Source organism: Myxocyprinus asiaticus, chromosome 18 (assembly GCF_019703515.2).
Source record: "Myxocyprinus asiaticus isolate MX2 ecotype Aquarium Trade chromosome 18, UBuf_Myxa_2, whole genome shotgun sequence".
Lineage (NCBI taxonomy): Eukaryota > Metazoa > Chordata > Actinopteri > Cypriniformes > Catostomidae > Myxocyprinus > Myxocyprinus asiaticus.
This window is the reverse complement of record NC_059361.1, coordinates 21,285,685-21,357,773: the sequence shown is the minus strand read 5'-3', so window position 1 is coordinate 21,357,773 and position 72,089 is coordinate 21,285,685. Positions and strand designations below refer to the sequence as shown.

Below are 72,089 nucleotides of genomic sequence, written 5' to 3'. Positions count from 1 at the left end.
GATGTTCGTGCGGCACTTAATGTGCGGACCTCCGCTTTTAATTCCGGGAACGCGGAGGAGCATAAACAAGCCAGTTATGCCCTCCGAAAAACTATCAAAACAGAAAAATGCCAGTACAGGAGCAAGATTGAAGGACAGTTTAACACCACCAACTCTAAAAGCATGTGGCAGGGAATTAACATCATCACGGACTTTAAAGGGAATAAAAACTCCGCCATGAACACCGCTGCCTCTATACCGGATGAGCTAAATACTTTTTATGCTCGTTTCGAGGGAAATAACACTGCCCTCGCGGAGAGCGCTCTCACGGCCGAAGCCGCAGAGGTTAGTTCACTCTCCGTCTCTGTAGCGGATGTAACCCGATCCTTCCGACGGGTGAATATCCGCAAAGCCGTGGGCCCAGACGGCATTCCGGGCCGCGTCATCAGAGCGTGCGCGAACCAGCTGGCTGGTGTTTTTATGGACATTTTCAACCTTTCCCTCTCTTTGTCTGTAGTCCCCATATGCTTTAAAACATCCACCATTGTGCCTGTACCAAAACAATCAAAAATAACTTGTTTAAATGACTGGCGTCCTGTTGCTCTGACCCCCATCATCAGCAAATGTTTTGAGAGACTAATCAGAGATTACATCTGCTCTGTATTGCCACTCAATCTTGACCCGCTGCAGTTTGCTTACCGCAACAACCGCTCCACTGATGATGCCATTGCATCTACAATACACACTGCTCTCTCCCACCTGGAAAAAAAGAACACTTATGTGAGAATGCTGTTTGTAGACTACAGCTCAGCATTCAACACCATAGTGCCCTCCAAGCTTGATGAGAAACTCCGGGCTCTGGGCTTAAACAGCTCGCTGTGCAGCTGGATCCTGGACTTCCTGTCAAGCAGAAGCCAGGTGGTTAGAATAGGCAGCAACATCTCCTCATCACTAACCCTCAACACTGGAGCCCCGCAGGGCTGTGTTCTCAGCCCACTACTGTATTCCTTGTACACACATGACTGTGTGGCAACACATAGCTCCAATGCCATCATTAAGTTTGCTGATGACACGACGGTGGTAGGTCTGATCACTGACAATGATGAAACAGCCTACAGAGAGGAGGTGCACACTCTGACACACTGGTGTCAGGAGCACAACCTCTCCCTCAACGTCAGTAAGACAAAGGAGCTTGTGGTGGACTTCAGAAGAAAAGACAGAGAACACAGTCCCATCACCATCAATGGAGCACCAGTGGAGAGAGTCAGCAGCTTCAAGTTCCTGGGTGTCCACATCACTGAGGAACTCACGTGGTCCGTCCACACTGAAGTCGTTGTGAAGAAGGCTCATCAGCGCCTCTTCTTCCTGAGACGGCTGAGGAAGTTTGGAATGAACCGCCACATCCTCACACGGTTCTACACCTGCACTGTGGAGAGCATCCTGACTGGCTGTATCTCCGCCTGGTACGGCAATAGCACTGCCCACAACCGCAAAGCACTGCAAAGGGTGGTGCGAACTGCCAGACACATCATCAAGGCGGTGTGTGAAAAAAGCTCGGAGGATCATCAGAGACTCCAGCCACCCGAGCCATGGGCTGTTCTCACTGCTACCATCAGGTAGGCGGTATCGCAGCATCAGGACCCGCACCAGCCGACTCCATGATAGCTTCTTCCCCCAAGCAATCAGACTTCTGAACTCTTGATCTCCCACGATCAAAAAACATCAACACTACACTTTATTACCCTTACTCTTCTATCTCACACCGGACTATTATAAATTATATTATTATTATTATATTATGTTCTCTCTTAACAACTGACTATCAACCGACAGCCTGAATGTCAATACAGTACAATACTGTACATTCTATATATATATATATATATATATATATATATATATATATATATATACACAATTGTATATATATATATATATATATATATATATATATATATATATATATATATATATATATATATTTATTTTTTTATTTTTATTGAATAATGTGTATCTATATAGTAAAAAAAAAAAAAAAAAAAACAGCGTATTGTATACTGTACAGTGTATGTTATTATTTGTATATTGTTGAGTGTAATTATGTGTATAACAGATGTTTAAATTGTGTTGTGTTAATTTGATGTTATTGTAAATTGGTATATGTCTCATCACAGTCACGACTGCTATGTTGATCGGAACTGCACCCAAGAATTTCACACACCATTGCACTTGTGTATATGGCTGTGTGACAATAAAGTGATTTGATTTGATTTGATTTGACATTTAATTGGCCAAAAGTGTATGATTATGTGTAGGGTGTATGTGTGTGCGTAGGTGTGGGTACATGGGTGAGAATTCAGGCAATCTGAGAAATAGTGTATTCTGGTCAGGAATCCATTTGCATGCGCCTTGATGTGTGCGAGGCAGTACTGTAGGAGCGCAGAGGGAGAGTAAATCAAGAAGGGACCCGGGCTGCTCAGAATATCTCCGTAGCTTCTGAAATGGCTCCATATCAACTCAGCCGTAGAGTACTTAAGCAGGTCGGCAGGCTCCGTATGCTCGCCACTCTACACAAACGAGTTATCTACATTGCAGCTTGTCCCGCCTTTACATACAGGCTACACTTTTTAGTGCAAAGCACTGATTATCTGTCCTTTCTATGTTTTGTCCTCACTCCGTTGGTGTTCCAACTTCTCACAATACACATACACTAATGGCAAACTTTCTACTCACAACCTTCCTTCAATCACACCTCTCACTCCCTAACGAGTTGCCATTTAAAACTTACTCCTCTCCTGCTCCTTACTGTTGGGGGCGGATCCTTAAAGTGGCAGGACACATTTGGACTCTGCCGCAGTATATTTAAAACAAAGGGAATAGCTCCTAAAAGTATAGTTTACCCAAAAAATTAACTCACCTTCATGTCGTTCCAAACCTGTACAACTTTCTTTCTTATGTGGAACATAAAAGGAAAAAAGATTGAATATCTTAGTCTTTCTTCTCAACATGATGGTAGTTGATAGGGACTTACTTTTTAGTTTAAAAAAAGCACTCAAGATTATCATAAAAGCAGTCCATGCAGCTCATGCATCAAAACCAATAAAAAAAAAAAACTTGCATGAAGGTATATCATATGTTTTCATGAGAAACAACCTGAAACTTGTCATTTTTTAGAAAACCTTAACCCTTTAATCTCGGATAGGCCCGCCAAGAAAAAAAATAATTATCAAAATATTAATAACTACAGTCTTAACCAACACAAATCGGGTATCATTTTATAGTTTAGAAGCTGTACTTTTCAATGCATGTAGGCATTATTACCAAAATGGAACAAGTGCAGACAAATCAGAAGTGTTCCGTTTTTATATATATATATTTTTTTTATAATTTTGCACTGTACATTTTATTGTAATCGGTAAAAACTTCAAACTGATCAAATAGCCATGTGTCATATGTCATTGGAAAGCTCTCAAAGACTAGAATACAACCAGCTTTTTTTTGTTCTCAGAGACAAAAATATAGCAAGTAATGGCAAAGTATGTCCTTTGATATACATGTAAACAGATGTTCCTTATAAGCCACATTTTTGCTTATAACTTAATAAAAAATAAACAGAACATAAAATATCACATACCATTACTTAAAGACGGGATTGCTGTTAAAACGAGCTCACACATAATGTAATTGGATGCATAAATCATTAGATAATTCACATGAAGCACAATGTGCACGCAGCACACAATGTACTATCTGGCAAAAAAACAAACATTCCTGGATCAGATGACTTAATCGGAAATAATGTAGTACATTGTCCAACGTCATGGAACGCTAAACCAATCGTATTATGATTCAGAGTGCTGCAACCAGAGGTGGAAGTCATCCCAATATGGGTAGAGAGGATCGTTCACTATAATTGCATATGGCAACCAGGAGATGGCCCCAAGTACGTGACACAGACTCAATGATGGCCCAGATAACACACAATGGAACTGAATGAGAACTCGTTACTCATGCCTGAATGCTTTTGAGAGAGAGAATAACTTTAGTCATTGTTGTATTTGCATGTGTATTTAGATCTTATGTAAAATTATTATGTTTTATTTGTTTGGAGAGGCTTTTGGACACTTGGAGACATTTTTGGTTACTAAGATAAATGATTTTTGTAATGCTATAAAAATGTTTTCCCCTTTTTCTCCCCAATTTGGAATGCCCAATTCCCAATGCACTCTAAGTCCTCGTGGTGGTGTAGTGACTCACCTCAATCAAGGAATCTCAGTTGCCTCCGCATCTGAGACCGTCAATCCATGCATCTTATCATGTGGCTTGAGCGTGTTACCTCAGAGACATATCTAGATATTTCTGCTGTATCTAGTAGATTATAGCATCAAAGAGTCCAGACAGCCACTGATACTTAACCCATGAATTAAGGTGTTTGCTAAGACAATCAATATAGCAGATCCAACAATACATTTTCCTTTAGTGATGGAAACAATTTAATCATTTGTTTCCCTCTGTGAAATCAATGTTACAATGCCGCTAATTTAATTTATGAAAATAAGTTCTAATGGATTTGTTTTCCAGTCCACTTGGCTTCTCATTTATTTACACAGGATTCCTTCTAAGTGCCTACATTTTTATCACTTACCAGCACCGTTACATTGTTATAATGCCTAATATACTCTGAACATAGTTTTTTTTTGCAGAAAGAGAGGGGTTGGGGGGTGTTGTTCCTTTAATGGGGTTTGTATCCTTTTTAAGCAGGAGGTCTGGCAAGGACTGTCCACTGAAATCAGTTTCAGCATTTGGGACGTTTAGTGGTCTGGTATCACAGTTTGAAATGCACAAATATTTTTTATTTATTTATTTATTTATTTATTTATTTATTTTTTTTAAGTAATTGGAAATATTGCAAACATTTCTACAGAATAAAAGGCTTACAATAATGATGGAGTGAGGAAAAGTGCAGCTTTCAAATCCACAAGCAGAAATTGTTTTTGAAAACTGTACCACTACTGCAGTAATGACTATTCAATTTTATTCATAAATGGATTCACGGGTGCTTAAAATGGGAGGAGGGCTTTTATAACAAAGCGGCAAATTTGCCACTTGCAAATTAACCACCACGAGCCTTGAATGGCAGCTGTCAGGTAATAATTATCCTTTGAACTGACCAAAAATGCAGAACCATTAAAAAATCCACCACAGAATACCTCTCAGTCTATTCTGAGAGACAAAGTGAGTCACCTAGTTAGGTTTGAACAGATGCTGCAAGACAAATTGTTGAATACTGCAGGAACAATAAAGCTTTAATGCAAATTAAAATGCTCTTAACACTGTACATGGAACTAATCGAATGCCACAAAGACTAAATTCATTGATTAATTGGTTGCATTAATAATGCATTGTTACATTGCTATATTACAAATGTTTAATGCTATCATTCCTATTTGCAACATCCTATTTGCTTAAATGTCCCAACTGATATTCCCCACAGGTTATGTCCTACTCCTTGGTGATAATGACAAAGAATGTTTGGTCATCTGATATTTCACCTCAGTTGAGGGACAGTATGGCGAGTGGAGCCAATTAGAAACACTGGGCATTTTACATCATTTTACAAAAGCTATTTCTGCATAAAACACAATGATAGAATGTGTCACGACTAAATGCAGTTAAACCTACACTGTAAAAAATTTCAGTAATTTTAATGGTAAAAGACTGCAAAAAATGCAACAGTAAAAAAAACATAAATTGTTTAACAAGTATTTACCGTAAAATATACATTACATTTTTTTTTAATATACTTAAAAAGACAATACATGCAGTTTTATGGTAAAATATTGTCAAATTAATTTTTTTTTAGATGTAAAAAGTATATTTTCCCATATAATTAACAGTTAAAATTTATATTATGTTGAACAAAAGAGTACATGTACTCTATGGTAAATTATTGTTAAAATTACGGTAAAAACAGAAATCTGCGTTTCCAGATTTCCCTGCGTGACCCAATACATTTAATTTTATTTTATGGGAATAGTTATGTTTCTTCTTATTTTGAATATCAGTTATGTACATTGGGGTGTTCTGTGTTATATTTGATGTAGTTTAATTAATGTTTATTGCATTATTTAAATTACACCATCAGGGTAACACATGTGAAAAGTGTTTGTGTGGGTGACACTGAGCACTGTTTCTACATGTTTATTGATCATTGCTCCTGGAAGGGCCACTATTGATGAACTTCATGCCATCATATGCCCATCTGTAATTACCATGGTGATTAACAATACATTATAAAGTGAAAAGCAGATTTTTACAATTTCAGAAGGTTAATATATTAAGTTTATCAAGTAATAATAAAAACAACGGTACTGCACCATAAAATATACCATAAAAGCAACAGTTTTAAACTGTAAAATTTACAGGTTGTTCTGTAAAGTTGTTTAAATTTTTACTGTATTTTTTACATAATTATTTTGGCAACCACAGCTGGCAGTTTTTTTTGTTTGTTTTTTGGTAAAAACAATGGATTTTATTTTATTTTTTTACAGTGTCGGCAAATATGTCACCTTAATGAATAATACATCTCCCATCTCCACACAAGCCAAGCTAATAAACACTTATGTGTCTTTCTTCTTGTTTCCTAGCAATAGAGTCACAGAGAATACTAAACACATTCTTAGAGAGGGTATAACGAAGTCCGGGTGGCGGAGGATGCATCCCAGTTGCCTCCGCGTCTGAGACCGTCAAATAAAGAAATATATATATATATATATATATATATTGCCAGACAGAGCGAGAGAGATCTGATGACAGAAATTATAGATGAAGGTAAAGGGGGCAATCCTACTCCCTGGTAATATCTTCTATTTTATCTATCTATTTTCTCAAAGATTACAACCCCCTGATAAGAGGTCCTAGAGTCAGTCTCCAAACATCTCCTTTTCATTACATTTTTTCTCCATTTCTGTTTTGTACAAATTGCCATCAAAGGTTTGTTTTTAAAGGAATTGTGGTCCCACTTTATATAATGTGTCTTTAACTACTATGTATTAACATTAAAATACACACAATATAATGTACTTATTGTGTACATGTTGTTCTGCAGAATTCTCACAAGATTCACATTAGCTGCTACTGAGGTTGAGGTATGGGTAGGTTTAGGGTTAGGGTTTAGAGTAGAGTTAGGGTTTAGGGTAAGGACGGGGGAGAAATTAGGTTTAGGATTAGGGTTAAGTAAACAGTGTAACTACAAATGTAATTACTTTAAATGTAAGTACAATGCAACAACACGTATGTACATAACAAGTACATTGAATCAAATGCATAGTACATAGTAGTTAAAGACACCTAATATAAAGTGGGTCCAGAATTGCACACAGCAACATACGGTGGGTAGGGTTGGGCGAAACCACTTATTTTCTTTAAGTCCAATATTGTCGATACTGATACCAATACCGATACTTCAATTAAATTTATTGTATTGTATTTTATTTATTTTTGTGCAATTTCTTGGGATAATTTTTTTTTTTTTTTTTGTGAGACTAAAAAATCCACTTTTGTGGATTTGGGTAGGAGAAATTAACCAGCAGTTACAGAAAAACTTCAACTTTATCACGGAGTGGAAATTTTATAATTCCGTAGATTTTCCGCTCATGCCTGACAAGCAATTTGTTGGGGGGGTTGTTGAAAATATGTCACTTGGGAAGGCACTGCCCACTAATGGCCATACCTGGTGACAGCCCTGAATTTTGAAACTATCCTGATTGAAAAAAAAAAAAAAAAGTTTACTCCAATAGCTGGAGTCGGGAATCGGAATCAACTCGAAATCGAACACCCCTAAATAAAGCCTAATCTTTTTTATTTCACTTTAAAGCTTATGATTATTGTTCATGTTTGTGGTAACCAAATAATAATATCCTTAGTTAAAAAAATATTATTTTTTAGAATCGATACTTCTGTGTGAGGATCAATATTTTTAATACAGCATCAGTATTGAAAGTATCAATACCAGTGGCGGCCCGTGCATTTTAAGTCTTGACCTTCAGTGCGATTCATGCCATTAAGAAAACATTGTTTCACAATTAAAAAAACACCCTATGCCTATGGACATCATACATTACATTGCAGTCAAATAATAATACCAACTGACATTTTTAAAACACGTCCACGCATGAAAGCCAAAAAACAAGAAGGTCTAATACCAGGAAAAAGCTATCTAAATGTTGCTTGCAATAAGTTTTGTTTTTCATAAAATCACACAGTTACTTTTCAAAACTTAAACTGACACTGAATGCTCCTGCCAGCCTAATTTACACTTAGAAAACTCCTGATGTTGCTATAACAATGCAAAAAGCACTTACCTATTTACTTGAAGTGAAAATCAGCCCTCCTTTCCTGTTTACATCTCAGGTTTTTAAATCCATAAGAATCTCTTTCTCAATGTTGATAGCAGCAGTGACAGTTGACTCGTCAGCAAGATCTCGCGCTCTTCGCTTTCAAATTACGTACATCATTTAAAGCGTGATTGCGTCACTCAAGGCCAGCTAGAAGGCCTCGACTGGGACATATCCTAAAGTCCACACCCACCAAGAACAAATAAATCAATCTGACTGTCTAATGAATCAGACAATCTGACTTTAGATGCCTATTTACTGCACTGTAGAGGGATTCTGTAGAAATCCTGAAGGCCTAACGATGTGGAGCTCAGACTCACGCGCTGCTTCGGCTAAGGAGCATGGCTTCAGGCATGCGATTTGTGAACCAGTCGTCATGCGTCGCTTGTAAGCATCAAGAAATAAATTCTGATTGGATAAACTATTCGTTGTTTGCTATTCGTTTTTAGATAAATTAGGAGTGGAAAACAATTGAAAATAAATAGGCAAAAAGGTGAATGAGATGAAAGGATGAAAATATATTTATTTATTAGACATGTTAGGCTAGCAGAAAAGGCTTTGCTGGCCCTGAGAATTCACCACTGATCGATACTTTAGGATCGATCCGCCAATCCCTAACAGTGCAAACTGCAAATTGTTGTCATATACTGCAACTCGCAGAGTGTTCCATCATAAATTTGGTTGCATACTTTTTTATTACTGATCATATATGCGCGCGCACACACACACACACACACACACACACACACACACACATTGGTGCGGCTATCCTTATGAGGACTCTCCATAGACATAATGATTTTTATACTGTACGAACTATAGATTCTGTCCCCTAACCCTAGACCCGTCACATGTTCTCAATAGGCAGCTTCATTGAACATTACACACAATAAACCCCTTTGGAAAAGCAATAATTAAAACTGGCAAATACGTTAAAAAGTTTAAAATGGGCAAATAAACACAAAGATTAAAAGAAATCAGAAAATAGTATTTTGGGAGGGATGAATCTAAGTTTGAGGTGTTTGAGCTGTCGTGGGAACAGATTTTATTCATTGTAAAGTCTGCAAGAAGTCATACCTGATATTCATACAAATGGGAAGTGGCAGAGTATACAATTTGAACAGTTATGTAACACTCTAAATTTTACATTGGGCACCCTTTAAGCACTATTGACAGAAAAACAGAAGAGACACAAATTCCCTTAAAACTGTTAAGTTGAAAATATATACACTTAGATCTCGATGATAAAACAATATAGACCTTAAATAATTGCAAACACCATAGCTGTTGGTGTGTGAAAACCTTAAAGCTGAAGTGTGTTATTTATGCACCACTAGCACTACCAAACGCTCAGACAAACAGCAATATTGTTATAGCTCCACAAAGGAAATCACCCCACAAATGGTTTACTTATAGTCGTCTCTGCATTCATTATTCTGTAAGGTCTATATCGTTATTTAAGTGCAGATGGCACTTGGTTTGGTATTTTGTTACTATGCAATTAAATTTGTATTTTTAAGTGTGGCTTAAGTTTCCAAATACTTTTTGGTGCCATTGTACAGTATATAACATTTACATTGCAATTAAGCTAAACACATAACTTTTATAATAAATCTGTTGACTTTGCAGTGGAGGTTTCGTATTGTAAGCACTAATCTTTTAATGCAAACCCCATAAGTAAACACACTGTTCCTCAACCCATACAAACTATCATTATTGAGAGAAATGCCTGCTCTTGAATTTGAATACCACTTGAATTGTACCCAACCTTTATTTTGCTTGACTTCCAAGCTGAATGTTGATGTTGCTACTAAACTTGTCACAGAGTCTGCACTTTTTTTGCCCTTTTGTCCTTAAACCAGCAACACCAGCAGTCCATGTCTGTTGCTGTCTGAATCTCTCACATTGAGTCTAAACAGTAATGCTGTGCCAGGAACAAACAAGTCTCCTGCCAATTGTTGTTATGCTACTTTCTGCTGGCAGACTTGTCATCCACGCTATTTACAGTAAATAGTATTTATTTTAGTCTTTTTTTTTAAATGCGATGTGTTTCTGATACAAACTGCTGAACATTCTCTTCCTAAGTTCCCTCTGCACTTCTCTATTCTCACTATTATTTATGACCTGGCACAGATCTACAGCTGCCTCAGTTTACAGTTGAAACCCCTTTTTTGGCCTTCCAGTATTTTACACTGTTAAACTTAAGACTCCATCTTGGGCTTACATTGAAATTAATGGAATAGTCTCTCCCTAAGCAATTTGCTGTATAAAGTTAGAACTTTCATGCTCCAAGGCAAGATGCTCACTCTTAACATTTTTTTGCTGTTTGAAAAGTCCTGTAACCCCCTGTATTATCCAGAAACACATTAAACTATTACAAAAGGAATGTTGTATGTCTGTGTTTTGTCATAACTGGTACTATATAAAGACAGTCAAGGTTAAGCGCACACTGGATTATAAATTTTTTGCAGCATTATTTTCTCAGCCTATACTGTAGTATAGCTTATTTCATATCCTTTCATTCAATCCTTGCAATTATTAATTACTTGTCAATACATAGGCGACAGATATAAACAAGCATATACTATACAAACCTGTGGCAAAGTTATATGACCGCAGAGTGAAGACTACCGATAACCGGTCAAGACATCCAGCTGACTGGAGGTCATTTATTATTTATTTTTTTTCAAATCGATTTGGAATGCCCAATTCCCAATGTGCTTTTAAGTCCTCGTGGTCGCATAGTGATTCGCCTCAGTCCGGGTGGTGGAGGATGCATCCCAGTTGCCTCCGTGTCTGAGACAGTCAACCCGCGCATCTTATCACGTGGCTTGTTGAGCACGTTGCCACGGAGACATAGCGCGTGTGGAGGCTTCACGCCATCCACCGCGGCAACCACGCTCAACTCGCCACGCACCCCACCGAGAACGTACCACATTATAGCGACCACGAGGAGTTTACCCCATGTGACTCTACTCTCCCTAGCAACCGGCCAATTTGGTTGCTTAGGAGACCTGGCTGGAGTCACTCAGCATGCTCTGGGATTCGAACTAGCGAACTCCAGGGGTGGTAGCTAGCGTAGACTGGAGGTCATTTCTAAACTTCTTTAGGCTGTAACACCATTAATATTCTTTAAAAGTAATTAATAAATGGTTTTTAACTGTCTCTTTTTTGTTCCTCCTTTTAGTTAAAGGAGCATGCCTATGATACCTTAAAATGCTGCCTCTGGCAGCTCAGAAGGTTTTGGAACAGAGCAAATATGTTAGAGCTTGTGTGCTATACACGCTAGACCATGTATCTGACTAACCCTCATTTTTACCAACAATGAATAACACAGTTACAGCATTTATCAATCTTGGTTCTGTAAATTTCTACATTCACTAAGATTATTTTCATATGTTTATTGAAAGTTGTGTACACTGATCAGCCACAACATTAAAACCACTGACAGGTGATGTGAATTACATTTATCATCTTGTTACAATGGCACCTGTCAAGGGGTGGGATATATTAGGTAGCAAGTGAACAGTCAGTTCTTGAATTTCATGTGTTGGAAGCAGGAAAAATGGGCAAGCGTAAGGATCTGAGTGACTTTGACAAGGGCCAAATTGTGATGGCTAGATGACTGGGTCAGAGCATCTCCAAAATGGCAGGTCTTGTAAGGTGTTTCTGGTAAGCAGTGGTTAATACCCACCAAAATTGGTCCAAGGAAGGACAACCGGTGAACCGGTGACAGGGTCATGCATGTGGGGAGCGAAGGTTAGCCCGTCTGGTCCGATCCCACAGAAGAGCTACAGTAGCACAAATTGCTGAAAACTTAATGCTGGCCATGATAGAAAGGTATCAGAACACACAGTGCATCGCAGCTTGCTGCGTATGGGGCTGCATAGCCACATACTGGTCAGAGTGCCCATGCTGACACCTGTCCACTGCCGAAAGGGCCTACAATGGACACGTGAGCGTCAGAACTGGAGCAATGGAAGGTGGTGGCCTGGTCTAATGAATCATGTTTTCTTTAAGATCATGTGGATGGCCGGGTGCGTGTGTGTTTTTTACCTGGGGAAGAGATGGTAGCAGGATGCACTATGGGAAGAAGGCAGGCTGGTGGAGGCAGTGTGATGCTCTGGGAAATGTTCTGTTGGGAAACTTTGGGTTTTGGCATTCATGTGGATGTTATTTTGACACGTACCACCTACCTAAAGATTGTTGCAGACCACGTACAACCCTTCATGGTACCGGTATTCCCTCTTTCAGCAGGATAATGCACCCTGCCACACTGCAAAAATTGTTCAGGAATGGTTTGAGGAACATGACAAAGAGTTTAAGGTGTTGACTTGGCCTCCAAATTCCCCAGATCTTAATCCGATTGAGCATCTATGGGATATGCTGGACCAACAAGTCCGATCCATGGAGGCCCCACCTCGCAACTTACAGAACTTAAAGGATCTGCTGCTAACGTCTTGGTGCCAGATACTTCAGAGGTCTTGTGGAGTCGACAGGTCAGAGCCGTTTTGGAGGCACAAGGGGGACCTACACAATATTAGGCAGGTGGTTTTAATGTTGTGGCTGATCGGTGCAAGTTATTATTATTTAATGCAATTTGGACTAACGTGGACTAATAAATGAACAATAATATATTTATACTGTGAAACATTATTGTTCATTGTTAGTTCATGATATCTAGTGCTCTTAACAAATAGAACCTTATTTTAAAGTGTTATTGAAAGTGTAAATGTACATAATATCAAAAGGTGCATCCCAAACCGCACAATTCTTCACCATTTTGTGCACTAAAAATGCAACAACAAAAAAGCGGGTACTGGAATGTTGAACACTTCATGCACTCAGCGCTCGTGGCTTGCCGTATGTAGTGGAAGGGGTGGAGTTATCTGGCTGCAGTGCTGGTCTGACAAAACAATTGTAAATGGAGAACTAGTTCACTAGTTCACTTCACTGAAAATTCAGTGAAGACAGCACCCTACAAATGTGAGTTGAATGCTTTACTATCACCCCACACTGTGTGAATATGTTCATTGAGATAAGGGTTTGGCTAAAGCTAGCAGCAACACACGACTTGAAACTGTCAAATGGCGAATGCTTCTGTGTAGTAAATAAAATGTTAAGTGTTCAATTTGAGAGGTTACTACACTTTGAAAATTCATACACTACATGGCTGAGTGCATAGTGTATTGAGTTAGTTTAGGACACGGCTAAGGTTTTATTTTAATTTATTTATTAAGATTCATCACATGCAGTAATTGTAAGAATATAATATATCAGTTCCCTCTATGAACTATGAGCACATTTTCATAGGGCATATCCTGCTTGACATAAGTCCAGCTTTTGAATTTGAAATAAAAAGACTCTATAGCACTGTCTGAATGGCAAAAAAATTATAATTAATAAATGAAAACGCACAAACATAAAAGAAACTCATATCCAGTCTTGATGAATGCATTTCTCACCTAGAGTAGGGGTATACATGCACGATCATCTAATTAAGCTTTTCAATAAAACCAACTTTGTTTTTCATCAGCATAATTTAAACTAAAGGAAAAATAACCCATGACTACTAGGCAATAATCTTAAAAATAAAAAAAATAAAAAAGGTTTGCATCGTATCACTGTTGGTGTATAAGGTTTGACATTACTGACCTTGGTAGACTTCCTTTGGGAGTGTAATCAGTCTAACTAAAACCAAGACAGCTTTGTGACAGCCTTGATATAGAATCACACAACTGTCTGAAGCATCGTGGCAGGAAACACAGAGCTCTTGTGTGATGAAGAGTCCCCGAATTTCGATACCCTTAATACACTCACTTTGATAATTTCTTTACAAACGAATTTACAACTAGATTAAAGACAAAATGACTAATTCTGCCTTTTCATTTTTTTGATTTTCATCTAATCCTCTCCAACTGTAAGTTTTCTTGATCCTAAAACAGTATCACTTGCTACTGTAATCACAATGATTACTGTACAAGCAAAGCTCCTGCACTTATTTTCTGATACCTTCCCAAAATAGGATACCACAACAGTCTTACAGTAAAGGGGAACAATATACCATAAACCAGTGGCAAATTCTCAGGGCCAGCAAAGCCTTCTCTACTGGCCTAACATGCTAAATAAATAAATATTTAACTAAATCACCTTTTTGCCTATGTATTTTTAATCACTTTCCACTCTTAATCTACAAACAAATAGAATAAAACAAAAAGTTTATCCAGTCAGAATTTATTCCTTATTTTGTTTGTAAGCATCGTGACAACTGTTTCACAAATCACATGCCCGAAGCAGCGTGTGAGTTTGAGCTCCACCCCATCAGGCATTCAAAATTTCTTCAGAATCCCTCAACAGTGCAACTGAATGGGCAACTTAAGTCAGATTGTCAGATTCGTCAGCCAATCAGATTGATTTATTTGTTCTTGGTGGGTATGATCTTTAGGATATGTCCCGGTCGAGGCCTTCTAGCTGGCCTTGAGTGATGCAATCACGCTTTAAGCGATGTACGTTATTCAAGAGCGAAGAGCGCAAGATCAAGCTGTCTGAAAAGTTGGCTGTCATCACTGCTGGTATTGCCGTTGAGAAAGAGATCCTTATGGATTTAAAAACACGAGATGTTCTGCATGTGATTGCTTAATTTATTAAACAGGAAAGGAGGACTGATTTTCACTTCAAGCAAATTGGTAAGTGCTTTTTGCATTGTTATAGCAACATCAGGAGTTTAAGTGTAAATTAGGCTGCTTGAGAATTCAGTGTCGGATCAAGTTTTAAAAAGTAGTGCTGCATTCCATTCAACTCGGATTTTACAACTTCCTACTAGGAAAAGTGTAATGGAATGCATCTTTAAGGCAGAATTACAACTTCTAGGCTCGTGCAGAAATTCTCAACTCTGATTTCGCCGAGATGCAGGTGCATGATGTCACACAAACATGTCGACACTCAGGGAGATATACAAATTGATAAACATTCACTTTAAGTAATATCGATAAATGAGTTCGTTTCCACATTACATGATATTAAAGCTTGTTTAACAAACGCCTGCAGAGACAGGTGTATAAAACATTATAATCTCATTTGATAATCATACACCTGAAGCACAAATGCTAGCGCTGCAGCATTGTTTATCAGTTGGGTTGCTATGAGACATCTCTAATGAGAGTCAAACCCCTGCTAAGCTAACGGGAGCATTGTAGTTTTGTTTTCTTAAACGTCATCTTCAGAATATCGGGGAATGGAATGCATTTATGGTCGGAGATATCAAGTAGGAATATCCCACATTCAACTTGAATGGAACGCAGCATAACCGTGTACCATTACGAAACAAAATTTATTGCAAGCAACATTTAAATCGCAAATATTATTAGATACATTTTTCCAGGAATTATAGACCTCCTTGGTAGATTCATATGATTTTTGAATGTCTGTTTGGGAGACGTTCATTTCACAAAACAGTCATGCTGCAGTTAAAATTAGGATTGCTTGAGCATTAAGTGTCATTTCAAGTTCTGGCTTTTGTGCGTGGGCATGTTTTTAAAATGTCAATTGGTATTACTAGTTAGCTGCGACATAATGTATGATTCCCAAAGGCATAGGGTGTCTTATTCATTTTGAAACTGTGTTTTCTTAATGACATGAATCACACTGAAGGCCTAGACTTTAAATGCATGGCCTGCCACTGCCATAAACCATATGCCATAGTCCACATGGGGTTGCACATCTACTGCTTTTTAATAGTCAACTAGTCGAGCCTATTAGTCGAGTCGAATTCGACTAGTCGTGACATCATCCCCTCAATATTTTCTGGAGTTTTTTTGTACACTAGAAATTTTTGGGAAAAATGTATTTTCACTGTTTCATCAGCTGAACAATCAACACCAATACAGCAGTCCAACCAATTAAACAGACTGTACATTGATCCCTCACAGCCTTGTTTTAATATTACATTAAATCAAATATAGCATACCCTGATTAAGGTCTATGGCTTCTTCAGTCTACAATTGGATAACTAACTATAGTTAGTTATAGTGTATATTAAGCTATAGTGAACTAATGTATATTTTAATTCTGTGAGAATGTTTCCTCTGTTTACATCAAGGCCAACATGATCACAGGAGAAGATGGCAGGTTTCTACCAAATGTTCCAGTACCCTGATATTGGCTCCATTCATTTGCATAATCAGTGACTGGCACAATTCGGAGGTTCCATTTTCCCTCTAACAATAGTTCCCTATCTGTCACTCACTCGATGTTGTGTCAATGTACTGACACTAGAGTGACCCCTAGTGTCACTCCATCGACACAACGTCTCGTTCCCTCCATCAGGGAACGGAGGTTACTAAAGTAACCATGACGATTTTTACTCCACTGACAGTTAGTTTTAGTGTTGGGGTTTGGGGGTAAAATTCATAAAATGTGCATTCCTCTCGACTGTAGTACATCATGTACAACAACAACAACAAAACAAAAAAAATACTTGCTGTACAACTCACTTTTGGTGCCCCTCTATGGATATTTCACCCAGAATATGGCTTACCAAGGACAAACTATGGCAGAAGACAAACACTGGAACTAGGAAATGCAAAAGAGCACAAAGATTTTCTATATGACACAATAATGGGATGACACTTTTCCAAAAAGCACACGTCAAATTTCAGACCAACTACAGCTGCTCAGGGGTGCGTTTCCCAAAAGCATCTTTAGCCAACTATGTAGGCTTGTCACAATAATTACGTTATCGACTTATCGTATGATATATGGACATGACCTCGATCATTTTTGCTGCCCTCGATATTGCCCATTGTGTTTACATGCATGTTTGTTTACATAAGAATGAGTGTCACCAACATTCGTGCTGCGTCTGTGCTCTCGTCCGCTCCGTGTCGGAGGCGGGGCTCAGGCAGCTCCACAAACACACACACACACAGCGGACAGCCACAGGTGAAGATTGTTACTCAAGGCTAATAGGTGTTTTAATAGGTGTTTTTCCCAATGACTGCATAATTACAGCCAGTAAGTTTGGAAGAATAAGTCCAAATGGACTTGGTTTCAAAGCCTCATTCCAGATTTCCGGTGTGGGAACACTTTGACTTTAAGCCGAATGAGAGAGAGGAGAGCCCATTAATGTGAACGAGCTGGTATGTCGACTTTGTTTAAAAACAGTGACAACGAAAAGTGGCAATACAACTCAGGGCTCGACATTAACGCTTGTTTGGGACATGTGGATTCTTGCAAGGGCAAGTCAAAGTGAATTTTACTTGCTCGACCGGACAATTTGCCTGATTGAAACCTTAATAATGATAAAAAATACTGGGTTTATTTTTGATTTAGCGTATGTCAGTATCACTTATTTAAAAAAAAAAGAACATATCCTGCTGTTGAAAATAATCTACAGTGTCTGAAGTTCTGCGTGGGATTCTGAGTATTGTCTTTGTATTAATTCCAGAATCTACGCGAAAACAGGAAATCTGCTTTTGCGCGTCCTTCTCCATCTCTCGTGCAGCAGCACTTGTTGAATTTGGTGTAAGTGCACAAAGTGGATGCATTTTTAGACATGTGAATGTCATTGTACTGCGCCTGTGTTAAGAGAGCGATGCGATAAAACTATCCCACCTATTTACAAACAACAAAGCTGTCAAAGTTGCCAGGGTGTAATGTAGGAGCGATCCAGATTTGCAGCCTCTGTCATAAGTCATAATACAACACCTTTGACAAGAACTGCAGAAATAGCAAAAATGCTTTGTGTAATGCTACCTGCTGCAGGATGAAGAGAAACGTTTAAACACCGGTTACATCTCATCTCTCTGGAGCTTTTTCTGACCTATACAGGTATTCTCTGCCATGTGAATCAATTTTAATAATATACAAACATGAAAATAAAATGGTAATATAAACACTAATATTAACAATATACATAAAATGAAAATATATGATCTGTCTTTAAAATACATGGGTCAGTCAAAATAAGGTTCTACGTATAATATATATATAAATTGTTGAGGTAAAAAGTAATTAACAAATACTATTCATTTATATGTCATGAATATTATGGTGGGTTGTTCCATCTGACATTTGATTTCCTGCTGGGACATGCCAAATGTTCTGAGATGTAAGAGATGTTTCTAGAGAGAACATGTTAAGTGTAAAGGTGTGTGGTTGTTGATTAATTTTCATATGTTGATAAATACATCACAATGCTTAAATGTCGAACCCTGTAATCTAAAAGCTCATCTAAAACATAACCATTCCATCCAGTTTTCTGAGCTGGGAACAAAAACCACAGTTGGAGATGAAGGGGGGCCTTCTTGACTTACATTTTTTTTTTTTTTTACATTCTGATTCCAATGTCTGAATATTCTGAAGAATTAAAAGTTCATTGCTCTTTGAAAGGGTGTACTTGCATTATTATGCTATTATATTATCATTATATCAGTGCCTTAAAATGACAATAATATTGTGACAGGCCTACTTTCCGGGTTTTGGCACCAATGTAACGGGTAAAGGATGGGCAAGGTGGAGGTGGGAACCGGCAGAACAGTCAACGTAACTTTAATGAAAAGAAATTCAACTTAAAACAATATAAAACCAAGACGCACACAGTCTCTCTCACTCTCGAACTGCTGTATCTGGCTCCTCTTTATCTCGCTCTCCCACTGATCAGCTCAGTCAGCGCTGGCCGTGTACCCTCATGGCCCAGCCATGCCCTCCTCCTCCTCACAACTACATTTTACATTTACGTTTATGTAGAAGGATGCTCACGACAGCCCTTGATGTGCCTACGTGCCACAGACTACAGTTGAAGTCAGAAGTTTACATACACCTTAGCCAAATACAATGAAACTCAGTTTTTCACAGTTCCTGATATTTAATCGTAGAAAACATTCCCTGTCTTAGGTCGGTCAGGATCACTACTTTATTTTAAGAATGTGAAATGTCAGAAAAGTAGAGAGAATTATTTATTTCAGCTTTTATTTCTTTCATCACATTCCCAGTGGATCAGAAGTTTACATACAGTATTTGGTATCATTGCCTTTAACTTGTTTAACTTGGGTCAAACTTTTCGGATAGCCTTCCACAAGCTTCTCACAATATGTTGCTGGAATTTTGGCCCATTCCTCCAGACAGAACTGGTGTAACTGAGCCAGGTTTGTAGGCCTCCTTACTCGCACAAGCTTTTTCAGTTCTGCCTACAAATTTTCTATCAGATTGAGGTCAGGGCTTTGTGATGGCCACTCCAATACCTTAAATTTGTTGTCCTTAAGCAATTTTGCCACAAGTTTGGAGGAATGCTTGGGGTCATTGTCCATTTGTGACCAAGCTTTAACTTCCTGGCTGATGTCTTGAGGTGTTGCTTCAATATATCCACATCATTTTCCTTCCTCGTGATGCCATCTATTTTGTGAAGTGCAACAGTCCCTCCTGCAGCAAAGCACCCCCACAACATGATGCTGCCACCCCCATGCTTCATGGTAGGGATGGTGTTCTTCGGCTTGCAAGCCTCACCCTTTTTCCTCCAAACATAACGATGGATATTATGGCCAAACAGTTTAATATTTGTTTCATCAGACCAGAGGACATTTCTCCAAAAAGTAAGATCTTTGTCCCCATGTGCACTTGCAAACTGTATTTGGAGCAGTGGATTTTTCCTTGCTGAGCAGCCTTTCAGGTTATGTAGATATAGGACTTGTTTTGCTGTGGATATAGATACTTGTCTACCTGTTTCCTCCAGTATCTTCACAAGGTCCTTTGCTCTTGGTTATGGATTGATTTGCACGTTTCGCACCAAATTATGTTCATCTCTAGGAGACAGAATGCATCTCCTTCCTGAGCAGTATGATGGCTGCGTGGTCCCATAATGCTTATACTTGTGTACTATTGTTTGTACAGATGAATGTGGTAAATTCAGGCATTTGGAAATTGCTCCCAAGGATGAACCAGACTTGTGGAGGTCCACAAATTTTTTTTTTTGAGGTCTTGGCTAATTTCTTTTTATTTTCCCATGATGTCAAGCAAAGAGGCACAGAGTTTGAAGGTAGGCCTTAAAATACATCCACAGGTACACCTCCAATTGCTAATTAGCATATCAGAAGCTAATTGGTTAATTGTCTAAAGGCTTGACATCATTTTCTGGAATTTTCCAAGCTGCTTAAAGGCACAGTTAACTTAGTGTATATAAACTTCTCACCCACTGGAATTGTGATAGTCAATTAAAAGTGAAACAATCTGTTGGAAAAATTACTTGTGTCATGTACAAAGTAGATGTCCTAAATTACTTGCCAAAACTAAAGTTTGCAAATATTAAATATGTTGAGTGGTTAAATTTGTTTTAATGACTTCAACCTAAGTGTATGTAAACTTCTGACTTCAACTGTATTTCCCAACAGTCCATGCGGCAAAGTGTAGACATGGAGGGCTGCTCCAGGAAGCAATGCTGGCCAAAGAACTGTCCATTAGGAGCGCAAGAAATAGGATTCCATCTGTGCGCAAGCCTAAACTCACAATTTTTTAATGCCAAGCGTAGGCTGGGGTGGAAAGCTAATTGCCATTGGACTCTGGATTAGTGGAAATGCATTTGTCAGATGAATTTGGGTCTGGTTGATGCCAGGAAGAGTAATAATGTTTTGGGGCTGATTTTTAATCTGGCTTTTATTTTTTCCTAGTTTGATTGAAACACTATCAACAACAGCTTACAGTGATATTCAACATGATTTTGTGGCAGCCCTTTGAGAGAAGCCTTTTCTTGTTGTAGCATGACAATGCCTTTTTGCACAAATTGCTTTTGAGATGGGTGTTGATCAATTTTTCAGGCCTGCACACAGCCCAATTAAAATGAATCTGAATACAGACAATGAGCTTATTGCAAAATGACCTAATATTGACCACAGTTTTAACATTATATGAAAGATGTCTCACAATGCTGTTTGATTATGTTTTAATGTTTCTTGTTGCTGCTTTCATAACAAGTTTTTTTTGTGCCTAAGCTGTTGATTAAAATTACACATTGTGCAATTACTAAGAATTTGTAATAATTCGCACGAGATGGCGAAATCATAAGATATTGTATGGCTTGGTTCATCTGACAAGGTATGATTTTTTCCCCCCATAGACACAAACCAGTCAACAACCACCATTTCAAATCAAAACAATACAGGCATCAAATGTTAGCTAGCCTCCTATCCAACAATTATTTTAAAGAATGGAAACATCAGTGAACAAATTTGGTTACTCATTCCATATTTACTTATGCAATACAAATGACTTGTCAATATCTTGTAATATGCTTCCCTCGTCTCATTCCAAACCCTCGTTTTCTTTCTTCCATAGTAGACAAGTTATTTTCTTATTAAAATTATGATTAGGTTTAGGTTAGGGGTTTTGGTTAGAGCTGCTAGCTGCAGTGTTCAAATTAAGGCAGGGCTCTTGGGGGGTCCCCTTACACTTATCTCTTCAAAATGTATTGCTATCATTTATCAGCTTGGCTTGCCATGGGAGGGCTGCTCAAGGGCACAGCATAATTAATGGACAAAGATATTTCTCCACATAGCATCCATGTAATAATTTTACAAACGTTTGATAATGAGCTAAAATGTAGTGTTAGAAAAATAACTGCAAAACTATGCGTATTAACTGCATGCATATTAATTAACCTCTAGTGAAGGTTCAGATCTAACATACATTTATTTAAAGTTAGTATTTTAGGTGTACAAGCAATCATAAATCAAAGAATTATATCTTACCATTATTGTGAGGTGAAAATGAGGATCCACACTGACAGTTGTAATGACACGGCAACACAGGAGCTTGTGATGAACCCAGGTGCAGGAGTTTATTATACTGGACACAACAAAAGCAGGTAAGCAAGCAAGGCAAGTATTCAGGTATGTTACACAGTCTTTGGAGACAGTCTTTGATCAAACAGAGAACCAAGGCAGAAGGCACAAATCCATATGTGGCAATTTCCTAATCAAAATTTGCCCAAACTGGTAACTTCAGCATCAAACAGGATCACAGGTGAGTCATGTACATAAACAGAGGAGCAGGTTAGTGTATCGAAACACAAAGTATTTTCTGAGTTCTCAAAGTCATGTTTCCTGAGCATTCAGAGAAGTTCGTGGTATAACAGGTTAGTTTCAAATAGGTAAGTGGATATGCCATAATCTCGGATTTAACAAAGTCACTTATCTTGCGTGTCTGGAGCAAATCATAGATAAACAGGTGAGATTAGCCCAGGTGAGTGGAAATGTCATATTCTCAGAGTCAATTGTTGTGTATATCCAGAACAGTTCACTGACAAACAGGTGAAGTTAAAAACAGGTGAGTAGATATGCAGTATTCACAGGATTCTCAGAGTAACTTATATTTCCAGAACAGGTCGCTGACAAAGTAATAAACGGAAAGCAGTTTTTCACTGCGGCAGAGCAAGAGGGAAGTCCAAGGTACCTTTCAACAAAGCCAGGCACTGACTGAGTGTGGGGTTTAAGTGCACATCCAAACGAGATGGTAATGAGCTGCAGGTGTGTGTGATTAACCCTCAGGCGAGTGAGAGCAGGTGACTGATGGTGAGGGAGAGCTCAGTGCACTCGTGACATCAGTGTCACTCATTCACCATCTGTAAGTTTCATCAGAAAACAGCACTTGGTGCACTGGGGCATGTTTAGAATTCTAATTTTGATTATTTTTGATAACTGGGACAGATAATAGACAATGTTGCATTGTGTCACTATAATCATTTGAAAAAATATAAAAATGGGCCATATAGGGGGGTCACTTAACTACCCCCCACCACACACACATGCCAACAATTGCCCAGAATAATTTTTTGAAAAATCTAAAATACAAAATACACCGATCAGCCACAACATTAAAACCACCTGCCTAATATTGTGTAGGTCCCCCTCGTGCTGCCAAAACAGTGCCAACCCACATTTCATAATAGCATTCTGAGATGCTATTCTTCTCACCACAATTGTACAGAGCAGTTATCTGTGTTACCGTAGACTTTGTCATTTCGAACCAGTCTGTTGTGTTGAGAAGTATACAGTACTTGATGTTCAATTCATAGTAATTGCTTACTATAATACATGTAATGTGGAATTGCACCACTAGGGGCTCCAGTGAGTAAAATTGTGTTGAGCAGTGCTGAGAAGAAGAATAAAGAATAGAGTTGAGCTGTACACCGCATGTAGAGTGTTCTGTAAAAGGGTGAAGATACCACAAATTGGCGACGAGGATGAACGCTTCAGTGCCAAGCCTGCCCCCGTTTCTTTCTGTTAGTGGGGAGCTGCCGATTCCATTTGAAACGTGGCAGAAAATCTTTCATAATTACATGATAGTCATCCAGGCAACCCGAAATGCATGGCCGGATGCAACCAGATGTGTGGTCTTGTTGGATTACTTGGGGACTGAAGGCCAGCACCTGTTTTATACTCTGCCAGACCAAGGTACTACTTTTGATGAAGCAATGGCTGCACTTCCAAAAACTCTTTGTGCCTAAAGTTAACGTAGTAACATGCTGACACACATTCAGACAACGTATGCAAAGAGCAGATGAGACTATTGTTGCTGCTTTAAGAGTGTTAGCAGCCCCATGTGCATTCGGGCAAATGGAGAATGAAATGCTCTGTGATCAGTTGATGTGTCGTTGACTGCAGTAAAGGACAAATTACTGTTGGAGGTTGACCTCACTCTAGATTACAATCGCATGTCAAGTGAAAGCTGCAGTTAAAAATGTGTCATTACTCTGTAATTCCACTGCTACTGCCATGAAGTGTGTACAAGCCATTAGTATGGATACTAAGTACGGCAGAGGTGGAAGGGCGCATGCTCAACTAAGCTGTCACAGGCTGCTCAGAGACAATCGGAGGATTGAAAACAAACAGCGACTGGTCAGCAACGTCGACAATGCTTCAGATGTGGATCGGACAATCATCTGGCAAATTTTAAAAACTGCCCTGCTGCTAAAGTAACATGCAGACACTGCGGGAAAAAGGGTCACTTTGCTAAAGTGTGTAAAGCAGCGGTGAGTAAAGTAAGAGAGGTGGTAGTTCCAGATGTGACTGTGCTCTGCGTGGATAACGTTAAACGATCTGCTACAGTTAATGATAAGATCACCTGTGAAGTGAATATTGAAGCACCAGGAGGTAATAAACATAAGTTACAACAGGTTGTAGATACGGGCGCAACAATTTCCATACTTCCAGAAGCTGTGTATAAGAAACACTTTTCACAGTGCACACTGAGTAAGCCCAAAATCAAACTTGTCACTTATGCAAAAGAGAACCTACCAGTTATTGGCTGCTTATCAGCATTAGCTGGTCTATCAGCGAATTACAACGTAGTCCCTGCTACTTTTTATATAGTGACTGCAGGATCTCCCTTGCTAGGGTTAGATTTAATTAGACTGCTGAACCTGGACAATGTAAACGGAAAAGTAAAACACATAGACAATGAATGTGAAATCTCACCTGCACCTCTTCATACGACTGAGCATTCCACAAGTCCTGTGTACATAGTGTCACCTGTATCTGCTACTCACCTTGGATGTGTGAAAGGATTCATCCACAAAATGCAAGATAATTCAACAGTGACGCCAGTACGTCAAAAATTGAGATGCTTACCTCTTAGCATCTGCAAGGAGGTGTCCACTGAGCTTAATCGTCTCCTTACAGCGGGCATACTCGAACAAGTTGATGCTTCAGAATGGGTTAGTCTGTTGGTGATGGTACATAAGCATGACTGACACATTAGACTTTGTGTAGACCTCTGTGAACACAATAAGAGTGTGATAATGGATTGCTGCCCATTACCTCACATGGAGGATTTGTTTACAGAACTTGCAGGTGCTACTCATTACAGTCAAATTGATCTGAGTTCTGCTTACCACCAGCTGCCTCTCCATCCTGACAGTCATAATTTGACTGCTTTCATAATGCACGACAGCCTTTTCCGTTTCACTCAAGTTCTGTTTGGACTGGCTTCAGCACCATCAGCCTTCCAAAAAATTATGCAAACGGTCCTAAGAGAGCTGAAAGGTGTAAAGAATTACTTGGACGACATTACAGTGTATGGTAATTCTCAGGAGGCCCATGATAAGCACCTCCAAGCTGTTCGTCAAAGGCTAGAGGAGGTTGGCTTGCAGATTAACTTCTACAAAAGCTCCTGGGCCATGTAATTTCTAAAGAAGGACTACGTCCCAGCCCAGATCATCTGACTGCCATTGTGGAAGCACCTCGACCTACAGACAAGGTAGCTTTACGTTCTTTCCTTGGACTTACTTCATGGTTCAACAAATTTCTTCCAAACTACACTGCTGTGGTTGAGCCGCTGAGGCAGATGCTCAGAGCTGATGCACAAACACCACTACAGTGGAGTAAAGAGACTGTTGATAGCTTTGATACACTTAAGAGAATGCTGCTGGAGAGCCCTGTTCTCGCTATTTATGATCCTTCCCTGCCCACATTCATTACTACAGATGCCTCGGATTACGGCCTTGGCGCTGTTCTGACACAGCTACATCCTGATGGCGTCGAACGTGTGATAACTTTTGCATCCAGGACGCTATCAACGTCTGAGAGGAAATACTCTACCGTGGAGGAGATGGCACTTGCGTGTGTTTGGGCGGTAGAAAGGTGGAGAACGTATGTGTGGGGACATCGTTTCACTTTAAGAACTGATCATCAGGCTCTTACCACTCTTCTCTCCACAAAGGGCATGAATAGAGCAGGCATGATGGTAGCTCATTAGTCTGCTAGGCTCCTGTACTTCCAGTATGATGTACAGTACCGTCCAAGTAGTAAAAACTGTGTGGCGGATTGTCTCTCACGTATGCCACTGTGCCACACAGACACCACTGAATCCATCGAACAGGATTTGATTTCTGAAATCGCAGAAATTCAGCCGTTTCTGACTGCATTGCCGCTAGTGGAATTTAAAGCTGAATGCGAGGACTGTCACAGTTATGCCAGACTATTCAGTCAGGCTGGCCTAAACTGCAAAAGTCTGTCTCCAGTGACTTACGTCCATACTTCCCTATTAGACATGAACTGGCTGTTGAATCTCCATTGATTTTCAGAGGGAATCATTTGATTGTTCCTACTGCACTTCGGGAGCGCCTCATTCACCAGGCACATGAGGGACATCAGGGGCTGGTGCACACCAAACAGCGTCTGAGAGAGTTGTATTGGAGGCTATGAATGGACGAGCTTGTTCATACAATCCTATCTGTGTGACCTGCCAGGCCAGTGATAAATTGGCCAAAACGTTCACAGCTCCAACGCAGCCGGTGGAGTTCCCGAAAGGCCCATTTCAACATGTTGCTATTGATATAGTAGGACCTTTCGAGAAGGGAGCTATTGGCTGTAAGTTCGCTATAACACTGATTGACTATTTCAGCAAATGGCCAGAAGTTGGTTTTGCTACATCAATAACAACAGAGACTGTTCTGAAATTTCTGACCACTGTCTTTGCTCGAGAAGGAAACCCCTGCACCATCACGACAGACAATGGACCACAGTTCACTTCATCTGAATTTGCTGATTTTGTGAAAACACAAGGAATAAAGCACATAAAGACAAGTGTTTATCACCCTCAGGCTAATGGGGACATTGAACGGTTTAACAAGTACGGTGCTTAAAGAATGTCTTCAGGCAGCTGAGATGGCTCGTAAGCCCTGGAAATCTGCAGTCCTGAACATGCTGAAGAGCTATCGAGCAACACACCATGCTACAACGGGTGAGACCCCTTTTCTGCTCTTGAGGGACCGACCAATGAGAACAAAGTTGAATGTTCTTCTGTCTGAGGATAACCCTGATCAATTCACTCAAGTCAGAGCTCGTGTGACACAAAGACAGGACAAAAGTAAACAATACACAGATCGTAAGAGAGGATCTAAATTTCTTAAACTTGCAGTTGGAGATAAAGTGAGAGTGAGGAAGCCTTTTCACATGAAAAAAGGAGAAGCCCGGTTCACTGAACCATTGTCAGTACAACAACAAACAGGATGGGAAAAGATGGAATTCAGCACGTCTTTCACTATGCCCAGAAAGAGAGAAAATTCTGCACAGGATGAAATACCTGAAAGAGGCTGTACAATGGAGAACATTGCTTTGAGTCTGAATAAGGGCTTAAGACAGAGACACCCACCTGTGTGGAATCAAAACTATGTGATGAAGTAATGTGTCTGAAGAGGAAGAAACAAATCAGACAATAAGATATGTAAAGGGTGTAGGCGGATCGCTGCCCTATCTTTAAAAAATCAAATGTACACTGAATGTACACTGGGCTGGTTTGAGTATTTCTGTAACTGCTGATCTCCTGGGATTTTCATGCACAACAGTCTCTAGAATTTACTCCGAATGGTGCCAAAAACAAACAACATCCAGTGAGCGGCAGTTCTGTGGATGGAAATGCCTTGTTGATGAGAGAGGTCAACAGAGAATGGCCAGACTGGTTCGAACTGACAAAGTCTATGGTAACTCAGATGACCACTCTGTACAATTGTGGTTTGGCGTTATTTTGGCGGCACAAGGGGGACCTACACAATATTAGGCTTTAATTTAATGTTGTGGCTGATCGGTGTATAAGTGACTATATAACTACTATTCTTCCATTTGTGTTTTTTCATAGTTTAGATTACTGTAATATTATTCTAAACTGGGGAAAACAGTAGTAATAAAGAATGAAAATGTGACTTTTTGACTGGTAATGTGTTAAAAAGAAAATCTGATAATGTCTTAACTGATAAGCGTTTACTCCATGTACCTGTACTAATAAGTGAAGAGTTTAGTGATCTACACAATGTTTCTGAAATTGCCTTCATACTTCTACCTTCAGCTAACTGTTTCTAGCAAACTGATATTTTCCACTGGTTGTGGTCTGTCCTCTGCTTCGATATGTTTGCTGGACTGAGATGCTTGTTTTAAGTCATGCTGTAGCTAGTTGTTTTAGAGATTACATTTAGCACCTTATCATGACGCCAAACCTCTTCCAGGGCTTTTGGGCAATAGCTAATGCTAAATTCAGCCTTGCCCCAACTGAAAAGGTGCATCATAGATGAACTAGATCAGCAACTTGATCAATGCAGGTTTGCATGCACCTGCATGGCTGCAGCACTAGTACTAAGGTGGACCTACTCCACCCTAGTCTCAGCCTCAGATGGCACACCCACAGACAGCCCCACAGTCTGTGCACTAACTGTCTGATGCTTACATCTCATAAAACGTCATGGTTACTTGTGTAACCTCCGTTCCCTGATGGAGGGAACGAGACGTTGTGTCGATGTAGTGACACTAGTGGTCACTCTTGGGAGCCCGAGACACTTCTGGTGTCTGGTGCCGAATACACAAGGGGTTCCTATACAAAACGCCGCAACTAGCTGAACTGTGTTACGTGAACTGCTGGTGTGTGATGGGCAGACAACTGTGTACCTCATAGCCAGCGCACCAGGCCGACACGTAACCTCCCCCAACATAGTTATGAGTGTCGAACGGCCATTTGGAGACAAGTTGACTACCCAAAAGATAGAGACAGGCTAGCCCAGTCGTGGCCTCTTTTCCCCTTCTTTTTTTCACTCCCTAAAAAAAAGGGGTTATCTGACTGGGCCGACCAGGTCTAGTCGGGGGGTGTCCCTCCCAAGGGGAGGATACTGTGGAGACCACACCTCACCCAGGAGGGGGGGGGGGGATATTTAAGTGGAAAATATGTCACATGGTCTTGCCGATCATGTGGAGAAGTCTCATGGTAGATCCTACCCAACGGGGGAGGAGTTACTACAAACATGGAGACTGTGGCAGAGGGGGCTCTGCCCAAGGAAGACGCAGTTTGCCAACAGGGAAATGGATTAGCGGAAGATATACATCACATGGGGTTACCTTACAGGGAACCGCCACATGCGGAGAACCTACCCCAGAACAGGGCTCTTAGTTAGCACGTGTACTGGGCTGGCAGCGAGTCTCTCCGAAGACTCGGCTGCCACAGGGCTCGTCGGAAGTCAACCAGGGAACATAATTTGTGAACACTACTGGGAATTAATGGCACACGTCTTCAGCTCAGAGGAGGTGAAAGGCGCTATGTGCAAGTGATACACCCGGCCGGCTATCCCGGGCTTATCCGCTTGTATTATGTGCCACTACCCGGGACGAAACCGGTTCCACCCGGAGGTTGTAGAACCTCGCAAGGTGTTGGGAGTTGACCAGCCCACTGCTCTGCAAATGTCTGTTAGAGAGGCACCCCTGGCCAGGGCCCAGGAGGCCACTACACCCCTGGTAGAATGGGCTCGTAGCCCTACTGGGGGCGGCACGTCCTGGGCATGATATGCCATAGCTATGGCGTCAATGAGCCAGTGGGCGATCCTCTGCTTGGAGACAGCACTTCCTTTCCGCTGTGCATCAAAGCAGACAAAGAGCTGCTCAGAGATCCTAAAGCTCTGCGTGTGATCCAAATAGATGCGTAAAGCACGCACCGGACACAGCAATGACAGGGTCTGGGTCTGCCTCCTCCTGGGGCAGCGCTCGCAGGTTCACCACCTGGTCCCTAAAAGGGGTGGTGGGAACCTTGGGCACATAGCCTGGTCGGGGTCTCAAGATCACGTGAGAGTAGCCCGGACCGACTCCAGGCACGTTTCGCTGACAGAGAACGCTTGCAGGTCTCCTACCCTCTTGATGGATGTGAGCACAGTCAGAAGAGCAGTCTTCAAGGATAGTGCCTTAAGCTCAGCTAACTGCAAAGGCTCAAAGGGGGCTCTCTGTAGACACTGAAGAACTACAGAGAGGTCCCATGAGGGAACGAGGCATGGTCTGGAGGGGTTCAGCCTCCTGGTGCCTCTCAGGAACCTGATGATCAGGTCGTGCTTCCCGAAGGACTTACCATCCACTGTGTCGTGGTGTGCTGCTATAGCAGCAACATGCACCTTCAAGGTGGAAGGGGACAGCCACCCTTCCAACCTCTCCTGCAGGAAGGAAAGCACCGATCCAACTGCGTATCTCTGGGGGTCTTCCCGTTGGGAAGAACACCACTTAGTGAACAGACGCCACTTAAAGGCATACAGGCGCCTCATAGATGGGGCCCTAGCCTGAGTGATCGTGTCTACCACCACGGGTGGTAGACCGCTTAGGTCTTCCGTGTCCGGTCCAGGGGCCAGACATGGAGATTCCAGAGGTCTGGTCGTGGGTGCCAGATGGTGCCCCGTCCCTGAGAAAGAAGGTCCTTCCTCAGGGGAATTCGCCGGGGGGGGTACACACTGTGTCTTTGCCGTGCTGAGTTCAGGGACATTGAAGTACTTACCTGGCTCCTTGTGACCACCCCCAGAACAGCCTGGGACAGGGGAGGATGAGGCCTGTCCTTATGACCCGTGGAGACTGTCACATCGGGGGCGGATTTATGCCACAGCTGGGCGCTCAGGTGCGGGGAGACCGCCGCTGGAGCGCCAAACCTGCCAAATAGAGTGGTGGACGGTGGTCGTGATGACAGCCGCGCACACCGGATACGTGACCCAGGGAACAAGGAAACCGCTCTTGCTGAACTCCTGGGTATTGCAGCCACTTGGGCATGCAGCGCAATTAAATGCAAAGGTAACAAAAGATTCGGGGGACGCCCTTGGCAACGAGCAGACAGAGTGTGGGATCTTGAGCCGCGCCGGGGCAGGATGTGCTAGATAACCTCCGTCTGCTGCTTCACCACTGAGAACTGCTGGGCAAAGTCCTTGGTGTCGCCGGACTGGCCAAATTGGGAAATAGGGGAAGCAAGGAACCGTGCCTTGTCGGCCTCTCAAATCTCGACCAGGTTGAGCCAAAGGTGGCACTCCTGGACCACCAAGGTGGACATCGCCCGCCCGAGAGACCGCGTCATGACCTTTGTCGCCCGGAGAGCGAGGTCGGTCACCGAGCGCAGCTCCTGCATTAATCCCGGGACGGAACTACCCTCATGCAATTCCTTTAGCACCTTGGCAGACTTGCAGGAGAGCCATGGCGTGCAGGGCAGAGGCAGCTTGTCCAGCGGCACCGTAGGCCTTGGCCATCAGAGACGACGTAAACCTACAGGTCTTGGACGGGAGCTTTGGGTGCCCACGCCAGGTGGTGGCGCTCTGCGGGCATAGGTGCACTGCGAGTGCCTTTTTCCACCGGGGGATTGCCAAATAGTCCTTGGCCGCCCCACCATCGAGGGTAGTGAGGGCGGGGAAGCTGAAAGATTGGGACTGGGCAGTAAAAAATGTCTCCCACGACATTGTCAGCTCTTCATGCACTTCCGTGAAGAAAGGAACGGGGGCGGGGCGTGGCTTTGAGCGGTGCCGCGAGCCCAGGAACCAGTCATCGAGCCGCGAGGGTTCAGGGGAGAGCGGAGGGTTCCACTCTAGCCCGACGCTCACGGCTGCCCGGGAAAGCGTGTCGTCATCTCCGCATCAGCCTGTGACTGGGCAACCACACCCGAAGGGAGGAGCCCAGCTGAGGCTTCCGCGTCCGACTGGACGAGCCCACACTCCGATGCTACACTCATGAGCTCATCACTTTTGCGGGCTCCGAATAAGAGGTCGAACTCGCCGTGAGACGAGCCGGTGGACTCATCCGGAAGCCCGATCGGGGCAGATGAGCGTGCTGGGGAATGGGAGGTCTGCGGGGGGATACCCGGTGGAGGCGGTCCCATTGGGGTCCCCAAATCGCCCCCAGTGCTAGCCGCGCTGGCCTCATACCCATGGGTAGAAGGACCGAGGCAGGGAGCCTCTGGGGTTGCTTGCTTTCTTACGAAGGTAAGCTGCGACTGCATCGTTGCTATGTTCTTGCAATGAGTACATGACCCATCCATGAAAGCTGTCTCCGCGTGAGCAGTGCCCAGACACAAAAGACAGTGATCGTAACCGTCAGAAGGCGAGAGATAACGAGCGCAACCAGGAATAACACACAAAGGAAAGGCATCTTTAAAAAGACACGTCTTTAAAAAGACGTTTCGCGTGTGCCGCTCTTTTAGAGATAGATACTCTTTTTGAGAAATATACTCTTTTAGAGAAATATACTCTTTTTATTTCTGCTGAAGCGCCCAGGGGCATTCTCTGCAGTGCACCAGTGCAGAGGAGGGAGAAGCCACTGAAATGCGCCGTCAGATCCAGCAGAGCTGAATGAACTGTCGTAGGAATTCAGCTCAGTGAGCATGACCGTTCGGCTCCGAAGAGAAAATCTGAATGAGTGGTTGCATACCAGCTCCTTTTATACCCGTATGTCTTTTATACACAATGTCGAGTGAGTGACAGATAGGGAACTGGAAAATGCTTTCTCGATCAATTTAGCACAAATCTTATTGGCCGGTTTGATAGAACTTCTGCAAGGAGACACACACAGGACATTTACATTTATTCATTTAGCAGATGCTTTTATCCAAAGCAACTTACAAATGAGGAGTACAATAGAAGCAATTCATCCTAAGGAGGCAGAAATAAGAGAAGTGCTGTAATACAAAGTTGCAAATTGCTTAGAGAAGCAAGGAGGTTTTATCAGTCCACCTGGAAGTCGAGTTGTGTTCGATGATGCTTTTGAGGATGAAATAATCACAGAATTTGCCCAAGTTTGCCAGATAAGTAACATCAAATCTTTTAAAGGTATTCAGAGTTTCGTTTGAGGCATGCAGCAGAAAGTGAAGCAGATATCCACAAGCAGGGCTGCATTTTCTGCTTTGTTTACTTAGTTATGTCTGTGAAATTCTTTATAATGAGGTTTCATTATATACTGTATTATAGGGGTGTAACAGTTCTCTGTAAAAAAAACGAACCGTTCGGTTCGCCACCCACTGTTCGGGGAGAATTGGCACCGTGGTCGGTTCACCTCAAATTTAATGATGCATCTGGAGCAGAAGTTTTGGTCAAGAAAACAAAGCGTCAAACAGACAGGCACAGTTACAACCTCCGCTAATGCACCTGAATGGATCTGTAGATGGATACGCTCCACCAGTGTTTCACGTGGGTCAACTTGATGACATCACTGTTCTGCACGCATTGTTTGTAGTTGAAAAAGGCAAGTGGAGAAAACGAGATGCTGATAGAGAAGCCCCCTGCGTTTCTCCTTTCTGGGAACATTTTCTTTTTGTAGTCAATTACAACAGCGATGGTCAAAAGACGTTTACAAAACAGGCACTGTTTGTAGACATCACTCGACACGAGTACTGTATACTGGTAATAAATGTCAATAATGCGCGTGTGGGTTTATTTAAAACGTGCACACAAGTTCTTCCTGTTTCCTCTCATGGCTGTAATCTGTCACGAGCATCAATAATGTGCTTTGATTAATGGCATTAAGATGCCGATATGGTAATACATTGATACATGATTAATAGTTTACGCTGACATCACCCAGGAAAAGAGCCGCAGTTTAGCCGAAACTGCACACTCTCCCTTGCGTTTTTAAGTAGGCACTTAAGCAGTGCTAATCCGGACAGACACGAAACAATAACTAAAGCACTTGGGATGTTCATGTGAGATTTCCATGTATGATTAAAATACTTGAGCAGCATTATCACAACATCCCTTCTTGTATGTATTTTAATAGCAAGGTTGTTCCTTCTATAGTGATGTACAACTTCCAAATATTGAATATATGTTGAGATGAGTTTGAATTGCTCTTTATGTTGATGCATGTAGCATAATAGTGTAGGTATTAAATTAAAATGTTGATTTAGTAAATTAGAGAATTATTATTATTTATTTTTTTAGTTTATGACCCTGAAGAAAATTAACCATGGCTTTACTATAGTAATATTGTAGTAACCATGACTGCTGTCACCATGGATTTCTGAGCAGAAATTATTGTTTTGATACAATTAACCATGGTTTTATAACAGTTACACTATAGTTTCTATATAGTAACCATGATTTTACTATATATTGTAACCATGACAGTAACCAAGTTTATATTGTTGTTACTGTGATTTTACTACAATTGCCATGGTTAAACTATGGCTACTTTTGTAAAACAATGATTGTTATTTAAGGGCAAACCTGCTGAAGTATTTAACAAATAGATTATTCTTTGGATTTGGCAGTAAAAAAATAAATTTCTGAACAAAGAAATTACAGAACCATACCGAAACCATGACACTTAAACTGTGATTCAAACTGAACCGAGAGAACCGTTACACCTTTATTGTTTAATGAGAACCTCTACACATTTTCTGCTATTCTCCCATGTGTTTTCTGTGCAATCGCTTCTGGAGACACACACACCATTTTATAAATTATTTTTTCCCCCTTGTTGGCCTTTTATTATGGTATGATAAATCTCAGATAACCCCACCCCAAACACCTGTAATGACAGAACTGTCCGTGATTGGTCGCTTAACATGTCAGTTAGATGTCTTTTCCTGTCTAAATGGGCATTTCTTGGCCAATTGAAGTGGCCAAGAAATGCCCCCAGACCACAGTCATGGGTCTGGCTATGTGAGACTAACTTCACCCCTGCTTGCTCACACCCCTGGATCAGCTTGTATATGTACCTGCCTCAAAACATGTTGTATGCAGGTGTAGAAATTCTACATATCAACACATGGTGGAAAACTGCGCTCTTCACAGACTGACCTCACTGTGAATTCGGCAACAGTAGGTTAGCAGTTCTTGAGCTAACTCAGTCTGTGCTTACAGAAATTTGAAGCACTGCCCCCATTGGCCGAAGCAGGAAGAATTTTTGTATATACAGTATTGGCACACACAGCACTGATTTTCGGGTGAAATATCCACAGAGGGGCAGCAAAAAAGTTTTAAAGCAAGTCTAAAAAACGAGAGTGCCTTCGAAAGAGTAAAATAAATAAATAAATAAATAAATCAAGATAATGGCAAAAATGGGTACCCCTCCAATCATTCCTAAACTGCAGAAAAGAAGAGAGGAGACTGTAAAAACAGCTTATTACTGACATGCATGATACAGATCAACCACTGCATGACCTTCTTCCTCCGAGGAGAGGAGAAAGCACAGGAAGAGTCCTCAGGAATAAAAATCAAGTCATGTTTATTTGTATAGCGCTTTTCACAACACACATCGTTTCAAAGAAGCTTTACAGGAAATCACGCATTAACAAAAACAAATAAATTAAACTGTAATATCTATAATGTCTTACAATGATCATTGTGTAGTTTGATTAAATATGATTGTAAAATGTGTATAGAATTAAATAATTAAATAATTGTATTTAGAACCCCTGTGAGCAAGCTGAAGGCGACTGTGGCAAGGAACACAAAACTCCATAAGACGTTGCTTAATGGAGAAAAATAATCTTGGGAGAAACCAGGCTCACTGTGGGGGCCAGTTCCCCTCTGGCTAAACAACATGAATATAATGCCAATATTAGTTATTTGTGTGCAGTGCAAGTCATGGTTTTACATTTGTATATTAAGCATTAAGGACTAGTGTTTTAAAAATAATATATATATATATATATATATATATATATATATATATATATATATATATATATATATATATATATTATTTTATGAACTTTAAGATTAATGACTAATGTCTTTGAAGTCCATCCTGGATTAACTGCAGAAGATTACATAGATGCATTGTCTTTTGTTAGTTGGCTGATGAAGGTTTTTTTGGCAATTAAATGATAGTCTCTGTATTCCATTTCAAGAGTGTAGTCCATCAATAGACAAAGATGATGCAGGCAAAGATAAATGATGAGGTGCATCGCAGTTCAACCTGCAGGTCATTTCGGTGAGGTTCGGTGGGGTCCATCCTAAATCCAAGGTTCAGGCAGTGGCATATGAAGTATCCAATGTCTTACAGTTGGTGTTGGCATCAGTTCATCCTCTGAAGTCAAAAAACTGAAGATGTCTGTCTAGCACCGGCTGAAGTTTGTCGTCATCTCTCTGTGACATGTGGAGTCCAACACAAAGCAGGAACGGAGCTGGATCTGGCAGGCTCTGGTAAGTAGAAGGAAATTTCTGGCCATCCAATCTTTGATTTCATTGATACACTCTGCTAATTTGGAGAACTGTGAATTTTTCGTTGGGTTTAGAAGAAAGATAAAGTTGGGTATCGTCGGCATAACAGTGGAAACTTATTCCATGATTCCTGATAATATCTCCCAAGGGAAGCATGTATAAGGAGAAAAGCAGAGGTCCTAAAACTGATTCCTGTGGCACTCCATACTTAACTTTTGTTTGATTTGAGAATTCCTCATTTACACATACAAAGTGGTAGGGGTCTGATAAATAGGACCTAAACCATGCTAATGCAAGTCCACTAATGCCAACATAATTCTCCAGCCTATTCAAGAGAATGTCGTGATCTATCATGTCGAAGGCAACACTGAGATCTAAAAGCACTAGAAGAGAAATGCAGCCGTGATCAGATGATAAGTAATTTGTAACTCTAATAAGTGCAGTCTCTGTACTGTGATGGGGCCTAAATCCTGACTGAAATTGTTCATATATACTATTTCTCTGTAGACATGAACATAGGTGGGAGGACACTATCTTTTCTAGTATTTTCGACATAAATGGCAGATTTGAAATTGGTCTATAATTAGCCGATTCTCTAGAATCAAGCTGTGGCTTCTTAATAAGCGGTTTGATAACTGCCATTTTCAAGTTTCTTGGGACATGTCCTATGGATAGCGAGGAGTTAATTATATTAAGAAGAGGTTCTGAGATTACTGGGAATACCTCTTTTAAGACCTTAGTTGGTATTGGATCTAACATACATGTTGTGGCTTTTGATAAGTTTTTTTAGCTCTTCATGACCTATGACAGCAAAGGATTGAAATAATGAGACACTATTTTCTGAGGTGCTGTGACAGTTGATTACATAGTTCCAATTTTATTTCTGATAATTTCAATTTTATCAGTAAAGAAATTCATGAAGTCATTACTATTGTGCTGTGATGGCATATCTGGTTCAGTCGAGGCTTTATTCTTAACCAATTTAGCCACAGTACTGAATAAACACCTAGGATTGTTGTGGTTATTTTCTATGAGTTTGCTCAAATATGCTGACCTGGCAGCTTTTAGTGCCTGTCTGTAGCTTCAGGCACCATCCTTCCATGCACCGCAAAATACCTCTAATTTTGTATTCTTCCACTTGCCCTCCATTTTCCGAGCTGCTCTCTTGAGAGCATGAGTGTGAGCATTGTACCATGGTGCAATGCTTTTTTCTTTAATTTTCTTTAATCAAAGTGGGGCGACACTATCACTATCTAGGGAAGACTGTATTTCACTATCTGTCACTCACTCGACGTTGTGTCGATGTAGTGACACTAGGGATCACCCTTGGGAGCCCGAGACACATCTGGTCTTTGATAAAAGGCCATTGAAAATTGGCGAGTGGTATTTGCATGCCACTCCCCCGGACATACGGGTATAAAAGGAGCTGGCATGCAAACACTCATTCAGATTTTCTCTTTGGAGCCAAACAGCTGATATTTACTGAGCTGACTGTTCATTCACCTTCTCCCTCCTCTGCACTGGTGCACTGCAGAGAACGCCCCTGGACGCTTCAGCAGAAAAAAGAGAGTATATTTTTCTTAAAGATTATATTTATCTAAAGAGCGGCACACACGGAACGTCTTTTTAAAGATGCATCCTTTTAAAGATGCCTTTCCGTTTGTGTGTTATTCCTGGTTGCAGTCGTTACCTCTCAATTCAGACGGTCACGATCGCTGTCTTTCGTGTCTGGGCGCGACCCACGTGGAGACAGCGTTCGTGGATGGTTCATGTACTTACTGTGAGAACATGACCATGGCAACGTTGTGGTCGCGGCTTGCTTTCGTAAGAAATCAAGCCACCCCAGCAGCTCCCCGCCTCGGTCCTTCTACCTATGGGTATCAGGCCAGCACGGCTAGAACTGGGGGCGATTTGGGGACCCCAGTGGGACCACCTCTGCCGGGTATCCCCCCACGGACCTCCCATTCCACAGCATGCTCGTCTGCCCCGATCGGGCTTCCGGATGAGTCCGCTGGCTCGTCTCACGGCGAGTTCGACCTCTTGTTTGGAGCCCATGAAGCTGATGAGCTCTTGAGCGCAGCATCAGAGAGCGGGCTCGTCCAGTCGGATGCAGAAGCCTCAGCTGGGCTCCCCCCTTTGGGGATGATTGCCCAGTCACAGGCTTATGCGGAAATGACGGACATGCTTTCCCGGGTGGCCGCGAGCATCGGGCTAGAATGGAACCCTCCGCTCTCCCCTGAACCCTCGCGGCTCAATGATTGGTTCCCGCTCCAGCACCTTTCTTCCCGGAAGTGCACGAGGAGCTGACAAAATTGTGGGAGGTACCTTTTACTGCCCAGTCCCAATCTTTCAGCTCCCCCGCCCTCACTACCCTCGATGGTGGGGTGGCCAGTGGCTATTCGGCGATTCCCCCGGTGGATAAGGTGCTCGTGGTGCACCTATGCCCGCAGAGCGCCGCCACCTGGCTCAGATGCCCAAAGCTCCCATCCAAGGCCTGTAGGTTCATGTCATCCCTGACGGCCAAAGCCTACAGTGCTGCTGGACAAGCTGCCTCTGCCCTGCACGCCATGGCTCTCCTGCAGGTCCACCAAGCCAAGGCACTAAAAAAACTGTACGAGGGTAGTTCCGCCCCAGATTTGATGCAGGAACTGCACTCGGCGACCGACCTCGCTCTATGGGCGACGAAGGTCATGGCGTGGTCTCTCAGGCGGGCGATGTCCACCTTAGTAGTCCAGGAGCGCCACCTTTGGCTCAACCTGGTCAAGATGGGTGAGGCTGCCCCTATCTCCCAGGTTGGCCTATTCGGCGACACCGTCGAGGACTTTACCCAGGAGTTCTCGACGGTAATGCAGCAGACGGAGGCTATCCGGCATATCCTGCCCCGGCACGGCTCAAGATGCCACACCCCTCCTGCTCGTCACCAAGGGCATCCCCCTGCGTTGACTGCACCGGCTCCGCCACAGCCCGCCCCTTCAGCCCGGCCCTGGCGTGGTGCCCACCGCAGGAAGCAGATGCCACCCATCTCACGGCTGGCTGCCAAGAATCCACAAAAGGCTTCAAAGTGCCCCTGAGATGGGCGACACAGGGATGACGAAACCCACTGCCTGGGTAGCTGGTAAGAAGATCACTCCATCCCCCGGTGGAGGGCCGGGAGGAGAATCTTTTGATGCCTTTTCATTTGATTTCGCCGCATGCCCAAGTGGCGGCGGTACCCAACAGTTCAGCAAAAGAGCGGTTTCCTCATTTCCTGGGTCACATATACAGTGGGCACGGCCATCATCATGACCACCGTCCACTATTCCATTTTGGCAGGTTTGGCGCAAATCCGCCCCCGATGTGACAGTCTCCACGGTCACGAGGACAGGCCTCTTCCTCCCCGTCCCAGGCTGTTCCGGGGGTGGTCACAAGGAGCCAGGTAAGTGCTTCGATGTCCCTAGACTCAGCACGGACACGACATGCTGTGGCACCTCAAGCTCCGCACCGCCACGAGGCCCCACCTGCCGGTATGTCCAACGTGATTGTCCCATTGGTCCCCCTCGCACGGAGCTTGGATGTGTGGCTTGCGCTTTCCAATCCATTGCGATGGCTAATCTGGACCGTCCGACTCGGCTACGCGATTCAGTTTGCCAGGCGTCCGCCCAGGTTCAGCGGAATCCACTTTATCTTGGTGAAGGACGAAAATGCTGCTACCTTGCGCATGGAGATCGCCACCCTCCTACAGAAGGGTGCGATAGAACCTGTTCCTCCGGTCGAGATGAAGAAGGGGTTTTACAGCTCCTACTTCATCGTACCTAAAAAAGGCGGTGGGTTGCGGCCAGTCTTGGACCTGCGAGTACTGAACCAGGCTTTACACAGACTCCCGTTCAAGATGCTGATGCAAAAACGCATTCTGGCGAGCGTCCGGCATCAAGATTGGTTTGCGGCGGTAGACCTGAAGGACGTGTACTTTCACGTCTCGATTCTACCTCGACACAGACCCTTCCTGCGGTTAGCATTCGAGGGTCAGGCATATCAGTACAAGGTCCTCCCTTTCGGTCTGTCCTTGTACCCTCGTGTCTTCACGAAAGTTGCAGAGGCAGCTCTTGCCCTGTTAAGGGAGGTGGGCATTTGCATTCTCAACTATCTCGATGATTGGCTAATCCTAGCTCACTCTTGGGACATGTTGTGTGCACAGGGACTTGGTGCTCTCGCACCTCAGCCGATTAGGGCTTCGGGTCAACTGGGAAAAGAGCAAGCTCCTCTCAGTTCAGAGCATCTCTTTTCTCGGTTTGGAGTTGGACTCAGTCTTGTTGACAGCACGCCTCACAAACGAGCGTGCACAGTTGGTGCTGACCTGTTTGAAGGCGTTCAAACAGAAAACAGCGGTTCCACTGAAACTCTTTCAGAGAATCCTGGGGCATATGGCATCCTCAGCAGTGGCCACTCTGCTCGGGTTGATGCATATGAGACCGCTTCAGCACTGGCTTCAGACTCAAGTCCCGAGATGGGCATGGCACCATGGGACACATCGCGTGGTCATCACGCCGGTCTGTCACCGCCTCTTCAGCCCTTGGACCAACCTCGTGTTTCTACGTGCAGGCGTTCCCCTAGAGCAGGTCTCCAGGCACGTCATGGTCATGACAGATGCATCCAAGATGGGCACGCAGCCACCACCTTGTGGACGGGCCCGTGGCTGCGTTGGCACATCAACTGCCTCGAGTTGCTGGCAATTCTGCTTGCCCTGCGGAGGTTCCGGCCGTTGATCCAGGGCAAGCACGTGTTAGTTCGGACAGACAACACGGCAACGGTAGCATATGTCAACCGCCAAGGCGGTCTGCGCTCTCGTTGTATGTTACAACTCGCCGCCATCTCCTCCTCTGGAGTCAGCAGCACCTCAAGTCGCTGCGAGCCACTCACATCCCGGGCGACCTCAACACTGCTGCGGACGTGCTGTCATGGCAGGTTACCCTCAGGGGAGTGTGGAGACTCCACACTCAGGTGGTCCAGCTGATCTGGAGTCGATTCAGACAGGCACAGGTAGACCTGTTCGCCTCCCAATAATCCTCCCACTGCCTGCTCTGGTACGCCCTGACTGAGGCATCTCTTGGTATAGATGCGCTGGCACACAGCTGGCCCCCTGGACTGCACAAATATGCGTTTCCCCTAGTGAGCCTACTTGTACAGACTCTGTGCAAGGTCAGGGAGGATGAGGAGCAGGTCATCCTGGTAGCACCCTACTGGCCCACACAGATGTGGTACTCAGAACTCACGCTTCTCGCGACAGCCCCCCCCCCCGGCGAATTCCCCTGAGGAAGGACCTTCTTTCTCAGGGACGGGGCACCATCTGGCACCCTTGACCAGACAACGCTGAACTACCCGCTGAAATGACCAGACCTTGTCTCGGCTCCTCAGCATAAAACCTGAATGAGTGGTTGCACGCCAGCTCCTTTTATACCCGTATGTCCGGGGGAGTGGCATGCAAATACCACTCGCCAATTTTCATTGGCCTTTTATAAAAGACCAGAGGTGTCTCGGGCTCCCAAGAGTGACCCCTAGTGTCATTATATCGACACAACGTCTCGTTCCCTCCATCAGGGAACGGAGGTTACGCAAGTAACCATGACGTTATATTTTCTGTTATGTGAGACAATTCTGGAAGATTATTAGTGAAGCTATCTTTAGTGGTTGAAAGAATAGTTCTACCTGAACGATAGCATGGTGTAGCTTGAGTGACATTAGCTGATCGCAACAAACAAGAGATGAGGTAATGATCTGAGATGTATGCGCTCTGTGGTAGAATTTCTGTAGTATCAACATCAACTCCATATGACAGAATTAAATCTAGCATATGATTATGGCGATGAGTTGGCCCTGTCACATTTTGTCTGATTCCAAGAGAGTTGAGAATATCAATAAATGCTAATCCCAATGTGTCATTTTCATTATCTATGTGAATGTTGAAGTCACCAACAATTAAAGCTCTATCTACATTAACTACTAGATCAGATAGAAAATGTACAAATTCACCAAGGAAACCAGAGTATGGCCTGGGTGATCAATATACTGTAGCAAGGGCAAAAGACTACAAAGATTTTATATTTATATCTGACAGTGTCATATTAAGCATTATTAGTTCAAAAGACTTAAAACTTAAACTATGATCTGTAATAATTTCATTTACAATTAGTGCTTTGGTAGAAAGAGATCTAATGTTTAGTAGCCCTACCGTTATATGATGTTTATCTTTTGTTCCAAGTTTGACCTTAATCAAAAAAAATGTCTAAATGATTTTGTGAGAGTTTTGTGTTTGGTAGTTCGGGGAACAGACACAGTCTCTATATGATATCTAGGTGATACAGTCTCTATGTGTTGTAGTTTATGAGACCTATGTGACGTCTCAAGGCAGCTAGCAGACGTTTGGATTAAACAGTTTGTCTGCATCCTGACCTGGGCCCCAGTTAGTTAGATACTATCATTATTTAGACTATGAGCTAAATTACTAGAGAGGAGAGCGGCACCTTCCCTGGAGGGATGGAGTCTGTCTCTTTTAGCAGGTCAGGTCTACCCCAAAAACTCTTCCAATTGTCTATAAATCCTGTACTATTCTCCAGACATAACTCAGACATCCAGCCATTCAGTGACACTAATCTACTATAAACCTTGTCACCTTGACGAGTAGGGAGGGGGCCCGAGCATATTACAGTGTCTAACATCATTTTTGCAAGTTCAAACACCTCTTTAACATTATCTCTGCTGATCTCCATTTGGCGAAGCCAGACATCATTAGTGCCGACATAAATAACAATTTTAGAAAATCTACGTTTAGCATTAGCCAGCATTGTAAATTTGATCTGATGTCAGACACCCGAGCCCCTGAAATGCATTTAACAATGTTGGCTGGAGTCTCCATTTCCACATTCTTTACAATAGGATCACCAATTATTAGGGCTCTTTCAACATGATTCTCAATGGGTGCATCACTAAGTGAGGAGAATCGATTGGAAACCCTAACAGAAACGGAAGAGTGGTGTCGCTTTGCTGAGCGAGTATGCAGCCGAGACGTCACCCAATCGCCCTGCTGCGGGGACTCTAGAGCCAGAACCAAAGTATGTGTGTTGCTCGCTGTTCTACCCACATCCAAAACAGTATCTAGCGGCTTCTCTTTCTCACTGTCCTCCGCTAGTGTTCGTATGCTTGTCTCTAGCTCATTAACCTTCTCCGTCAGTCTGACTAATTCTTTACATTTATCACATGTGAATCCCCCACTGCTGACGGAATAAGCTATAGTAAATATGTGGCATGTAATGCAGGAAGAAATAACATGAGCGGATGCCATGACTTACTGCAATTGTTTGTTGTTGTTGTTGTTATGGTTGTTCTTGAGTGGCGAGGGTTTGAGATCGATGTGGTTCCTAATCAGCAGATGTTTGAGATTGATTTAATAATCTGTGTAAAATACAGTGGACACACGTGATAAAATGATGAAAGTATAAGAATAAGCAATGCTAAGCAGGCTAGCAAGCTACAAACACTCGTGCAGTGTGCCTACTGATGTCACTGGGCAACTGACATGCATTACAGCCAGAACGTCTGAGACATGGAACCCTTGCAACTGCCATTAGACTCTTTAATAATCAATCAGCTAGATAAACCAATGATTTTATGTGCTGTTTTATGTGTGTTGTATCTGACTATTAAAAGTAATTTAATTATTCTTAATATTATCTGTTTTTATGTATTTAATTCAGTTTCCTGTAAACTGTGATGCAAAGATGGAAATTAAGTCAAACTAGTTGTTTTTAGTTGTAAATGAAGTAATCAAGTAAAGAGGAATGCATATTTTATTAACTCTAGCCCCAAACCCTGTCAGTGGAGTAAAATGTAATCTTAGAGGGTAAATGGAGTGTCAGGATTCGTGAAGGGAAGAGGCGACAGAGTCAGGATCCAAATGCAGAACTTTAATTATTAACAAAAGAAGGGGATACAACGATGAAGGAAATCACTCGAAAAAAAACTTTACAGCTGTTTGCTGGTTAACAATGCTCTACATACAAATCAGGAACCGACACTGAAACAAAGAACAAGAGGGTATCCACCTTATTTTTCAGCAAAACTAGAGCGCCGCCATTATCAACCTTGATTGTGGGCCACTTCCAGCTATTTTAGCTATACAAAAATACTACATTATGCTATTTATATTATAGGCTGGCAAAAAATGTCAACATATCATTAATTACAATTTTCATAAACTCATTGGTTTTGAGCGCATATTGTTTTATTGTTTATCACATTTTGAAATAATTTAATCACGCACTGTTGCACTGGCAGAATTAATGAAATCAGGTGCTGACACGGACAGTCCTCCTCACCGTCTGACATGCCTCCACAAACTTTACACAACCAGCAGAGAGAAGATGCCGGGAAAATGCTGCTTAATTTTCTTTGCACCAAAACAGCATCTCATTTCTTCTTGGCAAAATAATGAATGCATTTTACTCTGTTGTCAGAGAGCATTCTTTCTTTCTTAGTGGTGCATAGTAAACAGCCACACAGATCTCGCATTCACCATGACTTATAAAACATCGCCTTTGGAAATAAATAATTAAAGGCATCATCGGAGGTTATGCAGGTACATATGAACGGAGGTTTACATGGAGATAAGAAAGACTGCATCATCACAATCTCGGTAAAGAAAGAAGCAGATTTTATTACCGTCTCTTCAATACATCAACACACAGCAACAAGTAAATTACTTACTTACACTTTTACTATAACTGCTGACGTTAGAAAATTATCCGACATTGGCACATAATTCTGCTGTATATCCTGTGTTTGTGTGATAGTTTATAAGCCCAGATCACTAACTCTGGTATTATAACCTTCTAGTTATTTACACTGCGGTCAATGCCAACATCACAGTCGCTGGAAATGCAGCCGCTGCTGCTTCTTTTTTATTGGCGGCTCACATTCTAAAATAGAGCATTACTGCCATCTACTGTGGGTTACGGATCAGAGACTCTTTTCCTTCTCTCCCCAGACCTTTCAGGACTCGTGCTTCCGATGCCGCTGTGTGTTCAGCTCCTCCATTTTCAGCCCCAAGTCCCTCACTGCCCAGATAGAGGAGGAAGAAAAAAAAAATTAATAAAACAAATTATGGCCTAGCTATATTCTTTCAATTATCCGAGCTCTATTCAGAAATTGCATTAACAGACTGTCCCCTCTTACCGGATTTAAAAGCTTCTTTAAGGTTAATTGCTGTTCACCTTTCTTCTGTAATTCATCTGTTAGTTTATTTCTTTCCTCTGTATATCTGTTACACTGTATTAATACATGTTCCACTGTTTCTCTAACTCCACGCCAATCACATAATCCTGTAAGATGTTTTCCTATTATATACATTGTTGAGTTAAGTCCTGTATGTCCCAGTCTGAGTCTAAGTAAAACACAATCTTCTTTTCTCCTCCCACCTGAATTGCTTCCTCTTCCTACTAATGGTTGTGTTAAATGTAGATGCCTACCCTTTTGTTCCTTATCCCATTTATGATTTAACTCATTTTTTATTCTTGATTTGAGCTCTGATTTACTATACATTATATGCATGTCTATATTTTCCTTTGCCATAACTTGTTTTGCTAATTTATCTGCTTCCTTGTTCCCTGATACTCCAGTATGTGCAGGAACCCATAAATACTGAACTGTCTTATTTGTCTGCTGCATTATATATAATATCTGAAGAATCTCCAACAATATATCTTGTCTAGTTTCAGACTGTTGAGCTTCCAGACTTAACAGGGCAGAGCTTGAATCTGAACATATGTTCTATCAGGAAGACTCGCAGATTTGAGTGAAATTTAAGATTACATTTATTTGATGAATATAAAACAGAAATGTAATATCTCTCTTTTGCGTAATCCCCGTCTAGCGGTCCAAAGAAGTTGTACCTGGAACCGCCATATCCTGCCAGAGATAGGAGGCAGGGGCGAGGAGCCTACCCCCGTGCAGGACGGAGCTCAACTGGTGGACTTATGACACTACCCTGTGGGTTCCCATTCTCAGTCGACCTTTTTCTGATATATATTCTCCAATCTTCACTTTTATATATTGGCACTTCCAATCTTCGACTTTTCAGAGGACTCAAGATGGCACCGAGTATGGCTGCTGCATTGCAAGCTCCGAAACAACACTGTAGTTTCTTGTTTGTTTGGTTTACAATTCTTATGTTTTTTGTCTTGGATGTTGTCTGCCTTATTGTCTATGACAGACAAACACATTTGGACATTGGTTCTGCAATTACACACCATAAACCGGACTTCAAATTCCTCAATGCTGACCCGCCATATACGAACACGCCAGCGGAGCCCTTTGTCTGGGCTACCCGGCCGCGAAAATGCAGAAGGAAAAGGGGAAATAGAGCCGGCGTTCTCATCAGAGTAAGATGTCGCGCAATGACCACTGCTACCCAGTATTTTACTGGCAAATGTTCAGTCTCTGGACAACAAGCTCTGCGAGCTGAGAGCATGGATCTATTTCCAACGAGAGATGAGGGACTGCTGCATTATCTGCCTTACAGAAACTTGGATGTCTGCGGAGATTCCAGACTCAGACATCGAACCCGCAGGGTTCTCCGTGCACCGAGCGGACAGAGTAAAAGACCTCTCAGGTAAAAGCAGAGGAGGTGGTGTATGTTTTATGATCAACAAATCCTGGTGTGATCAGAGGAATGTACATTCTATCAAGTCTTTCTGCTCTCCTGATCTGGAATTTCTCATGCTTCTGTGTCAACCATTCTGGCTACCGAGGGAATTCACAGCGGTCATTATCACTGCTGTGTACATCCCCCCACAAGCCAACACAGACTGGGCACTCAAGGAACTGTACGGGATTATATGCAAGCAGGAAACCGCGCACCCTGAGGCCGCGTTCATTGTGACCGGGGACTTTAACAAAGCCAATTTTAAATCAATTGCACCAAAATACCACCAACACATCACATACCACCAACACATCACACAACACCCTCAGAACGATCCAGTGTTGGTCAGACCAATCAGACTCTATGCTACAAGACTGTTTTGATCACGCGGACTGGGAGATGTTCCGGCCTGCCTCTGATGACGAGGTTTACGCTGATAGCGTAACGTGTTTCATCAGAAAGTGCGTAGAGGATGTTGTTCCGTCCAAAACAATACGGATCTACCCGAACCAGAAACCTTGGATTAATAACGATGTTCGTGCGGCACTTAATGCGCGGACCTCCACTTTTAATTCCTGGAACGCGGAGGAGCATAAACAAGCCAGTTATGCCCTCTGAAAAACTATCAGAGCAGCAAAACACCAGTACAGGGACAAGATTGAAGGACAATTTAACACCACCAACTCTAGAAGCATGTGGCAGGGAATTAATATCACAGACTTTAAAAGGAATAAAAACTCCGCCATGAACACCGCTGCCTCTCTCCCGGATGAGCTAAATACTTTTTATGCTCGTTTCGAGGGAAATAACACAGCCCTCATGGAGAGAGCTCTCGCAGCCGAACCTACAGAGGTTAGTTCACTCTCCATCTCTGTAGCGGATGTAACCCGATCCTTCCGACGGGTGAATATCCGTAAAGCCCAGATGGCATTCCGGGCCACGTCATCAGAGCATGCGTGAACCAACTGGCTGGTGTTTTTACAGACATTTTCAACCTTTCCCTCTCTTTGTCTGTAGTCCCCACATGCTTTAAAACATCCACCATTGTGCCTGTACCAAAGCAATCCAAAATCACTTGCTTAAATGACTGGCATCCTGTTGCTCTGACCCCCATCATCAGCAAATGCTTTAAGAGACTTATCAGAGATTACATCTGCTCTGTGCTGCCTCCATCACTGGACCCATTGCAGTTTGCTTACCGCAACAACCGCTCCACTGATGATGCCATTGCATCTACAATATACACTGCTCTCTCCCACCTGGAAAAAAGGAACACTTATGTGAGAATGCTGTTTGTAGACTACAGCTCAGCATTCAACACCATAGTGCCCTCCAAGCTTGATGAGAAACTCCGGGCTCTGAGCTTAAACAGCTCGCTGTGCAGCTGGATCCTGGACTTCCTGTCAAGCAGATGCCAGGTGGTTAGAATAGGCAGCAACATCTCCTCATCACTGACCCTCAACACTGGAGCCCTGCAGGGCTGTGTTCTTAGCCCACTCCTGTATTCCCTGTATACACATGACTTTGTGGCAACACATAGCTCCAATGCCATCATTAAGTTTTCTGATGATACGACAGTGGTAGGTCTAATCACTTACAAAGATGAAACAGCCTACAGAGAGAAGGTGCACACTCTGACACGCTGGTGTCAGGAGCACAACCTCTCCCTCAATGTCAGTAAGACAAAAGGAGTTTGTGGTGGACTTCAGGAGAAGAGAAAGAGAACAGAGCCCCATCACCATCAATGGAGCACCTGTGGAGATAGTCAGCAGCTTCAAGTTCCTGGGTGTCCACATCACTGAGGAACTCACATGGTCCGTCCACACTGAGGCCGTTGTGAAGAAGGCTCATCAGCACCTCTTCTTCCTGAGATGGCTGAGGAAGTTTGGAATGAACCGCCACATCCTCACACGGTTCTACACCAGCACTGTAGAGAGCATCCTGACTGGCTGCATCTCCGCCTGGTACGGCAATAGCACCGCCCACAACCACAAAGCCCAGCAAAGGGTGATGTGAACTGCCAGACACATCATCGGAGGTGAGCTTCCCTCCCTCCAGGGCATATACACCAGGCGGTGTGTGAAAAAAGCTCAGAGGATCAGCAGAGACTTCAGCCACCCGAGCCATGGGCTGCTCTCACTGCTACCATCAGGAAGGCGGTATCGCAGCATCAAGACCCGCACCAGCCGACTTCATGACAGCTTCTTCCCCAAGCAATCAGACTTTTGAACTCTTGATCTCTCACGATCAATATACATCAGCACTGCACTTTATTAATCTTATTATCACACACTGGACTGTCATAAATTATATTCTCTTAACAACACACTGGCAACTGACTATCAACCGACAGCCTGAATGTCAATACAGTACAATACAACCTACTGTACATTTTATATATACTACATATACTATTTTTTTTTATTGTATAATGTGTATTCTATATTATGTGTATTGTATAATGTACATTGTATGTTATTATTTGTATATTGTGTTGCGTGTAATTATGTGTATATTAGATTTTAAATTGTGTTGTGTAAATCTGATGTTTATTGTAAATTGGTATATGACTCATCACTGTCACGACTGCTATGTTGCTCAGAACTGCACCCAAGAATTTCACACACTATTGCACTTGTGTATATGGATGTGTGACAATAAAAGTGATTTGATTTGATTTTATATTTCTTTCTATTAAAAAATCTTTAATCCAATTATGTAACCTAACACCTATTCCAATCTGATCTAATTTTATCAGCAAACCTTCCTTCCATAACATATAAGCCTTTTCAATATCAAAGAAAATTGCTACTACTGTTTCTTTATTTATCAAAGCTTTCCTTATATCCATTTCCAAACTCACTTTGAATTCATTGTTCCCTTTCCGCATCTAAATCCACTTTGATACGGAGAAAAGAACTTAATTTTCTCCAAATGATACATTAGCCAGTCAGTAAACAATTTTTCTATTAATTTACATAAATGTGTAGTTAAAGCTATTGGTCTGTAATTTAGAGGTACATTTGGATCTTTACCTGGTTTCTTTATATGAATAATTAAAGCTTCCTTCCAACTCTGAGGTTCAAAATCCCTTCTTCCCATATTCTGTTATAAACTTTAATATTACTCCAAGTGATTCTTCACTTAACTTTTTTAACATAATATAACTTATTTCATCTTGTCCTGGAGTTGTTACCTTCATTTTTTTTAATGCTCGTTTTAATTCAGGGAATGAAAACGGAACATTAAATAAACCATCCACTGCCCTCCTCCTTTCCAATATATATGGATGTTTTCTTAGCAGCTTCTCCCTCATTTCATTACTCTCCTTTGTCAAGTTATCTGAACTATTTATTTTTAAAATCTCTTTTCAGAACATTTCTGCTTTTTCTTTGTCACTTATTGCATTTTCCTCTTCCATACTTAAAATTGGATATTCATATTCTCTCCTAATTCCTCTTTTTAATCATGCTCCACACTTCCTCAACTGGAGTACTTTTACCAATTTCTTCACAAAATGATCTCCAATACTCTCCCTTTACTTCCCTTATAATTTTCCTTGTTTCTGCTTGAGTTTTCTTATATATTATCATATGTTCCCAATTATGTGTTTTCTTCAGTATTTTAAACGCTTTCCTTTTCTTTCTGACTGCTGTTGTACTCTTCTCGTTCCACCATGGAACTATTTTCTCCACCCTCTTTCCTTTACTTTTTGGGATACATTCTTTTGCAGCATTCTGTATCACTGAAACAAATTCTATATTTATCCTTTCAGTATCTTTTCCTTCATTAATCATGATCATTTTCATTCCTTCCTCACTCATTATTTTGTATTTTTCCCCAGTTAGCATTCTCAAACTTCCATTCCCTATCTGTCACTCACTCGACGTTGGTGTCGATGTAGTGACACTAGGGGTCACTCTTGGGAGCCCGAGACACCTCTGGTCTTTGATAAAAGGCCAATGAAAATTGGCGAGTGGTATTTGCATGCCACTCCCCCGAACATACGGGTATAAAAGGAGCTGGTATGCAACCACTCATTCAGATTTTCTCTTCGGAGCCGAACGGTCATGCTCGCTGAGCTGAATACTACTGTTCATTCACCTGCTGGATCTGATGGCGCATTTCAGCGGCTTCTGCCTCCTCTGCACTGGTGCACTGCAGAGAACGCCCCTGGGCGCTTCGGCAGAAAAACTAGAGAGTATATTTTCTGAAAGAGCATTTTTCCCCTCTAAAAGAGTATATATTTCTCTAAAAGAGCGCACACACAGAAACGTCTTTTTAAAGACGCGTCTTTTTAAAGATGCTTTTCCGATTGTGTGTTATTCCTGGTTGTGCTCGTTATCTCTCGCCTTCTAACGGTCACGATCACTGTCTTTCGTGTCTGGGCACTGCTCACGCGGAGACAGCGTTCGTGGATGGTCACGTTCTCATTGCGAGAATATGTCCATGGCAACGTTGCGGTCGCGGCTCGCCTTCGTAAGAAAGCGAGCCACCCCAGAGGCTCCCGCCTTGGTCCTTTTACCCACGGGTTTGAGGCCAGCACGGCTAGCACTGGGGGCGATTTGGGGACCCCAATGGGACCGCCTCCACCGGGTATCCCCCTGCGGACCTCCCATTCCCCAGCACGCTCGTCTGCCCCGATCGGGCTTCCGGGTGAGTCCGCCGGCTCGTCTCACGGCGAGTTCGACCTCTTATTCGGAGCCTGCGAAAGTGATGATCTCTCGAGCGCAGCATCGGAGAGCGGGCTGGTCCAGTCGGAAGCCTCAGCTGGGCTCCTCCCTTCGGGGTCGATCGCCCAGTCACAGGCTGACGCGGAGATGACGACATGCTTTCCCGGACAGCCGCGAGCGTCGGTTAGAGTGGATTTCACCGCTCTTCCCTGAACCCTTGCGGCTCTGTGATTGGTTCCTGGGCTCGCGGTGCCGCTCAAAGCCACGCCCCGCCCCGTTCCTTTCTTCCCGGAAGTGCATGAAGAGCTGACAAGGTCGCGGGAGGCACCTTTTACTGCCCGGTCCCGATCTTTTCAGCTTCCCCGCTCTCACTACCCTCGATGGTGGGGTGGCCAAGGGTTATTCGGCAATCCCCCGGTGGATAAAGGCGCTCGCGGTGCCCGCAGAGCGCCGCCACCTGGCGCGGGTGCCCAAAGCCCCCGTCCAAGGCCTGTAGGTTTACGTCGTCTCTGACGGTCAAAGCCTACGGCGCTGCTGGACAAGCCGCCTCCGCCCTGCACGCCATGGCTCTCCTGCAAGTCCGCCAAGGTGCTAAAGGAACTGCACTAGGGTAGTTCCGCCCCGGGATTGATGCAGGAACTGCGCTCGGCGACCGACCTCGCTCTCCGAGCGACGGAGGTCACGGCGCGGTCTCTCGGGCGGACGACGGCCACACTAGTGGTCCAGGAGCGCCACCTTTGGCTCAACCTGGTCGAGATGGGTGAGGCCGACAGGACACGATTCCTTGCTGCCCCCATTTCCCAGGCGGGCCTATTCGGTGACACCGTCGAGGACTTTGCCCAGCAGTTCTCAATGGTAGAGCAGTAGATGGATGCTAGCCGGCTTATCCTGCCCCGGCGTGGCTCAAGATCCCGCACCCCATCTACTCATCGCCGAGGGCGTCCCCCTGCGGTGACTGCACTGGCTCCACCGCAGCCCGCCCCTCTGGCCCGGCCCCGGCGTGGAGCCCACCGCAGGAAGCCGACGCCACCCGTCTCACAGCCGGCACCGAAGAACCCACGGAGGTCTTCGAAGCGCCCCTGAGATGGGTGACCCAGGGACAACCAAACCTGCTGCTCTGGAGCTGGTAAGCAGATCTTCATCTTTTTGTTACCTTTTGCATTTAATTGCGCTGCATGCCCAAGTGGCTGCAGTACTCAAGAGCTCCGCAAGAGTGGTTTCCTTGTTCCCTGGGTCACATATCCGGTGTGTACGGCTGGCATCACGACCACCGTCCACCACTCCATTTGGCAGGTTGGCGCTCCAGTGGCGGTCTCCCGCCCTGAGCGCCCAGCTGTGGCACAAATCCACCCCCGATGTGACAGTCTCCATGGGTCATGAGGACAGGCCTCTTCCTCCCCGTCCCAGGCTGTTCCGGGGGTGGTCACAAGGAGCCAGGTAAGTGCTTCGATGTCCTCGGACTCAGCACGGCCACGATGTGGTGTGGCATCTGGAGCTCCACCCTGCTGCGAGGCCCCACCCGCCGGTACATCCGATGACGTTGTCCCTTTGGTCCCCCTTGCGCGGAACTTGGACGCATGGCTTGCGCTTTCCAGTCCGTCACGAGGGCTGGTCCGGACCGTCCGACTCGGCTGCACGTTCACTTCGCCGGGCATCCGCCCAGGTCCAGCGGTGTCCACTTCACCTTGGTGAAAGTCGGAAACACTGCTACCTTGCGTGGAGATCAGAAGGACGCGATAGAACCTGTCCCTCCAGCCGAGATGAAGAAGGGGTTTTACAGCCCCTACTTCATTGTACCGAAAAGAGGCGGTGGGTTGCGGCCAATCTTGGACCTGCGAGTACTGAACCGGGCCTTACACAGACTCCCGTTCAAGATGCTGATGCAAAGACGCATTCTAGCGAGCGTCCGGCATCAAGATTGGTTCGTGGCGGTAGACCCGAAGGATGCGTACTTTCACGTCTCGATCCTTCCTCGACACAGACCCTTCCTGCGGTTCGCGTTCGAGGGTCATGCGTATCAGTACAAAGTCCTCCCTTTCGGCCTGTCCCTGTCTCCTCGCATCTTTACGAAGATTGCAGAGGCTGCCCTTGCCCCGTTAAGGGAGGTGGGCATTCGCATTCTCAACTATCTCGACGACTGGCTAATCTTAGCTCACTCTCGAGACGGGTTATGCGTACACAGGGACCTGGTGCTCTCACACCTCAGCCGACTAGGGCTTCGGGTCAGCTGGGAAAAGAGCAAGCTCCTCCCGGTTCAGAGCATCTCTTTTCTCGGTTTGGAGTTGGACTCAGTCTCCTTGACGGCACACCTTACGAACGAGCGCGCCCAGTCAGTGCTGGCCTGTTTGAAGGCGTTCAAGCTGAAAACAGCGGTTCCACTGAAACTTTTTCAGAGGCTCCTGGGGCATATGGCATCCTCGGCGGTGGCCACCCCGCTCGGGTTGATGCATATGAGGCTGCTTCAGCACTGGCTCCAGACTCGAGTCCCGAGACGGGCATGGCGCCACGGGACACACCGCGTGGCCATTACGTCGGTCTGTCACTGTCTTTTCAGCCCTTGGACCGACCTCTCATTTCCACGAGCAGGTGTTCCGCTAGAACTGGTCTCCAGGCGCGTCGTGGTCACGACAGATGCCTCCAAAATGGGCTGGGGCGCTGTTGGCAATGGGCACGCAGCTGCCGGCCTCTAGACGGGTCCGCGGCTGCGTTGGCACATCAACTGCCTCGAGTTACTGGCAATTCTGCTCGCCCTGTGGAGGTTCCGGCCGTTGATCCAAGGCAAGCACGTGCTAGTTCGGACAGACAGCACGGCAGTGGTAGCATATGTCAACCGTCAAGGCGGTCTGCGCTCCCGCTGTATGTTATAACACGCCCGCCGTCTCCTCCAACGGAGTTAGCAGCACCAAGTTGCTGCAAGCCACTCACATCCCGGGCAACCTCAACACTTTGGCGGACGCGCCGTAACAACAGGTTACCCTCAAGGGAGAGTGGAGACTCCATCTTCAGGTGGTCCAGCTGATTTGGAGTTGATTCGGTCAGGCACAGGTGCACCTGTTCGCCTCCCAAGAATCCTCCCACTGCCCGCTCTGGTACGCCCTCACCGAGGCCTTCCTCAGCATAGATGCGCTGGCACACAGCTGGTCCCCTGGCATTCGCAAATATGCGTTTTCCCCCAGTGAGCCTGCTCGCACAGACCCTGTGCAAGGTCAGGGAGGACGAGGAGAAGGTCGTCCTGGTAAGCACCCTACTGGCCCACCCAGACGTGGTGCTCGGACCTCACGCTCCTCGTGACAGCTCCCCCCGGGCAAATTCCCCTGAGGAAGGCCCTTCTTTCTCAGGGAAGGGGCACCATCCGGCACCCGCGCCCAGACCTCTGGAATCTCCATGTCTGGCCCCTGGATGGGACGCGGAAGACCTAAGCTGTCTCCCACCTGCAGTGGTAGACACGTTCACTCAGGCTAGGGCTCCCTCTACGAGGCGCCTGTATGCCTTTAAGTGGCGTCTGTTCGCTAAGTGGTGTTCTTCCCTTCAGGAAGACCCCCAGAGGTGCGCAGTCAGATCAGTGCTTTCCTTCCTGCAAGAGAGGTTGGAAGGGAGGCTGTCCCCTTCCACCTTGAAGGTGTACGTTGCTGCCATAGCAGCACACCACGACGCAGTCGACGGTAAGTCCTTAGGGAAGCATGATCTGATCATCAGGTTCCTAAGAGGTGCCAGGAGGCTGAATCCCTCCAGGCCGCGCCTTGTTCCCTCATCGGACCTCTGTAGTTTTTCAGGGTCTACAGAGAGCCCCCTTTGAGCTTGCAGTCAGCCGGGCTTAAGGCACTCTCCTTGAAGACTGCCCTCCTGACTGCGCTCACTTCCATCAAGAGGGTAGGTGACCTGCAAGCGTTCTCTGTCAGCAAAACGTGCCTGGAGTTTGGTCCGGGCTATTCTCATGTGATCCTGAGACCCCCGACCGGGCTATGTGCCCAAGGTTCCCACCACTCCTTTTAGGGACCAGGTGGTGAACCTGCAAGCGCTGCCCCAGGAGGAGGCAGACCCAGCCCTGTCGTTGCTGTGTCTGGTGCGCGCTTTACGCATCTATTTGGATCGCACGCAGAGCTTTAGAATCTCTGAGCAGCTCTTTGTCTGCTTTGGTGCACAGCGGAAAGGAAGCGCTGGTCCAAGCAGAGGATCACCCACTGGCTCATTGACGCCATAACTATGGCATGTCTCGCCCAAAACATGCCGCCCCCGGTAGGGCTACGAGCCCATTCTACCCGTGGTGTAGCGGCTTCTTGGGCCCTGGCCAGAGGCTCCTCTCTAACAGACATTTGTAGAGCAGTGGGCTGGGCAACACCCAACACCTTTGCAAGGTTCTACAACCTCCGGGTGGAACCGGTTTCATCCCAGGTAGTGGCACGCAACACAAGCGGATAAGCCCGGGATAGCCGGCCGGGTGTATCGCTTGCACATAGCGCCTTCCACCTCCTTTTGAGCTGAAGACGTGCGCTGTTAATTCCCAGTAGTGTTCACAAAAGTTGTTCCCTGGTTGACTTCCTCCGAGCCCTGTGGCAGTCGAGTTTTTGGAGAGACTCGCTGCCGGCCCAGTACACGCGCTAACTAAGAACCTGGTTCTGGGGTAGGTGCTTCGCATGTGGCGGTTCCCTGTAAGGCTAACCCCATGCGATCTATATCTTCCGCTAGTTCGGTTTCCCTACTGGCAAACTGCGTCTTCCTTGGGCAGAGCCCCTCAGTCTCCATGTTGTAGTAACTCCTCCCCCATTGGGCAGGATCTACCTTGAAGGCTCTCCACATGGTTGCAAAGACCATGTGATGTATTCTTCCACTTAAATATCCCCCCCTCTCTTGGGGCGAGGTGTGGTCTCCGTGGTGTCCTCCCCTTGGGAGGGACACCCCCCGACTAGACCTGGCGGCCCAGTCAGATAATCCCCCTTCTTTTTTAGGGAGTGGAAAAAGAGAAGGGGAAAGAGGCCACGACTGCATTAAGCCTGTCTCTATCTCTGGGTAGTCGACTTGTCCCCAAAAAGGGCCGTTCGACACTCATAACTGTGTTGGGGGAGGTTACGTGTCGACCTGGTGCACTGGCTATGAGGCACAGAGTAGTCTGCCCACCACACACCGCCAGTTCACGTAACACAGTTCAGCCTTGTGGCGTTTTGTATAGGGACCCCTAGTGTCACTACATCGACACCAACGTCGAGTGAGTGACAGATAGGGAACGTCATGGTTACTGGTGTAACCTCCGTTCCCTGATGGAGGGAACGAGCCGTTGGTCCCTCCTGCCACAACGCTGAACTACCCGCTGAAATGGCCGGACCTTATATCGGCTCCTCAGCGTAAAACCTGAATGAGTGGTTGCATACCAGCTCCTTTTATACCCATATGTTCGGGGGAGTGGCATGCAAATACCACTCGCCAATTTTCATTGGCCTTTTATCAAAGACCAGAGGTGTCTCGGGCTCCCAAGAGTGACCCCTAGTGTCACTACATCGACACCAACGTCTCGTTCCCTCCATCAGGGAACGGAGGTTACACCAGTAACCATGATGTTTTCCTGCATTTCCTCATTTTTCCCTCCTTATCTCATTATTTACAATTGTACTTATTATACGAAAATGATCACTAACAACTGTACATTTCTTTAATACTTCCTAATTTATTATTCCTCCTAATGTATTTGAAACAATTGTTAGGTCTATTGCAGATTCCCTTCCTGAATTCACATCCATTTGTGTGGAGTTTCTATCACTTAAGCAAACAAAGTTTTTCCTTTCCATCAGCTTTTCAATAACCTGACCATTTGTGTCCGTCATTATTCCTCCCCATAAAGTATTATGGGCATTAAAATCCCTACACCATATCACCCTTTCACCACTTAGACCTTTTATTTCTTCCATACTCTCCTGTATTAACCTATTACATGGATTATATAAATTTATTATGACATAATTCTTCTTTTCAATCCATTTCCACTACTATATATTCCATTGTTACCCCTTTCTCCAAAATTCTATAAGGCATTCCCTCTTTTAAAAATGTGACAAACCCTCCACCTTTACCTTCCTCCCTATCTCTTCTCACACTTATATATCCTTTTAAAACAAAATCTAATCTAGGATTCAGCCATGTCTCTTGAATGCATATTACATCTGGCTTTTCTTTCATTTGGTTTATGTACCCTTTAAATTCTTGACCACTGGCGCAAAGGCTTCTGGTATTCCATTGTAAGATAATTAACATAAACAACACTAACCCACCCATGTCTCCTGACTTGACTGAGATTCTGTGTTAAGAATTTTCCTTATATCTTCCCATTTCAATCCTTTTATCTCTAGAAATCTCTCTGCCACTTTAACAATTATTTGTATCTTTTCTGTTCTTCTTTCTGTTTGTGCAGTACAGTTAATCACTTCTACCATGAAGAGCACAAAGTTTTTTTTGTTTACTATCATTTGGTCTTCTGATAATCTACCCTCACCAATTACTCTTCCTGATCCTTCAATCCCTTTACCATGCTCCATTCTTCTTTTCCACTTAGCTTATTCCTAATATTTACTACTTTCATTGCTTCAACATACGTTAGTTATTTTTTTTATTTTTTCCTGTTGTACTTCCATTGCCCTTTTCCTTGCCTCACAACCTCCATATGCTGCATTATGATTACCTCCGCAATTGCAACATTTCAATCCTACTCCTTCCTCACACTTCCCAAACTCATGCTCACCTCCACATCGTGCACATCTTATTTTAGATTTACTGACACAGTATGACCACACCTCTGGCAATTGTAACACCTCAGAGGAGGAGCTACATACTTCCTGATCAGGTAGCTTATAAAACCCATCTTGATTCGATCTGGCATTTCTTTCCCTTCCAATTTAAGACATACTGACAAACTATCTACTCTTCTCCCTTCTTTGTTCATTTGTAAACAAACTGCATCCATGACATTTCCTCCCTCTACATTCTTTTTTAATTCATCCATAGTAACTCCTAATGGAACTCCATTTATCACTCCATAGACCCACAACTTCTGTCCTACAATCTTATAATTCATTACTATATAGTTTATATATATATAATTTAATGAAAACTATTATTATAATTTCCCCACCATCTTTAGTTTTACTGCTTTATTTTTTGCTCTTCGTTCCTGCACGCTATCAACAAGGCACCATCTTGTAATACTTTTGCAAATGTAATCTCCCCCACTAGTTTCCTTAATTCATATGTCAACGCCATTGGATTTACTCCTGATACTCCTTCAACTCCCTTAAACTTCAATTTTACCCTGTAGTCATTCTTGTTTTATCACTCTCATCCCCTTCTTCCTCACTAGTTATCAAACTACTTTCCGATCCTTCCTCCTTTCCATTTGTTCTCTTTTTAGTTACTTTCTTTCCTGTTCTTCCATCTACCTGTGTCCATCCTAGCTCCATCTCATCCTCCTCTTCAACTGTATCTTCCATTCTTTTAGTCTCTGATCCATTCCCAGTTCGATTACCTCAAGATCTTGTCATCGCAATTTTGGTTTTGATCCGGAAACGTACACCACTCATGCGCAACCATACCACCGCAGCCACTGCTTACTTCTTCATTGCAAAATAAGGTGGATATATACAAGAGCTAATAAGAAGACAAGGAACACCTGGGATACAAATTAGGGCAATAGACATGAAGGCAGACATAACAGAGGAAGAATTAAAAAAACTTCAAACTAAGAGTCTCCACAAACTTCAAACTAAAAGTCTCTACAAATCTACAAACTAAAAGTCTCTTAAAAGTTCAAAATGTGTGACATGGAGCTTCCAAATTATGCTTGTCACTGATTTCAGTGTGCCAACATGTCAGCTTCCTGTGTGATCATGTTGCTCTTCAAGCTATTTAATGGGGTCTCTGAATGTGTTTTAATGAAGAGTCTTAAAATTATTCTTAGAATCCCACTGAAATGGATAGACAAGCTCTCCACAGGATAAATACTAATAACCATTTCAAAAAAAAAAAAAAAAAAGTGTGAAAAAGCGAATATCTCCATTGCATCAAAATCTCATCACACTGAGCTTCACAAACGGCAGTTTAATGTGGGGAACTTTATTAAAATCAAACTCACAAAACAAGGTCTCAGTCAAAATCTCAGAGAGCTTCTTGTTCTTTAAATGCAAGTTCTCAGCTTCATCTGAGTCTTGCCTGGAGGGTTTTTTCTTTTGCTGTGCCATGCTTTTATCACAAAGTTGTTCTGTCTCCCCAAGGTACATGTACAAGAATTCTTCATTGCTCTGTATTACAACACCTGCATGACCCCTTTGTGTATGTGTGTATTTCTGTACTTGTATTTATGCACATTCACACTGGAAGATCGGATACATTACATTACCTTGGTTACAATAGCAATAATGTAGAGAGAACAGATATTACATGTGAGGGTATGAAAGACTTTGTATGAGTTAATGATCACGAATACTGATGATACAGAAGGGTAATGAAAAGCATCAATGGGACAAGACAGGGAAATTACCTTTTCAACAATAATGGGGTTGATAAAGCCTTCATCCCCCTTTCAGATAGTTCTATCTTTGAAAAATATCATAGCATTAACATTTATGCATTTGGCAGATGCTTTTATCCAAAGCAACTTACAGTGCCCTTATTACAGGGACAATCCCCCTGGATCAACCTGGAGTTAAGTGCCTTGCTCAAGGACACAATGGTGATGGTTGTGGGGATTGAACCAACAACCTTTTGCTTACCAGTTCAGTGCTTTAGTCTACACCACCACCACTCATAGCAGACTCAATAGGTCAAACTGTAATGAGTAAATTAGAATAAAATCTGTTTGTGTACAAGAGTGTGTGTAAGTGCATGACCTACTCAGTTGGTTTGTTGACTTTTTGATTTTACTGGTTAATTGCTTTGAGTCAGCGCCTGGGCCAGTCTCGGAGAGCACATAGCCATTTTGGTTGCATAAGCTTCACAGGCATATCCGTTTACATATAGTTGTATATTGTATATTATAACATGACTCTCTGAAATACTTGATTCTGATTGGTCAATTGTGCCATCTAGAGGTCAGATATTTCTGAATAACAACCGCACATCCAGGGACTAAGTGATTTCAGACCGGTCATCCGGGTATTAATCCACTTCTCTTATCACTCTGCAATCTCTAAAAGTATTGTAAGCTAATGAAATATTTAAACTCAAATCAATGTTTCATGTCCATTTATTTATTTATTTGGCAAGCAGTCTTGCAATAAGTGGAATAATGAGCAGTCAGTTGGTCATTTTTGCGAAATAAACACGAACAGAACTCTGACGCAAACCAGAGGTGGAATTCAGCTCTAATGACGCCGCAATTACTTTCTTCTAACAATTTAAATCCAAATCAATATTTCATGTCCATTTATTTATTTATTTAGTAGGTAGCTGTGTAATGAACAGTTAGCTGTTAATCAAATAAAACCTGGGGTCCAGTATATAATATACTATAAGTATATTTTTGCACATAACATTTGATGGTTCTGCTGATTTAAAGTCTGATTACATCAGGGCTTAATATACAGTATAAGGTACTGTTAGGACACACTGAAAACCCTAATAAGTTGACTCTACTCATTTGATATAGTAAACTTGTTCCCACAATTGAATTGAGTAATGGTGTCTCCAAAACTTATCTAATTAAATTCAACTAACTTGCTGTTACTATAGAATGTGTCGCAGAATATTTGAGGTAGGACCCAAGATGCAGGATGGCAATGAAAGATGTTTTATTTAAATGAAACACAACCAAAAAAATACAAACAAAACTCTCACAAGGGAGAAGAAAACCAAAGCAAGACAAAAATAGAACAAAAACAAACCAACTAAGAAAACTGAACAAAACAGAAAACAAAACTCTCACAAAGGAGAAACAAAATAACAAGACAAAAGGAACTAAGGATGAACCGACAGGAGAACTGCACAGGAATAAGAACAACACGATCGGACTGGAGACTAGAACGTAACACAACAACCTGATGGGGAAGACAAGACAAAGGAGAGAATATAAAGAGGAAGGGATGATTGAACACAGGTGTTGCCAATAATCACAAGCAGCGTAAATCATCTGAGCAGCACCTGTGAGAAACACTAGGGAAGGAGGAAAACAAAAGTACATGGACAACCTGAGAGAGAGGTGGTGGAAACTGTCACAATCCTGTCACATGGCAGGATCATGGCAGCTTGACTTGGCTGGGCTGCTTGACTTGACTGCGCTGCTTGACTTGACTGCGCTGCTTGATCGGTTTGGCAGCTTGACTTGGCTTAACAGTTTGAACTGATTAGATGACTTGGCAGGGTGGTATGACCTGGCATGGTGACTTGATTAGGTGTGATGGTTAGGCTTGGTGTAATGGCTTGGCTTGACTTGGTGACTTGACTGGCTTGGCAGCTTGATTTGGTGTGATGGTTTGAATTGGTGAGATGACATGACATGGCGGTTTGACTTGGCGTGGTGGCTTGCTTAGGTGTGATGGTTTGGCTTTGTGTAATGGCTAGGCTTGGTTTGACAGCTTGACTTGGCGTGGTGGCTTGATTTGACTTGACTGCTTGACTAGGCATGATTAACCCAGGATATAGCTTAAGGGAATAAGCGGGATCAGGTGCCTCTAGGACAGAAGCGAGGACAGGCGACTCCAGGACATGAGTAAGGAAAGGCGGCTCCAGGATGGGAATGAGGACAGATGGCTCCAGGATGGGAGCAAGGACAGATGGCTCCAGGACGGGGGCGAGGACAGACGGCTCCAGGATTGGAGCGGAATCAACCAGGGAAACCATGCCTCTGTGGCCATGGGCACGGATAGTGGCAGGGGAACGACCTCCGTGGATAGGGCAATAGTTTCTGTGGTCGTGAGCACAGGCTGTGACAGGGGAATGTTTTCTGGTGTTGTGAGTACAGGCTGTGACAGGGGAACGGTTTCTGTGGTTGTGAGCACAGGCTGTGACAGGGGAACAGCTTCCATAGCCGTGAGCACTGGCAGAGACTGGGGAATGGCCTCCTTGGCCGTGAACACTGGCAGAGACTGGGGAACAGCCTCCGTGGCCGTGAGCACTGGCAGAGACTGGGGAACGACCTCCGTGATCATAAGCACTGGCAGAGCCTGAAGAGTAAGGGCCCTTCTCCTCCTTCTCCTCTTCTGGGTGGTAAGAAACACTGCAGTGGTAATGGCCGTCGCCTCCTGGCGGTCGGCAGTGGGAATGGCCGCCGCCTCCAGGCGATCTGCAGCGGGAACGGCCGCCGCCTCCTGGTGGACTATAACAGGCTTGGTGGGCCTCTCCAAAGACACTGACAAAGGGGAATTTTGGGATTTGGTGTTCCACTCTCGCAGCTGACGTTCCATCTCTGCCAACTGGCCGTTGCCATGACAACGCTGATTGCGCTGCTGAGCAGCACCTGTGGGAAACACAAGGGAAGGAGGAAAACAAAAGCACATGGACAACCTGAGAGAGAGGTGGAGGAAACTGTCACAATCCTTCCACATAACGAATAAAACCAGACCAAATTGGCAGGATCATGACAGAATGAACTTAACTATTTAGGCTAAGGTAACTAGATGCAAGTAGATTTAATTCAGATTTGCTATTTAAATATTGTTGTTTCTACTGTTGTTAATCATTTTAATTGAATTGATTAAATTTTAGATCAAAGAATAGCACAGCTCAAATAAAGATCATAACTGATTCTAGGTCTGTCATTAAATAAACTTAATTCTCGATCCACTCCAAGCAGAATTTGAACCAGGGTTTCCAGCATGGGAGGCGGGTGTGCTAACAAAGAGGCTAAAGGCTACAGCTCCTAGCATTAGTTGCAAGTGAACCTCTTGAGGCCAGGGGAGTGACACTGCACAGTTACCTACCAGCTGGCTATTGTTACACATGCACAGGTCAACAGGGTCCAACTTCACCAAACACTAATGGTGACATCACATGAAATATACTACAAAAGACTAAAAATTTAAAAGCCCCCATAACTTCCCTTTGACCAAGGAAATATAATTAAATAATTCAAGAACAAAGCATTATGGGTATTCCCCATAGCATCAATTATGTACTCAAAATGTAAGTTATTAACACTTAAAATCTTGGTCTATGGTCTATGGTCTAAAGTCTATTATTTTTTAAGATAAATAAGAACAATTAACTTAAATATTTGAGTTATGAGCCCAAAACCTAACATTTCAAGGAATACTTAACTAAGACAAATTATATTTTCAGTAGTGACTTTAGGGTTTACAGTGCAGAAAGATTTCTATACAGCAAGTTACATTAAATGTGACAGAACCTTCCAGAGAATGACCATGTGAAAGCTGTGCTTAAAGTTCTTGTATAGGCAAAAATAGATAGATGTAGACTCACCCTTGATTCTTTATTGTATGCTTTATTAACAAAGTAAGGACTGATTAAGTTTTCCCTTTGAACAGACCAAGAGAGTGTGCATATCTTGGGGCAATCTGCATACCCAATAGAAATGTGAGGGGAAGTAATATTGATTTAAATTTATGCTCCTCTTCTTTGCTGTAAGGGTAACTTTCTTTTTATGGACTCTCAGAAAATTAATTTTCTCTGCCCTCTCCAAATCAGGGCGAGCTTAACCTTATATAGGAAATAGGAAAATGAAACAATAAAGTATACAATAATTCCAGTTTTTACAAAAGCACTCATTCTTTTTCATATTAAGGTTATCTCTCAATTTGAAATTCTATCAAAAGTGGGAAGTTCAAAAGTCCATCATTCAAATCCTCAGCTGATTGCAATTCCTCTCTAAGCAAGTTAGCTGTGCATATTATACCTGTGGAGAGGGTTAAATTTGTTCTCCAGTTCTTACTGGTGACAGGATGTTTATACTTTGTGTGTGTTTGGGGAGGACAGGTTGTGTGTTTGTTTATACATGGTGAGATTTAATGAGAGGAGACAGGAGAGATCTGTATTTTTGCAGTGCTGATGTGCCAGACAGCTCAGTACCCTGTAGCAGTGAAATGGGGCCAAATCAGGTCGGAGCTCAGATCTGTCTGTGACACCTTCTGAAGTTGAATTGAGCTTGACTTCTGCCATGGAACCCCTTCTTGTCTTCTGGTCTGGGTGGGTAGGAGAGACCTTCAGGTCACTATGATATTAATTTCCCTTGCAGCTTTCTTTAATACAAAGCCTCACTGAAATCACAGTTCACTGTTACTTTTCACAGTAATTTTTAGGACATATATTTTAACCAGAAGAGCATGCTGTGCTCACTGTATCATCAAATGTGCCGATTATTCTGGGTGGAGATGTTGAGGCCTGTTTGGGGATTCATTAGAGGTCTGCAACCTGACCCGGGCCTGATGGGACCCGAGAACCCAATGGGTTTCGGGCTGGGCTCGGGTCAGTTTTTCAAACAGGACTTCGGGTTTGGGTCGGGTTTGGGTTTGTATGAATGAAAAAATAAACAGGCCTACCGAACTTGTTTCGCGCACGCGCTCTCACTCACAGACTGGCGCGAATGGACGAGTTAGGGGCCGTTCACACCGAACGCGTTTTTGCGCGCTTCTGTTCTGTTTTCCCATTGTTTTCCTATGTAAACACATGCTGGACGAATGTCTTTGAAATTTGCAATGCGTTTTGCTTTTTCTTCAGTGTCTCGTACAGGACTGGCACACTTCACATTTTCAAAAACGCATGGTGAGACACCTGCGCTCTGTTTAATTCTTTGCACTGCGTCTAGATTGTTTTCAGCGCAGTTGTCACAAAGATTCAACAATCTGAACAAGTTCAGGCTGCATAGAGGGGACTGTTGCATTGTTTCATTTTATTCCAGATTGTTCTGCACCACGAAGTCAATACTTTTTCCCCTTCTGCTCTAGTGTACTAAGGGGCTGCTGTGCTTGTTAAAACTGTGTATGTTTACTGTTTCATTACTGTTACGAATGTTGCCTATATGCTTACATAAAATACAGCCTATTGCAACAGTACTTGCTAGGAGAAGAAATTAGATAGTAAGTCATTTCGGGTTCGGGTCAAGTTCGGGCTTAAAATCTGACGGTATGGTTCGGGCCGTGTAGGGTCGGGCCACACAGTCTCGGGTATGGGTCGGGTTCGGGTTTCATTTTAAGGCCCGTACAGACCTCTATGATTCATCACAATAGCCATGTGCAACGCTAAGCTCGCATCACGGCTCAGTGAGTACATTATAATTAAAATATGGGTTATAAAATTAAAGGGTTATAGTTATGAAAGAGAACTGTAAATTCTGGTCACAGGTGCAACATTTGAAGAAAAAAGAAAAGAAAAGAAATAATTCACTCAGTCTATAAGAAGCCTAATAATAAAAAAATTGAAAAGAAAAATATATAATGATAATAATAATGATATCTATTTATAATAATAATAATAATAATATATACACTGATGAGCCAAAACATTACGACCACCTGCCTAATATGCTGTTGGTCCTCCATGTGCCGCCAAAACAGCATCGACCCGCCATGGCATGGACTCTACAAGACCCCTGAAGGTGTCCTGTGGTATCTGGCACTAAGACATTAACAGCAGATCCTTCAAGTCCTGTAAGTTGTGAGGTGGAGTTGCCATGGATCGGACTTGTTGGGCCAAGAGTTCTTCTATGTGATTAGTCATTGAGATTTACAAACAATAGTTAAAGGTCGTTGGATTTCTTCTAATGCCCTGATGTGATCATTCTGGGTGAATTGTATCAGGTAAGTCTGAGAGTGATTTAAATTAGAATAAAAAAGTAAATTAAAGAGCATACTGTAAATACTGTAGACACCTGCCTTTTGACTTTTAATGCATGTTCAAAAACCAGTAGACACATTACACGCACATGAGATGCATATTGTTTCAGCAATCATTTTAAAGATAATAAATGACCATAATAAATATCAATCATGTATTGTTTTTGTGAAACGCATTATACACTGTAAAAAGTGGTAACCAGCAGATGTTATCTTAAGAAGCTATTTCTACCTGATCTAACCCTTAAAATTAGTTTTGTTGTTGTAACCTAATGTAGTCAGGTTGATTCACTGATGTTAAATTATATTTTGGACTTGAATCAAAGCAGTTCATTTAGATGTTTCTTCAGTGCATGCTGTACTATAAAGATTTGATGACATGTTTGATGTCTGAGAAAAAAAAAAAAAAAAATTTAATTACTTTTTTTTTAATCCCACTACAGTACTGTCAAATAAAGGAGCCTTTCCAGGTACTGTCCATGTCTCCTCTCCTGAACTGTCATGAATCCTTTATGAACCTCAAAGAGCAGAAGGTAGCTGAGCGAATGAAGCAAACACACGCTTTCTTTCTTCAGTGATGAATGACAGCCCTCCAACATCTGAGAACATCATGTTTCATCAATTGACTACAGATGCTCTTAATAGTAGTTGCGACTATACCTTGCCCACATGTAACAATAGCACAGGTGAAGCAGCATTGCAGCTGCCTACCTTCTCCATGGCAGCAAAAGTGAGGGTGATAATTACCTTCACTCTTTGCGCAGTGTCGGCCGTGTGCAACCTTGCCGTGTTGTGGGCTGCCAGCACTAACAACAAGCGCAAATCCCATGTAAGAATTTTAATCATGAACCTAACCGTGGCCGACCTGCTGGTAACTTTCATTGTGATGCCTGTGGATGCAGCTTGGAACATTACAGTACAGTGGCTAGCAGGAGACCTGGTTTGCAGGTTGTTAATGTTTCTAAAGCTCATGGCTATGTACTCCTGTGCGTTTGTGACTGTGGTCATAAGCCTGGACAGGCAATCGGCTATTCTCAACCCTCTGGCCATCAATATGGCTAAGAAGAAGAACAAAATAATGCTGAGTGTGGCCTGGGTGATGAGTATTGTTCTCTCTATACCCCAGGTGAGAAGCTTCTTGAGTGATTTTTCATGTTTTCTTTGTGTCTTATCTCTGTGTGCTGTATTAGTTGCAATCACCAAAAACTCCAGAGTCTGGAGTAACACCTGAATGTGTTGAAATGTGTAGAGAGTTTGAAATTAAAATGACAGGAGGTTTAATAACTGGCTTTTCTTAAAATGAAGCTTGGACTTTAAAGCCCAATTGTAATTGTAATTGTAATTTCTGCTACACTAGCACCCCCGAACAGAATTGCAAAAATAAACAATGTTTTCAAAACAGCCTTCCGAATACGCCCCTCATATTTTGTTGTTCAAACAGTCAGATAGTCCCACACCCAACTCACGCCATTGGTTGAGTAATGTTGTTGGGGCGGTTTTAAGTGAGTTTTTAAGTGAAATTTTATAGCGCCACATAGACACAGTGTTTACAGCTATATTTGTTCATGTTCAGTCTAATTTTTGAACCATGCTTACCAATGCTTTAAATGGAAAATGTATTTTACTATTTTTTTGCTTCATTTACTTGAAGCCTCATACACTTTATTAAGTTTTGTGATTTTGATTACATACTCCTGATTTTCCAAAGCTGCCAATTTTTAAACAAAAGAACATGGCAGGTCAAAGGGAAGAACAACAGAAACAATAAGAACTCATAATAACTCACTTATACGTACAGTTCCTCTCTTTGTCAGCATAGTAATTTAAGGGTAATGCAACTGAGTAAAAAATTTGAAAGATGTTTTTGAAAAAAGAGGCTCTACAAAGAAATTTTATTATAGAAGAAAAAAAAATAATAACTTGGAAATGCACGATACCAAATTTGCAAAGTAGCACTTTAAAGTAACTGTTGGTTATATTCCTTTAAAAAATGTCTTATTGCATTACTGCATTTTATGATTGCAAAAATTCTGATTAGATTGTTTTTCTGATTAATTTGATCATGTATGTGTATAGAGCATATTGATAATAAGTTTCAAATCAATAACGTATTTAGTTTTTCATATTTCCCAAAGAACTGTTGTAAAATTAGATCAGTACAAGAAAGTGTTGTAAATTAATGGCTGTTAGATTAGTTCTATAATTACAGAACACACGCTCATCAGCTCTTTAATTTCACCTCAGATTTAACTATTCACTGGATATTACTGAGACACATTACTCAACATTACCATCACTTAAAACATTTTAGTGAAATTATGCAGTTTGTAATTTAATCAGGTGTTTTTTTTTTGTTTTTTTTTTAAGTTTAGATTTCTTAAATAAGCACACTAATGACCTTCAAACCTAATACTGATAAAAAAAAAAAAATTCTAAAAAAAATTTTACATTTAAAAAAGCCTGATGTCTACAGCCTTTAATTACAGTGGCTGAAGTGATAAAGATGACGGAAGCAAGCCAGACTAATGTGTCTACAAAAGTAGAATCACTGGAATTAACAGTAATAAGGGGTGATTCTCAATCAGTGTAGGCATGCATATGTTAGGTCAGTCTGCAGTTGAAGAAATAAACGGCAAGACTTCATTATTGCTCCTCTAAATTTTCAACTTGATGAAGCAGCATGTTCGAAATTAGTGTGCTTCAAAGTTTAGATGCTGATGATGACAGGTCAGCTAGGAAAAAGAATGAGGGTATATTAGAAGGAATATTTTGATTTCAAATACGAAATTTCCACAGTAAATCATAATGTCATGACAGCAGAATGTGTTTGAATGAGGTAATTGTAGACAGATATGGTACTAGACACAAGGTCAGGATAGGCTATGATGAATATGTTGCCATCATTTCTATCTACGGTATTTGTTGATTGTGTTTTTGTGAATCGTTTCTGAACCATTAACAGACAGATGGCTTTAACCGTATGTCACCAGGGGCTTTGTTGAAGCCGTGTCAGTCTTCATTTGTCACTTTGGAATTGTCATAGTTAGAATATGTTGAAGCCAGACATCATAATATTTATGGAATATTCTGAAAAGACTCATCCATGGGAACATGTACTGAATCATTGAGCCTCTTGCTAAAGGGGAAATGTCACATCTAATTACAGTATATGCACAGCTAACAGGGTTCACTTGATATCCTTTTTTGATATACAATCAAGAGCGAGTGCTTAAAATCTGCTGACCTGCTAAATTCCCCAACAGATGTTCCTGTTTCATAATGTGACCATCACTGTGCCTGCCAACTTCACTCAGTGCACCACTCGAGGGAGTTTTGTCAAGCATTGGCAGGAGACGCTCTACAATATGTTCACCTTCATTTGCTTATTCCTCATACCTCTGGCCATCATGATCTTCTGCTACACAAGGATATTGGTGGAGATCTCTCGAAGAATGACCATAGGAAATAGTAGGTAGAGTTAAATTTGGGGGGAAAATAAGTTAAATGGTACTTACTGTAATGATCACAATATTAATCAACATGTCATGCTTAACTAGAATTACTCTAAAGTATGGTAATGTGGGAGAATCTTATCCACTGCATTGTTAAATACCACCAGCATGAACATTTTAAAATCATAACATTAAAGCTCATAAATAATCATCAAAAAAAATCTTGTTTTGCAGTATCTTCAAAGGAAGTCCACTTACGCCGTTCCAACAGCAACATCCCAAAGGCACGTATGAGCACTTTGAAAATGAGCATAGTCATTGTGACTTCTTTCATTGTATGCTGGACCCCTTACTACTTGCTGGGTCTGTGGTACTGGTTCCTTCCTGATGATTTAGAGGAGACTGTTTCTCACTCATTGACTCATTTGCTTTTTATTTTTGGGCTTTTTAACGCCATTCTGGATCCTATCACTTATGGCCTGTTCACCATCCATTTCCGCAAAGGACTGAAGCGCTACTGTCGGAACGCAGTCGTAGTTACCGAGTCGGAGAACAACACCATTATGACTGGCTCGTTAAAATGCTCATTATCCCCCTTTCGCCTAAGACGACTGAACCAGTCTAGTTCAGGAGCTGACCGAATGCAGAATTTTGTGGGTGGGGAGGACAAGTAGCCATCTGACAGTAAATACAAGGAGTAGCGGCAACCCTACCAGTCCAGCCCTAAAAGTGTGATTTGAATACAGAGATATGGATGTGACAAGGCAGACCTTGTACTGGATGTCAAGCTTCACACAAAAACATCAGTAACAATGCATACCTGCCTGGTTTGCTCAACAGCATGAGACAGATTTGAATTGAGCCCAACCAAGTGCATCAATATCTTTTTTCATTAACTAATGAACTGTCTAAATTATTTTTGTAATAATTTGCTGTTTATTAAATATTACAATCAGATGTTTTTTCTGCAGATTAATTAGACCATCACTATTTCTGCTTGTTGAAAACGTAATTTACATGAAAGTTTTTTCCATCTCATACAAATCCAAGTAATTAATCTTCTCCACCTGCTATTAAAAAGCATTAATTGCTTGCCTGTAAGGAAATTAGTTTAATCTATACACAAATAAGATGTGTTGATTTCAAGGTATTTGAGGGATTTTGAGGTTTGTGTAATATTACAAATGCAAATCAGTGTACATTGACACTTGTACATTTTCTGGTGTTCATTGGAAACATTCTTTCATACCTTTTCAGGCATTTTAACCCAGACCCTTGCAATTCCAATTTAAATGTTATCAGTGAGGACTGAAAAGCTTCTATTTACAGCTTTAAAATTATATTTGATTGATGCATGAATAGGTTATGAATGTGTTTTATATACATCATACTGCTCAGGGAAGGTGCTTCTTTTGTCATTGGGTATTGAAGTCCAACTGGAAACTGACAAACTGTAAAGCTTTCTTTCATTCTAGTGGCAGGTAAATACTGTCATCTCTGTTGATGTGTAGTTAGCTGTGGTGCTTGAAAATGCCTATAACCAACAGAACCATTATTCTTGTGTATTTTTGAGAGTGTATTTGTGTGAGAGCCATGTGACATCATCTAATTATGCTTTTAGTGTTTGACATGTAACTACAGGGTGTACTTAGGCCTTAGTGACCCAGATTTGTAATCTCAGTAAATGTAATAGCCCTGCAAGAAAGTGGACTGAGGAAGAAAATGCAGAGAGGAGGGAGTCTTTTCTGTCAATCTGTCAGATTAAAGGGGACAGGTATATATATATATACACACACACACACATACATTGCAGACATACATGGTCATTGCTAAGTAAAACACATCTGCACCTTCATGTTCTGAGATGGATTCCATACAAATGGAAATATTACTTGTAGGATTAATGAGTTATTAGGGCAACAGTGCCTAATGTTTGTGCAGTGAGGTTTAAAATGCATTTAGCTATTGTCTGCCAAATTTACTCATATACATTACACCCATTTTATACATTATATACATTATATACATTATATACATTGTTGCATCATGCTGTGAATATGATTTGTGATAATATGTAATTTATATTTATAACTGTTACCTACTATCTAATGAGTTTATCTTATATAAAGAGTGTCATAAGTAGAAAGGATCAATTAAAAACAAAAACAAAAATATTTTTTTTGCATATTTGATGATATTTTATTTTGTGTCATTTGTTATGTTGTCTGTTTTGTTTTAT

General features: G+C 42.7%; 1 protein-coding gene and 1 long non-coding RNA gene across 2 annotated transcripts; one reads left to right on the top strand and one right to left on the bottom strand.

Annotated features, from left to right (window-relative positions):
• Window positions 1-22,113: 22,113 nt before the first annotated feature.
• LOC127456200 (uncharacterized) lies at window positions 22,114-45,239 on the bottom strand. Its single transcript, XR_007899802.1, has 3 exons — window positions 45,032-45,239; window positions 43,614-43,716; window positions 22,114-22,208 (listed from the first exon to the last, which is right to left on the bottom strand). It is a non-coding gene; the product is annotated as an uncharacterized LOC127456200 (long non-coding RNA).
• Window positions 45,240-66,975: 21,736 nt separating this feature from the next.
• LOC127456197 (putative gonadotropin-releasing hormone II receptor) lies at window positions 66,976-70,524 on the top strand. Its single transcript, XM_051724565.1, has 3 exons — window positions 66,976-67,524; window positions 69,662-69,866; window positions 70,085-70,524. Exons 1-3 carry the CDS (start codon window positions 66,976-66,978, stop codon window positions 70,522-70,524), a joined length of 1,194 nt encoding a protein of 397 aa, XP_051580525.1.
• The last annotated feature ends 1,565 nt before the right edge of the window (window positions 70,525-72,089 follow it).

Coding starts and splice junctions, on each gene's coding strand:
- LOC127456197 (XM_051724565.1), top strand. CDS start 66,976: ATGAATGACAGCCCTCCAACATCTGAGAACATCATGTTTCATCAATTG. Junction 67,525..69,661: donor TTGTTCTCTCTATACCCCAG/GTGAGAAGCTTC, acceptor ATTCCCCAACAG/ATGTTCCTGTTTCATAATGT. Junction 69,867..70,084: donor AAGAATGACCATAGGAAATA/GTAGGTAGAGTT, acceptor CTTGTTTTGCAG/TATCTTCAAAGGAAGTCCAC.